Source organism: Drosophila miranda, chromosome XL, assembly GCF_003369915.1.
Source record: "Drosophila miranda strain MSH22 chromosome XL, D.miranda_PacBio2.1, whole genome shotgun sequence".
Lineage (NCBI taxonomy): Eukaryota > Metazoa > Arthropoda > Insecta > Diptera > Drosophilidae > Drosophila > Drosophila miranda.
The window spans coordinates 4,945,697-5,017,785 of NC_046673.1; the positions used below are offsets into that span (position 1 = coordinate 4,945,697).

Consider the following 72,089-nt stretch of genomic DNA (forward strand, 5'->3'; position numbering starts at 1 on the left):
AAATACCCCCCGCCGAAGATCTGACTTAGTGGTATCACACAAGTCGGATCCCAAACTGCGCGGATCAGCTAATTCATAGTAAGCATTCCCTATTTTCTTGCGTATTCTGGCCTTCACATATGCTGGGCCCAGTTTGGCACTATAGCCAGCCTGGAAGTTACTCTGCTTGAAGTTCTTTCTGAACACCTCTTGGCCCACTTGATACGAAATCTCCCTTGATCTCAAATTGTAAATCCGTTCGTTTTTCGCCCTTTGCTTCTCCATTATCGTTAAAGCCTTGCTACGTACCAACTCTAACGAATCCTCCTTGGAAAACACTAGGGCTTTATCCTCCAACAATCGAAGAGCTCTCAGAATTTTGTATGTTTCCCCGGAGCTAACGAACTGTTGCCCAAATACCATATAATACGGCGAAGTTCCGAGGCTGGAATGGACCGCGGTTCGCAATGCGCAACAGATACTGCTCAGCTCCTCGTCCCAATTTTTCTGATCTGCCCTCACGTATGAGCGAATGGCGGCAATTACCGACCGGCTTACTCGCTCTGACGCATTCGACTGCGGAGAGTATACTGCTGTGGCCGTATGTGATATCTTGTGCGCCTTGAGAAACTTCTGGAAAACTTCCGACTTAAATTGAGAGCCATTGTCCGATACAATGATCTCCGGAAAGCCAAAAGTATGAAACAGATCTTGCTGCAGATACTTGATCACAAGATCAGCCGTTAGTTTTTTAACAGCTTTCAGAAAGACGAACTTTGAATAGTGATCTAACACTATAAATATACCAATGTTCCCGCTTTTTGAGCGTGGATACGGGCCTAGAAAGTCGACGTATAGCTTTTGGAAAAACCTCTGCGACTCAGGTGCCACTCCCATCGGGGGTCGATGGACAGAGTTCGGTGCTTTAGTAGATTTGCACGTGTCGCACGCGAGTACATATGCTTTTACATCTTTGACTAAACTTGGCCAATAGAGAAACTGTCGCACTCGCTCTAAAGTCTTATGAACTCCCCCATGCGATGCTAAGGGATGGTCGTGAGCATTGGCTAATACCTCTGGAATAAGACTCTGTGGGATCCATAACTTCCAGATAAAATTATCATGAAGAGTACTCCCTGTGGCGAAATCACACTTCCTGTACACAAGACCTTCGACCACCCTCAGATCCGGCAGGTTAACGTCATTGGCTTTTATTCTGCTTGCCAGTTCTACATACTCGGCGGACTTAAAAGCTGGGGACTCGAGATCAACTGCTTGACCATAACCAACATCCACGGCCGCCAAATCTTCTTCATTGACTCTGGACAAGGCATCGGGTACAACATTTAAACGACCACTCCGGTGTTCAATTTTGAAGTTAAAGCCCTGTAACTTTAATGCCCATCGGGCTAGCCGCGAATGTAGATCCGTCTGAGTCATGAGCCATTTCAGAGATGCATGATCGGTGATAACCGTAAAATCATGCCCTTCAATGTAGGCTCTGAAACGGTTGATGCAAACGATTGCCGCCAGACACTCTTGCTCGGTCACAGAATAATTTCTTTGCGCCTTATTAAGTTTTTTCGACACAAAAGCTATCGGAAATTCGTCTCCCTCTGGAGTCTTTTGAACCAAGACGCCTCCAACTCCTGATTTGCTGGCATCGCATTGCACAAAGAACGGCTGGTTGAAATCCGGACTGCGAAGAACTGGCGCAGAGCACAACAATTTTTTAAGTTCCTCGAACGCTGTACGTCCTTCTGGTGTCATGACAAATCTGCACTTAGGTTTCAGCAAGTCAGTGAGAGGGGAAGCTATCGACGCAAAATTTGCTATAAATTTAATATACCATCCAACCATTCCAAGGAATCTCCGTAAGGCTTTCAGAGAGTTCGGTACAGGAAAGTCCATCATGGCCGAAATTTTCCCGGGATCCGTTCGAATGACACCCTCCCCGACGATATGACCAAGATACTTCACCGAACGCATACAGAATTTGCTCTTTTCCACGTTAAGCGTTAATCCGGCCAATCGAACATGCTGCGCTACAACTCTCAATACCTTTATATGCGACTCAAAGCTATCGGAAACGATTAACAAGTCATCCAAGTAGACGAAGACTTCATTGCGAAGTTCCGCCGGGATCACCTTGTCCATCAATCTGGTCATGGTTTGCGACGCGTTGGTGAGACCGAACGGCATGACCTTGAACTGATATAGAGGTTTACCCGGAATTGTGAAAGCAGTTTTGTCCCGAGACTCCGGATCCAAGGGTATCTGCCAATAAGCATCCTTGAGATCCAGACTTGAGATGAACATTGCTCTGGGGAGGCGACTTAGTATACCGTCTATTTGCGGCAACGGATAGGCATCCTTTCGTGTAACGGCATTGACCTTCCGGCTGTCTAGGCAAAGTCTAACCTTTCCCGGTTTCTGGACTAGCACAACTGGAGAGGACCAGGCGCTATCAGATTCCTCAATAACTCCTAATTTGAGCATCCTGTCCACTTCAGAATACAGCAATTTCTCCACTGCTGGTGACACGGGAAAATGCCGTTGTTTTACGGGCTTGGCATCTCCTGCATCGATCGAGTGCGACAAGACCGATGTTCTACCCAAACCAGAGACTGCAAAGGATGGAAATCCCGACACAACCTTCTGCAAATCCTCTTTCTGGCTTAGAGTTAGTTCATGCGATTCCTGACAAATTTCTGCTACCTGCATCTCCGGAGGTAATAAATTGAACGTGGACCAAAAATCGATTCCTAGATATAAGTCCTGGCTAAGCGACGGAATGATATGTAGTTCCAAGTCCTTCACAACCTTATCATAGGTGACTGGAGTTCTCAATCGCCCCAGAACCTCCTGCCGCTTGCCATCTGCAGTATGAGCAACTGAGATTCCCCGTTTAAATGGAATCCTACTGGTGATTATTTGTTTAGCCAAATTCCCACCAACTACACTCATCGCTGCCCCCGTATCTAACAACCCAAGCACTGGCCGCTCAAAAATGTTTACCTCTGCGTACGGACGTTTATCTAGCTCTTTGTACCTAATCGCATTTATTGATTTAGCTGCCTTCCAAAATGATCTCATCCGTTTGGAGTGTCTTGAATTGGATTTACGACGGAACAGTGTTTCTGCAGCCTCTGCATCTGAATGAGAATTAATGAAATTGTGCCATAAATTTGTTGCTACACTACTGACGGACTGGACTGGAATGGTTGTATCTATAACTGCCTGGTGTTGCTTTCCTACTGGCTGGCGTCTGGGTTCGCGGATTTTTGGCGAAGCACACTTTGAAGCTGACGAGGCTGTGTGCTCGCCCTGCCGTTTTTTTTCTGACATTTTTCACAAGCTGGTTTGTAAATGTTTGGAATGCCACACCCATAGCAAAAGATCTTGCGTTTGGATTCGCAATCCTGGTACCGATGTCCTTCCTTATGGCAGTTCCAACATACCAAGGCCAACGCTCCTATTTCGCCTTCGCCCTCCCCTTCGGAAAACTCCGTTGCGTCATCAGACATGTGCTCCTCCACCAACTCAGCCACTTGCCTACGGAAAGGGACACTCTTTTGATAACCATAATTCCGTCTCACGTCATCCAGGAAACTCTCTCTTCGTCTGCATATTTCCCTGAGCTCCCCAACCGAAGTTACGTTTATATTAAGCAACTCGTGCCTTACTTCGGGCCTCAAATTCCTTCGCAGTATGTCTACCACAGACTTTTCTGACAAGGGAGACTCTAAACTATCCATTAGCTGAACTATGGCGTCATAAAAAGCATCGAACCCTTCCTTTTCTTTTTGCTTCCGGTCCCTGATCGCTTCTCGAATGTCCACATCCGTGCGAGTGTCTCGGAACTGTTTCCTTAATGCCTGACAAAGCAAGTCCCATCGTACAACTACCACTGACTTATGAAACCTCCAAAAGAATTCACGAGCCTTTCCGTCAAAGAGGATGCTAGCGTTGCTACATAGCACCGCGAAGTTGCTTTCCAGCGTTGAATGGGTAAGAGCTTCTACTCTATAGATAAAATTATCAACGCTAATTCCTTCCGCATTCCCGCTAAATCGTAGCTTCCAACCATTCATAATGTGTACGACCTTGTCCGGCCTTTGGGACAGGTCGGAAGCTAAACTTCTAGGAGTGTCTCTGCCCTCTCTGTAAAATCCTGTCGATTCTCGGCCTCCGCCTGCTTCCTGACCCTGCGAACTATGGTCCTGAGCTAAGTTTCGAGTATGATGATCTCGGCCAGTCAGTTGAAGATGAGCAGCGACATTGGTTTGTATTATTTGCGCCATCTGCTCCGACAACTGGGATAAAAGGTCGTTTTGCATGGCCCGCACTGCTTGGGTAATCATGATCCCTATATTCCCGCTATCCACTGGAGCCGACCCTGGGTTATTAACGGGTGCTCCCGCCGCTGGGGTGCCTGAAGCTTTTTCTTTGCCTCCTGCCTGCTGTTTGGCGGTTTGCATGCCCGAGCCCGATGCGCCGCCTTGCAAGTCAAAAGTGACTCTTCCACACCTAGGACATTTGGCATTTTCCCTCGAATATGGCACTATGCAAGCTTTATGAAATTCGTGGCCACACCTGGTCTTGTATAACTGCTGAGATCCAAACTCTTCTCCACACAGAATGCAGACGGACGGATCTACAGGTTCTCCCTCCATATTAATACGTTCCCTTTATCTCCAACTGCTAACTTCCGCTTACTCTGTCACTCACTATCAACGAGATTTAACGATTTGAGATTCAAAACAGCTGACCCGCTCAATTCCCTTCGGTACTTCAACTAGCCTTTCCTTCTTCAGCGCTCACAACTCTCTGCCGGTCAATGACCTATCTCAACTGAACCAGCTGTTCCGCGTTTTATCACCCTTGTTCTCTCCTAACACCTTCGTTTGTGACACTTTTTTTTTTTTGTTTGCCGCTTGAGGAATTGAGACGCGTTTATTGTTGAAAACAAAACATAAAACAAATTAAAAATAAAAAATAATATTTTGTAAAAACCGCAATATATAAAGAAATACAAAAACATTTATTTGCCTTCAAGCATAGCTTAGTTCCCCTGAAAAAAAAATCTTATTGGAACTGGTGTGAGAAGAAAGAACAAACATAATTTACCGCTACTTGTGCCGTGCTAATCAGCCCTCGCAACAACTAAACGTCTTGTTGCTTTGGCGCGCCGATCCGCAAGACAAAAACAACGACTGCAAGCTAAAGTGCGAGTAAATCGAAGCTAATCAGTTTCGTCTTCTTTACTCTCCTTCGCACTCTTGCTTCTGCGGACAGGTATGCTGGTTTTCCATCACCCGTGGCCAGGCAAACTCTTTATAAAGAGATTGTTCTGTCTTTCCAAGCGTTTGATGGCTAGCTCTGCCGCATACTATTGCTGAAAGTGGATGGGTCTTTGCCAAAACTTGTTATCCGTGGTCAGGGTAGACTTATCTAAAGACTTCTTCCCTGCTTTTCCAAACGTCTAACTAGTTGGGCTACGGACTCCATTACTGTAGGGTATTTAATCGCCTACTAAGCTCTACGTCTTCAGCCGTGGCTTGTCGATCGCTGCTAGCAACTTCTCAACAATAACTCCTATGCGACTGATTTGCAAAATTTAGCTGACTGTGAAGCTCGTTATTCTGGCCCAGATGCTGCAGCAACCGTAGTTTGAGAATAAAAGCGGACCAACGTATATGCTTCTCTTCTCAAGCTCACTACATAGTATCTAGTTTGCCAGAAAAATCGAAAGTGTTTTTGATGTGTGTTCCTGCGATATTGTTGACCACATCGAGATGCGGTTCTACCAATTATTTTGGGTCCCATTGTTGGGCGCCACTAACTTTATAATAATGAAATTAATAATTACTTATAACTGTAACGAACTTGGCAGGTGTCGGGGAGTGAGAGAAGGGGGCACGCAGATATTCCCGGCTGGGAGGCTCGTCGGCTAGGTGGGGTGGTGATCTTGCCCTCCTCTCACTTAATGCCTATTCTCATTATTACAAGGTTATAATCTGTGCGTGCTACGACGAGAGTTAATTTGGACCTAAAATTCGACTGAACACACAATTGGCTCTTTCTTCTACCTGTTCCCGAACGCTTTTCCTCGCCTCCGATCTCGTTGAAGCGGATTGACCCTCCCTTCCTTGGCCATCCCTAGGTCGCAATTTTCACGGAATGACCCCTCTGCGTTCTCATGGGGCTCTCAGGGGCATCTGGCTAGCCGAAGGCAAACAAAAACTATATTCTAGAACATTATAAAATTTATTGAACCCTACATAAACAAATTTCTAAACTAAAACTAACCCAAAAATAGGTACGCATAAAACAGATAAAATAGATGGAATTTCAAAATGACTTAATAATAGTGATAAACAAAATGAATAATTATTTCACATATAAAAAGATTAACAACGGCCAAACCGAAAGGGGGGAAGAAATAGAAACAGTAAGGGGGAAGCATATAAAGTATTTGTCCCTCTCCTCTTTACTTTTTCAGTGGGACTCGAGTCAAATCGTTCGAGTTGAGTCTTTTACATTTCTCTTTCACACTCACCCGCAGATCCGCATGTCCACCGACGAAAGCGCTTTCCGGAGGAGAATCGGACCTGGAACGAGAACTCCGATAGGGAGTGGCATAAAGCACAACAAAAACTCACTCACAAATTCCCCACTTTCCTCTCTCCACACTTACTTTGAGCGACTCATTACATAAAAAAAAACTTTCTCGCCCCTTTTCTTTTTCTCGTTCGCGCCGCCCCTTGCCGACTGCCGATGTCTTTCTCAAAAAAAAAACTAACAAAAAAAAATTATTTAAATTAACATAAAACACTCGACAATACACATATTAATTCTTTTCAAATTTCTGCCTTCCCGATCTCTTCCCGACCTTCCGCAATCGGGCTGTTTTCGACGACCACTCGCGCCGCCACTCGAAATCTCAGACTGTTCTTGATTGCGCTCAGTCTACGCTATGTAGCCCTTCCTTGGCTCGCTCTCCAACCAGAAAATGGAGTTTTTTTTCTCTTCCAAAAACCACTCAACTCCCGCTAGCGTCGTTGGTGCCCGGGTACTTGGGCCTGTAAATTTTCCACCGCAGCTTCGGCTGCTCCTCTGGACCTCTTTTGCGTCCCTCGGTCTCTCGATCTACTCGACGCCTCGGCGTCTTTGGATCCGTGAAGCTGAACAGGGTCGGTATTGTAATGAAAATGCGGCGACACGGCGTTCCTCTTCTGCCGTATAAACTGCGCCAATAGCTGGTCCTATGTGGATGAAATCATCTAACTAGTTTGACCAATTACTTTCTCCCCTTCTCCATCTTACCTAGCTTGGAAAAACTAACGCCGGATTAACTCGAGACTTTCTCGTTTCTGAAGCACTTAGATAAAAAATATATTTTTTTTTTCTGATAAAAGAAAACGAATGCTCGGGTCGAGCGCCAAAACGGGAAGAGACCGAGGCCAAGCCCCTCAACATGCTAGAACCTTCGGGCCCTCTCATAGAACAAGGGAAATGCCAGAGAAAGTTGACAATCTGGGCTGTTAAATCTATCACCCTTTCCTATGCCCCTTTTCGTGACCTCCCAAACCTAGCCCATAGAGGGTGTATGCTCTGCCACGGCCATTACGGTGCCGACCACTAGATGGCGCTGCGAACTAGCTCTCTCGGCTGATCCAAGCGTTACAGATGACGGACCCGTCTTGTCCGCGTTGATACTGAGTCCTACCTCTTCCCCCCACTCACGTATCTCCCTGAGTGTACGTTCCATTAAGGAGCTGAGGGTCGATGGACATACACCCGTAATAAGTATGCTTATGTCGTCTGCATAAGCAGTTATCTTTGGGGCCTTCCTTTCAAATCTCTTAATGAGGTCGTCGACCACCAAACACCAAACACCAGTAGTGGCGACAGGACTCCTCCCTGAGGTGTGCCTCTGTGTGCCCCCTTTACCATGGAAGCAGTGCCCCACTCCGATTGCACCCGTCTACAACTTAGGAGGTTTTTGATCCAGACGTTGATTGCAGGGTGTATGTTATTCGCTTCTAGGTGACTTGTTATTGCGGTTGTGGCCACGTTGTTGAATGCTCCAGAGATGTCCACAAATGCTCCCAATGCATACTTTTTGTTGTGAAGGGCGCTCTCGATGGTGGCTACTAGCGGGTGTAGTGCCGTCTCCACTGATTTTCCTTTGGTGTAGGCGTGTTGGTTTGTTGACCTCAGTCCCCCTACCTCATTCCTGATGTGCAAATCCAACAGCTTTTCTAGTGTTTTTAGTATAAAGGAGGTAAGGCTTATCGGTCTGTAATCCTTGGGACTCACGTGGCTGCACTTTCCTGCCTTAGGGAGGAAGACCACTCTCGAGGTTCTCCATTGGATGGGGATATAGCCTGTACTTAGGCATGCTGAGTATATTGCGAAGAGCCATGGGGTAATAACCTCTTTGGTCAACTGCATCATGGCTGGGAATATCCCGTCCAGTCCTGGTGCTTTTATGCCCGCGAAGGAGTCTATGGCCCAGTGGATTCTCTTAGTGGTTAACAGACCTATTGGGTGGTGCTGTTCCGATGCTCCTTGGCGTCAGTGACCTCGGTGCACCCAGGGAAGTGCGCCTCCATTAGTGCTGTTAGGGCTTCTTTACTGCCCTCTGTCCACTGTCCGTTGTCTAGTTTTAGTTGGCTCTGTACTGTGGGCTGCTTTGAAAGCAGCTTCCGGAGCCTAGCGGTTTCGGGCACTTTCTCGATGTTGGAGCAGAAGTTCTCGAGGGTTTGCACGATGCATGGTAGGCGTTCAGTAACTCGTTGGATATGGTCTTTAGGGACTTCTCTATATCCTCCGCGGATTTCACTGAGCCCGGATTCGCGAGCTTCGAAGTAACTGTCTTTTTAAACTTTTCCCAGTTTGTGTTCCGGGGGTTTCTATAGACTGTTATCTTCGAAGAGTGTTTGAATTCGCACTTGAACTGAATGTACTTATGGTCTGAGAAGGATGGTCTTCGAGGTTAGGTCTAGCACGTTTGACAAGGTGGGACCCACGAAGGTGTGTTCCTCCCCCACGTTTGTTACGTGTAAGTTAGTGGATAAGATAAAGTCTAGGAGTGACTCACCTCTATCGTTGATGTCGGGGCTTCCCCACACATTGTGATGGGCGTTGGCGTCTGCGCCGATGAAGAGTTGGAGATTTTTGGAGCCGGCTTCTGTCACCAGACTCCTAATTTCTTCCGGTGGGGCGGGCCTGTCGTGTGCCATGTAGCAGGAAGCTGCCATTATGCGCTTTTCCTCGCTCTCCAGCATCACCCCCGTCAGGTCATCCGTGCTGTAATGAGACATAAGATGAGCATGGATTCCCTTCCGTACGAGTACGGCGGCTCTGTTCCTGCTTACCGATGTTGAGTAGAGAAAGTTGTAATTTGAGGACTTTAGTCCGGCCACAGAGTTGCCTGACGCAATCCACGGCTCCTGGATTAAAGCTATGTCGGCGGGCCCTTGCTCCATGGCAATGAGGAGCTCCGCCGACGCTACCTTGCTTTTATGAAGATTGAGTTGCAGCACCCTTAGTGTCATGGGTGGCTAACTCAACCTCGCACGACGGGTTGACTATGATTGTCAAGTCACCGTCCTCCTCCTCCTCCGAGTCGTCCAGCGCAAGACCCTGGGCGGCCTCCACTATGGTCTCCAGACCTAGGTCCTTTTCGACCTCGCCTGCCTGGAGGGTGTACGCATCTTTGTCCTCGGGGTGGCGTTTTTTCAGCCGTAGGTATACGCTACCTACGCCCCACGCCATCTTCCCGAACTGGGGATACAAGATGTCCTCCGCCTCCTTGCTGATCTGAAGGATCACGTGCTGGCCCCCCTCGTTGGGTAGTGGGCTACCGGCGTGCAGAACCTTCTAGTCAGCCGTTGGCAAGTCCGGATTTTGCCTCTGCAGCAGCTTCAGTGCTCGCTCCCCCTGGACAGCAATGGGGAAGAGCACCTTCGCCTTTGGTATGGACGGGATCAGCTCCCTGTCTACCACCTCCAGCTTGGCCCCCTCCCACGGAGCTTCCAGTAGGGGCACCTTCTGCACCAGCCACTGCCGCGTTGGGTCATCATTACATTTGAGGATTTTGACCCCGTTCAGCCATCCCGCTCCATCGAACGTGGGCATGGGAGCGCTGGGGTCCTCCTCCATTCGCGAGAATAGTGCCTCGACGAGCTGCGAGTGGACTAACTTCCACTGCGCCGCCGTCATCTTCCCGTTCTCATCGCTGCGATCGATCAAGGCCACAATGAGATGTCTCTTGGACACCTCGCTCATGGCCTTCTGTCTCGGCTTCCTCGTCTTCGGCTGTGGGGTGGTCACCTTGGGCCCGCGTTGCCTCTTGCTCGCCGGAGTGTTATTGGCAGCACTCTCGATCGAGCGTTGCCTCTTGGTGGCCAACATCTCCTCCACCTTGTTGGCGAATCCACCGTTTGTTGCCTTCATCTGGGGCAACTGCGCGTAGTGTTCGCGGCCCTCCTGTACCCGTTGCTCAGCGCAGGCTAGCTTGGACTTCTCCTCTTGGGAGATATCCGCCTTGCCCTGGAGCCGGCTCAGTAACTTGAGGGCCGCCTTATACTGAGCTTTTGCCTTCATCCCCTCCCTGGAACGCTTCGGCCCTTCCCTACGCAGGGAGCTGGTACCTGGTTCCGGTGAGCGGAGAAGGCTTTCCTCTTCGGTCTTGCTAATGGATAGCACGCTCTCCGGGTCCGAGTCTGCGTCGACAACGGCACCCGCGCGGCTCACCCTGCAACGCGTCGTTTTTGTGGCAGTAGTATTACAACTGACATGGCCTGCTCCCGCCATGCCCGAGGTGTGACCGCTGGCGACACGCAGAGAGGATTTTGTTTTTTTTTTTCCCCCAGTAGAACAAGTGTATTTTAGCAAATTTTCATTATCGAACCGATTATTGAAATGACTCCGTTTTAAGGTTTTTATTTACTCACTTTTTTTTTGTGTTGTGGTCCCTCGGCGAAAGCGCATTAAGAGATGCTAGCTGAGAAATTTTTGTGAGGGATCAAGACATTTTCTTTTTATACCCGATACTCAAAATGAGTATTGGGTGGACGGTTTTCTAAGGGTTAAACTACAAAGAGAGTGAGAGCGCTCTAACTGCGATTGCCCACTCGGAGAACTGCGTCGTTTCATGCTAGGGCGGCGTAACCTCGTTTCCGATCACCATGAAGAGTCTTCGTTTGCGTTTCGACGAAATCACAACGACAATTAGCAGTTGCAGCCGGCCGCGCTTAAACCCGTATTACCCATTACATTGTACTCTATACGCGATTAAGATTAAAGTTTAAGTTGATTGAAGTCCAAATGAATAAATCTCGAATTGTCTATATCGTGTAGTACATTATTAAACGCAAAGATTCCCCAGAGCATTTCTGCTCAACATTGAAATCTCGTATCGAGGATTTCACAACATTTTTGGTGGCCCATGAGGGGAACCGCGTTTAATTCGTACTATACGCATATGATTCTACCTCGTTCCGCGTTCAGTTAAATGTACAAATAAAATCATATTTTACCGGCTGCAACTGTAAACGGCAAACACAACGCAAACCAACGGTTTATCCAACAGCCGCTATCTCTCGCACGAAGCAGGGACAAAGAAGACCAGACGATAGCTCTGCGCCTGGACAGTAGCACACAACAACAACACAAGCCGACGGTTAGACAGCAGCCTCTCTCTCGTGCAAAGCAGAGACCAAGAGACCAACGAGCGTTCTGTTGCTGCACATCATCTCTAGACACAAGGCCTCAGCTCAACGCTCACAGTAGCACAGTTTCTGCTCTCCGCTCGGACAACACCAACAACAACGACTCGCAAGTTCTCTTAAGCTACGCTTTAAGCAAAGAGAAGCACTCCCGAGTACCAGAGTAAGTGTTTCGTTGTGGGTATTTTGTACAAGGTCAAAGAGAGTGCAACTAAGGGTGAGAAAGGTACATACACATATAACAGCAACATGTCAACAGCCGAGTCCCACGACCTCGAAGCCGATCCTCAGGTGGAGATCGACAATCTCAGTGTTATTCAGACAAATCTCATTGCGAGGGTTAATCAAATGGTGCGTAATTTCAGAAAGGATGGCGCAGATCGGAAAACAAAAGCTTATTTTCAAACGCGCTTACAAACTTTGCAACGGTTCTTAGGTGAATTTGAGCAAAATCATCAACGTTTGCTAATACTTCGATGTCCAAGTACGCATAGTTATGTGTCCAGCGAAGTGGCCTTTCGCTTTGATGAAGACTATACAACGGCATTCAGCATCATATCAGAGGCCTACGAAAATGTATGTCCAAGAGCAGCACCGGTACAGCAGAATCCGGAGCCAGCAAATCCATCCGTATCATCAGTGCAATTGCCCAAGCTACCTGTACCGACATTTACAGGCAAGTTTGTGGATTGGCCGGCATTTCACGATGCATTTGTTCAACTCATCCATAACAACCAGAAACTGTCCGACGTCCAAAGGTTTCATTTCCTGAAGCAAGCTCTTCCCTCGGATCGCGACGAGGATATTCAGCAGATGGCGCTTGCGGGAAATAACTATGCAACAGCTTGGAGTCTCGTCCTCAAGCGATACGACAACAAACGGCTGCAGTTTATGTACCATATGAACGGTTTGTATGACTTGCCACAGTTGACAAAGGAGCAGTCTGCTGATATAAAACATATGCTTAATGTTGCGACGGTTTGTCTCAATGCTTTCAAGAATCTAGATGTTCAGCATTGGATGGCTCATCATCTCACTTCCAGACTGCCAAGCACGACACTGCAAGCTTGGGAGCTCCATCTCGGTAGCTCTGCCGAACTTGCCACCTTTTCTCAGCTACAATCATTTCTCAACGACCGTCTCGTCAGCATCGATGTGTTCGAAAACCGAGGCCACTCCACGACGCGGACACCTGTGCCGCAGCCTGTCAATCAAAGGCACCCGAAGAAGTCAGTTGGCAACGTAACATACAAGGGCAACAGTTTCCACGCCAAGACTGCGGTTGCCGAACACACTCGCTGCCCTCACTGTAGCGACAGTCACAATCTTCGGCATTGCCCGGACCTTTTGTCCAAGGACTGCTTTGCAAGGAAAGCCATCGTCGATCATGCAAAGGCATGCCTCAACTGTCTGAGCCGTTCCCATGCACTTTCAAAATGTACCAGTAAAAGGAACTGCACGCAGTGTGGTCAAAGACACCATACACTGCTGCACTTCCCAACTCCTGCTCAGGTGGCAACACAGCCTCACGCAGCCTCCCATAGCGCTCGTTCCGGTAACTCTTGGCAGTATACAACGAGCGACTCATCTGGCAGGGCTACACCTACGCAACTCTACGCTAGGACCCCACTTCCTACTCAGAGCACTGCACAGCCTCTCCCAGTTGTTCCCAACACTAGTTCCGGTGGTCATCCACAGTCTGCAGCGACCGACTCGTCTGTGAGAACACACTCTGCGCAACTAGTCTCCGCTACGGCAACGCATCACGAACCCAGCACTGTCCTTCTGGCCACTGCCCTGGTCACAATCCACAACCCCCACACTGGTCAATCAGCGGTGGTACGTGCGTTAGTGGATTCAGGCTCGGAAGGAACCCTCATTACAGAGCACACAGTGCAGGCTCTCAACCTCAAGCGGCATCCAATTTCGGCAGAAATTGCTGGAGTTGGGACCACCTCCAAGAACAGGTGTACCTACACTACAGAATTGGCATTAAGTTCTTGTACTTCGCAGTTTTGTACTACCATTGATACTGCGTTTATACTTAAAACGCTTACATCGCAATTACCTTCAAAATCCATCAAATTGCAGCAATGTCCTCATTTGAACGGAATAGAACTCGCCGATCCCAGGTTTTACAAATCACAACGGATTGATCTTCTGCTGGGAGCGGACGTAATCCCACAGATCCTGCTTTCAGATATCCGCAGAGGAACGGAGAACCAACCAATTGCACAGCACACCCAGCTGGGCTGGATAGTCTTTGGTCGAGCCACTTCCACACGCTCACACGCTGTCACCATTAGATGTCACCACAACAGGCTAGAGAATCTCGTCCAGAAATTCTTCGAAATGGAGCATCTCGGTTCTGCAAAACAGCTCACACCAGAAGAGCGATGGTGCGAGGAGCATTTTAAACGAACTCACATCCGTCAACGAAACGGCAAGTATTTGGTACGGTTACCACTTAAGCGTTTGTTTGACCCTTCGCAGGTGCTAGGCAAATCACGTCAAATCGCGATTAATCGATTCCAAATGCTTCAACGAAGATTCCAAAGGCAGCCGGAGCTGCAAGCCAAATATTCGGAAGTCATGAAGGAGTACTTTCAACTAGGCCAGGTGACCAAAGTAACAACCAAGGAGCAGCAGCATTGCATCATTAGCAAGGAGAATGGAATCGAGTCCACATGTTGCACCTTGCCTCATCACGCAGTATTTAAAGAGGAAAGTGTCACTACTAAGGTTAGAGTAGTATATGACGCCTCCTGTAAAACGTCAAACGGAAAATCGCTCAATGACGTCCTATGCACCGGACCAGCGCTCCAAAACGATCTAGCCGGCGTGGTCCTGAATTGGCGTTTCCATCGTTTTGTTTTTGCTGCCGACATTCAGAAGATGTATAGATGCATTGACATGAATGCAGAGGATTCGCAATATCAACGCATCTTTTGGCATGACGAACACAACCAAGTAGCTGAGTATTATCTCAACACAGTTACGTTTGGAACCGCTTCAGCTCCTTACACAGCCATTCGCGTCATACATCAACTGGCGCAGGATGAACGAGACCGATACCCACTCGCGGAAAGGGTCCTTCGACACGAAATATACGTGGACGACGTACAAAGCGGAGCTTCCACTCGCGAAGGAGCATTAGAAATTCAAAATCAATTGATCGGAGCCTTACGATCAGCAGGAATGGAGCTTCGAAAGTGGTCTGCGAATGACGCTTCTCTGCTACAAGACATACCTCCAGACCATTTATCTCATAAGACATTATTAGAGTTTGAGTACCAAGATCCCGTTAAAACCTTAGGCCTCTATTGGCATCCACATCAAGACTATTTTGGGTTCAAGATAAATTTTGAAATCAGTCACGCACATACTAAACGTTCTTTACTTTCCACAGTCGCCCGACTGTACGACCCATTAGGTTTCATCACGCCCTGTGTCATGACCGCGAAGGCGATACTCAAGGACTCATGGATGGCCCGCATCAAACGCAACGATGGCAGCCTAGCACAACTGGACTGGGATGAACCGCTGCCAACCGAACTGCTTGATAGATGGCAGGGATTCATACAGAACTTGCCATATGTCGAGCAAATTCAAGTACCACGATGGCTGCGCTTCAACATCCACGAGCTTGCGTCATTACAGCTACATGTTTTCTGCGATGGATCATCACTGGCGTATGCAGCATGTGCATATATTCGTGCAGAGCTACCAAACGGAATGATTCAAACTCATTTGCTAGCTGCACGCAGTCGAGTCACACCCACGAAACCGATTACAATTCCACGAGTCGAACTTTCGGGTGCGCTACTGGCAGTTAAACTGGCAAAATGGATCCGGGACCAACTTCGCACTGCAGGACCACCTATGGCAACCTTCTATTGGTCAGATGCTACTATCGTTTTGTTTTGGATAAATGGAGATCCCCACCGATGGCAAACCTTTGTGTCAAATCGCGTTGGACAGATTTTGGAGCATAGTACATCAACTCAGTGGAGACATGTACCTACTGCGGTAAACCCAGCGGACTGCGCAACTCGTGGCTTAACACCACAAGAGTTAGCAGTACATCCATTATGGTGGTCTGGACCATCATGGCTACAGCAGCCGGAAAGCCAATGGCCAGCAAACGGAGTTCCCAGTCAGGACATCGACAGGACTATAATCGAGGAGAAACCGTCAGTTTTGTTCCAAAATGCTGTGCAAGTCTCGGAGGCTCCAGAAGCCTTCATCCAAAACTCGTCCTCATACGACAGGTTAATATCAGTCATGGCATATGTTCTACGGTTTATACATAACATTCAAGCCAAAGGGGACAAACTGTCTGGACCACTGAGTGTGCAGGAGCTCGACAACGCTTTAATTCATCTCGTTCGCAGCATTCAACAGGAGGTCTACGCGACAGAGATATTGAGGTTGAAGGTGTAGCAAGGTAATAATTAGTGAGGCATTCAACTAGTATTTAAAATAGCATACAGCGCGCATTGGTATTTACCGCACCATCGATACACTCGGTGGGAAATACCAATAGTGAGATATCGGATAAGAAACATCGAGAAGAGAGTGAGGGCACTTTGTAAATGGCGATTGTGAGAGACGGACGCGCAGCTAATAAAAAAGAGTTACATTAAATCACCGGGTTTGTGTGTTTATACCTATACAGTTCACTCACGCACCGATATTGGTCACTACAATTCCCGGGTTAGACGGCCTACAATTTCAGAAGTGGGATACGATCAATCGCCGCCAGTGAAAAATAGCGAAAATTTTTATTATCTCGTCCGTCGAAGACGCCATCGCTGAAAAAAAACATGTCGGACTTGGTCGGCACGGAGGAGTTCTCGGCCGCCCAGCTGCGCGAATGGCTGGAGTCCCTCAATCTACCAAAAGGTGGAAGCAAAGCTGCCATGGCAGCGAGACTTAACGAAATACCAGTAGAGCTGCGGGGACAGGGACCACCGGCAGCCGAAACATGCGAGAACGAGAGGGAAGATGAGGCGGCCGCAGATCAAGACTCGACGAAGAGCGAACGCAAAGAGAAGAACGAAAAAGCACCGCAAGCGCCTGGGCACAACAACAACCATGGCGAATATCGAGCAGAGGTTGAAATGTTAAAACTGCAAATCGAGCTGCTGAAGCTGCAGAGCGAGAGGGAGAAGGAAGGGAGAGGAGAGAACACAACACCAGCCGCCAGCAATGACGCTGGCGTCATGTTGCTAAATGCCGCCAAAGACATGTTGCCAACATATCATGGCAACATTTCTGGAAACAACGATGACGTCACAACTTGGATCGCGCAGTTTAAGGCCGTCGCAAAAGTGAACAAACTGAAGGATGAGAAGCTACTAATGCTGCTAATGTCGAAGCTTAAGGACAAAGCATTGGTGTGGCTGCATTCGAGTCCGGAGCACATGTCGCTGCCAATCGATCAATTGTTGAACGTCATGGAAGACACTTTCCATCCCAAGGAAAGCAAACTGTTGCTCCGTCGCAAGTTCGAGTCCCGTTCATGGGCACGTGGCGAGGAGTTCTCGATGTACTTCAACGCCAAAGTGTCGCTGGCATCCCGCATAGTCATTGACGACGAGGAGTTTATTGACGGAGTCATCGAAGGTATCCCAGATGTAGGCCTGCGTAGGCAAGCCCACATGCAGTGCTTTGGCGCTCCATATCAACTACTCAAGGCGTTCGAGAAGATCATGCTGCCAAAGAAGTACGGTTCAACTGAAGGGGCAAACACTGGAGCCTCGCCAACACCCATTCGCTGCTACAACTGCAACTCTTTGGGCCACGTGGCAGGGGAGTGCCGCAAGCCCAAGCGCGAAAGAGGAGCGTGCTACGGATGCGGCAGCATGAGTCACCAGGTGTCACACTGTGACGAAAAGAAGTACAAGGTACATAACGATTATATATACAAATTTAATATATACATTAGCAATTACAATAACAAATGCTTGTCCTTAGATTGCCTCATCGACTCAGGGAGCCCAATAAGTTTTATGAAGTTATCGTGTCTAGAGCACCAGTCGGAAAATAACCTAAATAAAGTGGAAGAGCGCTCACGATTAAGTTCGAACGAAATCAAAGAAGATGATTTAAGTTTATATAAGTTTAACAAAGACAAGAAAAACAGAGAAATTGAATTTATTTTGAATAAAAATGCGGATTACGCTTATGTTGGACTAAGTAATAGCAAACTTAACATCTTTGGTAAAATACCCAGTTTTGTAATTATTAACAAAAATCGAATCAACTTTGAATTACTAGTAGTGGCAGACGAGTCGATGGGCTATGAGGCTGTGTTAGGTAGGGATTTTATGAATTTATGCAAATTTAAAATTGTAAGTGACATTTGCAAGGAGAAGGAGAGTGAGACAAAAAACGAGTGTGAAATAAAAAATGAGTGTTTAGAAAAAAATGAGTGTTTAGAAGAAAATGAGTGTTTAGGAGAAAATGAGTGTTTAGAAGAAAATGAGTGTTTAGGAGAAAATGAGTGTTTAGAAGAAAATGAGTGTTTAGGAGAAAATGAGTGTTTAGAAAAAAATGAGTGGAAAATAGAGAATGAGTGTTTAGGAGAATATGAATGTGAAGTTAAAGATGAGGGTGATAAAGAGAATAAGCATGAAGTAGAAAGTGGAGGCAAGGTAGAAAATGAGTGTTCTGCAATGGTTGAGTGTCTGGAAGACAGCGATACCTGCGAGAGCGTAAAAACCAATTTCAACGAACTACCAAGCCAGTATCGAGACAAAGAAAACGACTGGGAGTTGAAAGTAGGGACAGATTGTAGCCAAGAACTCGCAGGACGACTTAAATACATGTTTAGGACAGCGTATGTAAACGCAGAAAGACCAAACTTACCACAAACCAAGTGGGAAATGAAGTTGAATTTCGAACACGAAAAACCGTTTCATTGCCCACCTAGAAGACTGTCGTATAGCGAAAAAGCCCAAGTACAGAAAATGATAGACGAATACACAGAAAAAGGTTACATCAGAACCAGTGAGTCAGAATACGTTTCGCCTATAGTACTGGTAAAAAAGAATTCGGGAGAGTTGAGACTGTGCGTCGATTATCGCACACTTAATAAAGGTATGATAAAGGACAATTACCCAACACCTCTGATAGACGACCTACTAGATAAACTGTCAGGGAAAAGACTTTTCACCAAGTTAGACCTGAAGAATGGATACTTCCACGTATTTATGCATAAAGATTCAGTTAAATACACATCGTTCACGACCCCCATGGGACAATACGAATGGTTGAGGATGCCGTTCGGGTTACGAAATGCATCGGCGGTGTTTCAAAGATTCACAAACAACATTTTTGCAGATATGGTAAAGGAAGACAAAGTTATAATATACATGGACGATATTATGGTAGCAACAAAAGATAGTGATAGTCACATGGAAATTTTACAAGAAGTGATGAGACGATTGGTAGAGAATAAACTTGAATTAAGGATTGATAAATGCGAATTCTTACAGTCAGAAGTTAAGTACCTGGGCTATTCCATATCGGGTAACGGAATTAAACCAGATACGAAGGGATTACAGGCAGTAAAAGGGTTCCCAGTCCCCACGAAAACGAACGAAGTGCAGAGTTTCTTAGGGTTATGTTCTTACTTTAGACGGTTCGTAAAAGATTTTTCTACGAAAGCTAAGCCCCTTTATGATTTGGTCAAAAAAGACAGGAAGTTTGAATTCGGTATCGTAGAACTAGAATGTTTCGAACAACTCAAAAGTAATTTGTTGGAAGCACCGATCTTGGCACTTTACAATCCCAGAGATCCGACAGAATTACATTGCGATGCAAGTTCGTTAGGTTTCGGGTCAATTCTAATGCAGAAGAAGGGTGATGGCAGAATGCACCCGGTGTTTTATTTCTCCAAGCGGACAACAATTACCGAAGCAAAATACCACAGCTTTGAACTGGAGACACTAGCGATAATTTATGCACTACAACGGTTTAGAGTATACGTGCAAGGCATACCCTTCAAAATAGTGACAGACTGCAACGCGCTAACTATGACTCTAAACAAAAAAGAACTCAATCCACGCATTGCCCGCTGGGCGTTAGAGTTACAAAATTATGACTACAAGTTAGAACACAGGTCAGGAAGTAGAATGCAACACGTAGATGCGCTAAGCAGAGCCGTTCAGATACTCACGGTAGACACAAACACCTTTGAAGAAAATTTAATTATATGCCAAAACAGAGATAACAAACTGATGGAGCTGAGAGAAACGTTACAGAAATCAGAACACAAACATTATGAGATGAGAAACGGAATAATATACAGGAAAAAAGATAACAATACTATCCTATTCTGCGTACCCGAGGAAATGGAAGGCCACGTACTCTATAAGTACCACGATGAACTAGGGCACGTCGGTATAGACAAGATGACCGACGCTATATCGAAAAGCTACTGGATCTCAAACGTAAGGTATAAAGCCAAGCGACACATTGAAAACTGTCTAAAATGCATAGCGTACTCAGCAAAACACGGAAAAGAGGAAGGGTTTTTACACAACATACCAAAAGGGTCAGGACCATTCGAGGTAGTACATATCGACCATTTCGGGCCAGTCGACAAAGGCAGGGCCAACAAACATGTTTTAGTAGTAATAGACGCGTTCACCAAATTCGTAAGACTTTATACGACCAAAACCACTAGCACAAAGGAAGCAGTAATTGCAATGAAAGATTATTTCCGAGCTTACAGTAGACCCAGATGCATTGTGTCAGACAGAGGAAGCTGTTTCACGTCAAAAGAGTTTGAAGAATTCTTAGAACAGAGCAATGTTAAACACGTAAAGATAGCAACAGGGTCGCCACAGGCCAACGGGCAGGTAGAAAGGGTGAACAGAAGTTTGGGACCCATGATTGCAAAGCTTGTTGACCCGGAAAAAGGATTACATTGGGATATGGTAGTGGAAACAGTAGAACACGCGATGAACAACACAATTCAAAGAACAATTAGTGAACACCCGAGCAGAATGTTGTTTGGGGTCGTACAAAAAGGAAAGGTTTCAGATTTACTAAAAGATCATCTAGACGAACTAACCGAACAGCGGGCAACAAGGGATATAGAAAAGATTAGAGCAGTAGCAGGCACTCATCAGGAAAAAATACAGTCTTATAACAAACAAGCAACAAATTCAAAGCGAAGGGAGCCACACGTGTACGTAGATAATGATCTAGTTATGGTGAGAAATTTCGACACTCATACAGGGGTGTCTAAAAAGCTTATCCCGAAGTTCAAAGGACCTTATAAGATATCAAAGGTGTTAAAAAATGATAGGTATTTGCTAGAAGATGTAGAGGGGTTTCAACAATCAAGGATCCCGTATAAAGGAGTTTGGGCGGTGGCAAATATGAAGCCGTGGATTGAAAATGGTAATAATGCAAATGTCACAGGGAATCAAAATGAAGAAAATGATTGTAACACGTAAACTTAGAATATTAAGAGTAAACCACACCCAACTGTAATAAATCAACCTATCTAGAAACTAAATTAAATGTAAGGAGTTCAGGAGCACTCCGGTCAGGATGGCCGAATTGTAGCAAGGTAATAATTAGTGAGGCATTCAACTAGTATTTAAAATAGCATACAGCGCGCATTGGTATTTACCGCACCATCGATACACTCGGTGGGAAATATCGGATAAGAAACATCGAGAAGAGAGTGAGGGCACTTTGTAAATGGCGATTGTGAGAGACGGACGCGCAGCTAATAAAAAAGAGTTACATTAAATCACCGGGTTTGTGTGTTTATACCTATACAGTTCACTCACGCACCGATATTGGTCACTACAATTCCCGGGTTAGACGGCCTACAAAGGGAAACAAGGCACTATCGGGCACACACAAGTTGTGTCAATTATCCCCATTTCTAGATGACCAACAAATTCTACGAGTCAGAGGTCGACTGCGAAATGCAATGCACCTTCCGATAAGCCAGCGACAACCAATGATCATTCCCAATCATCATCATTTTACCGATCTCGTCGTGCGTAATGCCCACCGTCTCGCACTCCACGGCGGCACCGAATTAACGCTGGCCACTATTCGACACAAATTCTGGATAGTCAACGGAAAACAAACTGTCAAACGCATTCTTCGACAATGCGTCCGATGTTTTCGTCACCGACCGAAACCAGCAGCACAATTGATGGCCGATCTTCCCCTACATAGAGTCAATCCGCCAACTCGTGCATTCATCGCCACCGGAGTGGACTATACAGGCGCGTTCGAAATTCAAGCATCCAGATTCCGTGGACACACAAACTACAAGGCGTATATCGCAGTTTTCATCTGTTTGGCTACAAAGGCAATTCATCTTGAAGCGGTCACGGGCTTAACCACCGAACACTTTCTCATGGCCCTACAACGTTTCATCGCGCGTCGGGGCTACTGTCAACACATGTATAGCGACTGCGGCACGAACTTCATTGGTGCCGACCGGGCTCTTCAAACCTGGCAAATACATTACACAACTGTAATACCTGCTTTAGCGGCCCGAAACGTCCAATGGCATTTTAATCCCCCGCATAGTCCTAATTTCGGAGGCCTTTGGGAGGCAAATGTAAAGTCTGTCAAAACACATCTCTATCGAGCCTTTTCAGGATATAAAATGACCTACGAACAACTTGCTACCGTGCTAACACAAATTGAAGCCTGTTTAAATTCCAGGCCATTATGTCCACTAAGCGCGGAGCCGGAGGACCTAGCTGTCCTCACCCCGGCACATTTTCTTATTGGAGATTCATTATTAGCACCGCCGGATGTAACGACAAGGGATGTTCCACTCACAGTCCAATTTCTGGAAGGACAGAAAAGGATCCGGCAATTTTGGAAACGTTGGAGTTCGGATTGGCTATCACATCTTCAAGCCCGTCCAAAGTGGCGACATGAAACCGACAATCTACAAGTCAGCGATCTAGTAATTGTCAAGGATGACCGACTGCCACCCAACGAGTGGAAACTGGGAAGGATAATAGAAGTTCACCCTGGAGCTGACAGTTTAGTCAGAGTCGCAACTGTTAAAACAGCATCAGGCGTATACAAACGATCGGTCTCTAAACTATGTCGGCTACCGTTGCCACAGACCTCAGAATAATCCTACCACCGTTGCTAGCTCTATTCGACCATACATGTACCATAACGAACACTTTATTTATTCACAGAGCATTCACATGTGACATCCTTTGGTTTCTAATACTGGTCCCAGTATTGGGGGCGGCATGGACGGTTTTCTAAGGGTTAAACTACAAAGAGAGTGAGAGCGCTCTAACTGCGATTGCCCACTCGGAGAACTGCGTCGTTTCATGCTAGGGCGGCGTAACCTCGTTTCCGATCACCATGAAGAGTCTTCGTTTGCGTTTCGACGAAATCACAACGACAATTAGCAGTTGCAGCCGGCCGCGCTTAAACCCGTAGTACCCATTACATTGTACTCTATACGCGATTAAGATTAAAGTTTAAGTTGATTGAAGTCCAAATGAATAAATCTCGAATTGTCTATATCGTGTAGTACATTATTAAACGCAAAGATTCCCCAGAGCATTTCTGCTCAACATTGAAATCTCGTATCGAGGATTTCACAACATTGGGGTATATTAGATTTGTGGTAAAAGTGGATGTGTGTAACGTCCAGAAGGAATCGTTTCCGACCCCATAAAGTATATATATTCTTGATCAGCATCAATAGCCGAGTCGATTGAGCCATGTCTGTCTGTCCGTCTGTCCGTCCGTCCGTCTGTCCGTCTGTCCGTCCCCTTCAGCGCGTAGTGCTCAAAGACTATAAGAGCGAGAGCAACGATGTTTTGTATCCGGACTTCTGTGATATGTCACTGCTACAAGAATATTTCAAAACTTTGCCCCGCCCACTTCCGCCCCCACAAAGGGCGAAAATCTGTGGCATCCACAATTTCGACGATACGAGAAAACTAAAAATCAGAATCATAGAAGATGACTATATCTTCTAGAGTGCAAAATCTGAACCAGATCGTATAATTATTATAGCCAGAATCAAGAAAACAATTTCATTCTTTCTCGCTCTGTCTCTCTCTAAAACACAGGTTTCATGGTCGGTTTTGCCAATTGCAAAATATGAGTTCAAGGATCTCAGAACCTATAAGAGCCAGAGCAACCAAATTTGGTATCCACACTCCTGTGATATGGGACCTTGACCATTTTGTGTCAAAATTTCGCCACACCCCCTTCCGCCCCCGCAAAGGACGATAATCTGAGGCATCCACAAATCTCAGAGACTATTAAGGCTAGAGTAACCAAGTTTGGTACACACACTCCTTTAAGATGTCACTATAAAACGTATATCTCAAAATTTCGCCCCATCCCCTTCCGCCCCTACAAAGAACGAAAATCTGTTGCATCCACAATATTGCAGATTCGAGAAAACTAAAAACGCAGAATCATAGATAATGACCATATCTATCAGATTGCTGAATCTGGATCAGATCAGATAATTTTTATAGCCAAGAGGAACAAATCAATTTGCACTGGCTACGAGGCGCCCGACGTCACGCTCAGACTGATTTTCTGTCTCTCTCGCACGCACTCTTTGTCGTGTCGTTTAATATTAGCGGCGTCTGCCGGAAGAGAGCCATACTGACTTAGTATCGGGTGTAACTGTAGAGTTGCGGTCTCCGCAGCAACTCACAACGTTCCCCCTCGTTATAATTATACCCGATACTCAAAATGAGTATTGGGGTATATTAGATTTGTGGTAAAAGTGGATGTGTGTAACGCCAAAAGGAATCGTTTCCGACCCCATAAAGTATATATATTCTTGATCAGCATCAATAGCCGAGTCGATTGACCCATGTCTGTCTGTCCGTCTGTCCGTCCCCTTCAGCGCCTAGTGCTCAAAGACTTCTGTGATATGTCACTGCTACAAAAATATTTCAAAACTTCGCCCCGCCCACTTCCGCCCCCACAAAGGACGAAAATCTGTGGCATCCACATTTTTAAAGATACGATAAAACCAAAAACGCAGAATCGTAGAGGATAACTATATGTTTTAGAATGTAAGATCTCAACCAGATCGTATAATTATTATAGCCAGAATCAAGAAAACAATTTCATTCTTTCTCGCTCTGTCTCTCTCTAACAAACAGGTTTCATGGTCGGTTTTGCCAATTGAAAAATATGAGTTCAAGGATCTCAGAACCTATAAGAGCCAGAGCAACCAAATTTGGTATCAACACTCCTGTGATATCGGACCTTGACCGTATCGTGTCCAAATTTCGCCACACCCCCTTCCGCCCCCGCAAAGGACGAAAAACTAGGGCATCCACAAATCTCAGAGACTATTAAGGCTAGAGTAACCAAATTTGGTACACACACTCCTTTAAGATGTCACTAATAAACGTATATCTCAAAATTTCGCCCCACCCCCTTTCGCCCACACAAAGAACGAAAGTCTGTTGCATCCACAATATTGCAGATTCGAGAAAACTAAAAACGCAGAATCATAGATAATGACCATATCTATCAGATTGCTGAATCTGGATCAGATCAGATAATTTTTATAGCCAAAAGGAACAAATCAATTTGCACTGGCTACGCAGCGCCCGACGTCACGCTCAGACTGATTTTCTGTCTCTCTCGCACGCACTCTTTGTCGTGTGGTTCAATATTAGCGGCGTCTGCCGCAGGAGAGCCATACTGACTTAGTATCGGGTGTAACTGTAGAGTTGCGGTCTCCGCAGCAACTCACAACGTTCCCCCTCGTTGTACCTACATATGTACATAAGTAAACTGACACTTGCACTCACACTTTCCCTAAGAAAGCAAAACGAAATCCCCTTTACCCCTTACAGTTGAATTAATAGGTAGGTTTTTTTCTTTAGCTTATTCTAATTTCATTATTTTACTCTACTTCGATTTCCTATTTTTTTTCTCTTTTCCCATCCACTCGCACACTCTCCCCTTCCTCGTGCGACCGAGAATTCGAGCTGATCCCGCTACTTTTCCGCTATCGCGCTCTGGCGTTTCTGGCCGGTCTCATGGATAGTCGGATAGAGTGGGGATGGGGTAGGAAGAGATCGGTTCACGAGATGAAGCATTAGAAACAAAGGCAAAACGAGGGGGAACGTTGTGAGTTGCTGCGCACACTGCAACTCTACAGTTATACCCGATACTAAGTCAGTATGGCTCTCCTCCGGCAGACGCCGCTAATATTAAACGACACGACAAAGAGTGCGTGCGAGAGAGACAGAAAATCAGTCTGAGCGTGACGTCGGGCGCTGCGTAGCCAGTGCAAATTGATTTGTTCCTCTTGGCTATAAAAATTATCTGATCTGATCCAGATTCAGCAATCTGATAGATATGGTCGTTATCTATGATTCTGCGTTTTTAGTTTTCTCGAATCTGCAATATTGTGGATGCAACAGACTTTCGTTCTTTGTGTGGGCGGAAGGGGGTGGGGCGAAATTTTGAGATATACGTTTTATAGTGAGATCTAACAGGAGTTAAAAGTCTCTGAGATTTGTGGATGTCCCAGATTTTCGTCCTTTGCGGGGGCGGAAGGGGGTGTTGCGAAATTTTGACACAAAATGGCCAAGGTCCGATATCACAGGAGTGTGGATACCAAATTTGGTTGCTCTAGCTCTTATGGGTTCTGAGATCCTTGAACTCATATTTTGCAATTGGCAAAACCGACCATAAAACCTGTGTGTTAGAGAGAGACTGGGCGAGAAAGAATGAAATTGTTTTCTTGATTCTGGCTATAATAATTATACGATCTGGTTCAGATCTTGCACTCTTAAAGATATAGTCATCTTCTAGTATTCTGCGTTTTTAGTTTTCTCGTATCGTCGAGATTGTGGATGCCACAGATTTTCGCCCTTTGTGGGGGCGGAAGTGGGCGCGGCAAAGTTTTGAAATATTCTTGTAGCAGTGACATATCACAGAAGTCTGGATCCAAAACATCGTTGCTCTAGCTCTTATAGTCTTTGAGCACTACGCGCTGAAGGGGACGGACAGACGGACAGACGGACGGACGGACAGACGGACAGACAGACATGGCTCAATCGACTCGGCTATTGATGCTGATCAAGAATATATATACTTTATGGGGTCGGAAACGATTCCTTCTGGACGTTACACACATCCACTTTTACCACAAATCTAATATACCCCAATACTCATTTTGAGTATCGGGTATAAAAATGCATGGGCATAGACACGGTCCATGATCGCAAACAAAATTGAATTTTTTGGCAGCGCAAGCGTTGATTTCCACTGCTGACTTCAACAGTAATCGCTCTCTCCTTATGCGTTACTGTCCGAACGCTGGCTGCTGGTGAGCGCGGTGAGAAGGAATAAATGAACGTCTCTTCCAGAAAGCTCTCTTCATCTCGTGTCGAGGCGGCGTAAGAGAAGTATAAATGTAGAGTGTTCTCTTAAGAGATTGCTTATAGGAATTTATAGTGCTCGAGAATCGAGGTGTTTTTCGCATAGGCCAGTAGTTTCTTGGAGGCATCTTCCAGTGATGCCATTAATGGTGCGCCCAGGTATTTTCTCCTTGCCCATAGGAGAGCCGGACAGTTTTGGATGAGATGTTTCAGGGTTTCGATTACCCCAGGTTCGTCACATTTCCTACGACTGTCTCTGTTGGCGATGCCTAGCTTTGTTGCATGTGCCGCACGCAGCCACGCAGTGACCTGTTAGTATACCCATTAACAATCTGCAGTCCTTTCGTGGTAGGTGCAGTAGGTAGTGGCTGAGTTTCTCATTGCGTTCTTTGCACATGATTTCGAGGTTCTGGCCTGCATCTCTTATTCGCTTTGTAGCGTTCTAAGGGATACAGGCACATTCTCGGTACTCTCATTCGGCAGCCCGACGCCTTCCTTAGCCAGGACGTCCGCCGGCTCGTTTCCTTCGATGCCTTGGTGGCTGGGAACCCAGTAGATCCGCACTGACTTTGTCGTGCTTAGGGTGTCTAGTGCCACCCTGCTCGCCAAGACACTTCTGGAACTGACCGCGGACGATTGCATGGATCTTATTGCCGCTTGGCTGACGACGAATAGGTGGGCCGCATCGTGCGCTCTTTAAGCTGAGCGACCTCTGCTGCTGCTTTCCTGATGGCGAAAACTTCCGCCTGAAATATTCTGCATCGGTTCGGTAGCTTATACGACAGCCCTATCTCAGGGTCTGTGCAGTTTAAGCCCGCTCCTACTCCTCCGTCCGTCTTGGATCCGTCTGTGTATATGTTGAGGTGCTCAGCTTGGTCCCTTCCCTTTTTCCAGTCTTCAGGTCCCAAAGATGTGGTTGTTTTGACGTCAAGCCAAGTTTGGGGGGTCATGTAATCAGTTGATCTGGTCATTTCCCTGCCGATTGAACTATGCCCGTATCCTTGTGGCGACATATTTCCTGATGCGATTAGGCACTGTGATGCCTTTCCCGCAATCAGGCGAGTCAATGGTAGCAAGTACCGAGTGTAGTGCCGTCTCCACCGGTTTCCCTTTGGTATAGACATGTTGGTTGGATGACATCAGTCATAAGCTACTTCATTTCTGATGTGTAAGTCCAACAACTTTTCCAGTGTTTTCAGTAAGGCTTATCGGTCTGTAAACCTTGGGACTCACATCCCTCCATTGAATAGGGACATAGCCCATAACTAGAAATGCTGAGTATACTGCGGAAAGCCATGGGGTAATAGCCCCTTTAGTAACCTTCATCGTGGCTGGGATAACCCGTCCAGTCCGGTTTCATGCCCGCAAAGGAGTCTATCGCCAAGTGGATTTTCTTAATGGTTAACAGATCTGTTAGGGGGTTTTGTTCCTCGGTTGCTAGGTCCTGATGCTTGTAAAGTGAAACCACAGTGTAGGCTAGATGGTCCTCTCGGCTTGGACCGGCACGCTGTGAATTTTCCGGCTACTGGCTTGTCGGCCACGAGTGTGGTGTTCTTTTATTCTTGCTCCTAAGCTGAGGCATACCCTATTATTATCTTAAATTTATGCGTGTCAATAAGCCATTTAAAACCGGACGGAAAGCACAACACCTAAAACGAAAGCTGCACTTGGGAACGGACAACAAAAAGAATTCCTCAGCTGTTCATTAGGAGTAATGCTCGCTCACATGCTTTGATTCAAGACCCCTTCTATTTAAACATTATAAACATTTATTAATTGCCTATGACTAATAATTTAGGTCTCCTATAATTCAGAGTATTCATAAGTTTTGCCCTTCCCCGAGTGTTAGCTACGAATTAATTTTAAATAAGTAGAGTAAAGTAAAGTAAATAAGTAAAGAGGCTGAGGCTTTTTTTTCCCCCATTTAATTGCTCGTATTTACAACTTATTTTATACTTAAAGCAAACTATATTAGAAGTTAGGCTATGCAAGCCCAACATGTGTGGTACGGCCGAGAAGCAATGCTTCACACATGTGCAGGCTTCGTTTAGTCTAACTGGACTCTTGTCTGGTGCTCAACAGCGCGCAGTTCCCTCATAATGGTCGCCGCGAAGTAGCTCGTCGCCTCCCAGTTTTCCGGGAACAGGAGCATGCACGGCACCAAGTTCTGCTTGACTACGGCCCCACCCATCGCTTCTTCTAGCCGCTGGCGCTGCGCTGCGAACCTGCCACACGAAAATATTGCATGTTCGGCATCCTCCTCCACGTAGTGCCCGCACCAAGAGCATTCTGCGGAGTCCGCATGCCCGAAGCGACGAAGGTAGCTTCGGAAGCAGCCGTGACCACTGAGGAGCTGAGTCAGGTAAAAGTTGACCTGCCCATGCTTCCTGTTTACCCACGCGTCGATGGACGGGATAAGCTGGTGGGTCCAACGCCCCTTAGTGGTCGCGTCCCAGCGCTGTTGCCACCTTCTGAGGCTCTCCTGTTTGCATGCCATGCGTACCTGCCTTTTCGCAGGCACGTCCATTCCTCTGCGATGTGTTTCCAGGTAGTAGGTGGACCGTTTCTCCGCCAGGAATTCCAGGGGTGCTATGCCCGCGATCACGTGTGCTGCCTCGTCCGAGACCGTTCGGAAGGCACTGGTGATCCGAATCGAAGAGAGGCGGTGCGTGGCTGCCAGACCCCGTGCGTAGCTCGCTGTTTGAAGGGCCTTTGCCCAGATTGGCGCCGCATAAAGCATCACCGATCTCGTGACACTCGCTAGCAGTTGTCGCCGCCATTGCTTTGTTCCTCGGGTGTTCAGCATTAGCCTCGAGAGCGCACCGTTGGTGGTCGCCGCCTTCGTGCCCATGTAGGCCAAGTGCTCCCGAAAGCAGAGACGTGTGTCCACCAGGACACCAAGGTATTTGATAGCGCGCTTAGACGAAACCAGGGTACCTGCCACTGAGATGTTGGCCGTCTCGACTTTCTTCCGGCTGGATACCAGCACTGCCTCTGTTTTGTGGGGTGCGAGTTCGAGCCCGACCAGGTCCAGCCACTGTTGGATGCGCGCTATCGTCTGGTTGCAGGTCGTTTCCACGACGGAGAGGTCTTTTGCCACCACTAGGACTGCCACATCGTCTGCAAAACCCACCATGTGTACTCCGTGAAGGAGGCTGAGTCGCAAGATGCCGTCGTACATTGCGTTCCACAGTGTGGGGCCCAGCACTGAACCCTGCGGGACGCCTGCCGATACCTCGTATTTCTCCGTGCCAGCCTGCGTGTCGTACAAAAGCAGCCTTCTCTCAAAGTAGCTTTGTACCATCCGCTGCAGGTACCTGGGTGTGGCGAAACTCTCCAGCGCCGTTAGGATGCAGCTCCACCTCGCCGTATTGAACGCGTTCTTAATGTCTAGAGTGACTACTAGGCAATACTCTTTCCCGCCGCCTTTCCACCAAGTGCCGTCAATTGCACCGGAGGCAATGTCCACCACCTTACGAACGGCGTCTATCGTGGATCGGGCCTTGCGAAAGCCGTATTGGTGCGGTGAGAGGTCGCCAGCCTCCGCGATGGAGCGTTCCAGCCGCGCGCAAACCACCTTCTCAAGCAGTTTACCCGCGGTGTCGATCAGGCAGATAGGCCTATACGACGACGCTGTCCCCGGCGGCTTGCCTGGCTTGGGAATAAGCACTAGCTTCTGGATTTTCCACCTCATAGGGAACACTTCTTCACGAAGGCACTGATTGAGCAGCTTCGCAAAGATGTCCGGACGCGTGGAGAGGGCGAGCATGAGGGCTCTGTTCGGGATAGAGTCCGGCCCAGGAGCCTTGTTCGGGCTGATGCTCCTGGCTGCGCGTTCGACTTCCTCGAGTGACACCTCCTCGATGTGTGTCTGTCTGTGCGGATGCAGTGTGAGGCAACGGACATCCCCGATGTGGTCAGCCCTGTACGGAAAAAGTTCCTCCACGATGGATCTTGTCGTGTCGGGGTCCGATGGGGGTGCCTGCCTCTTGGCGCAAAGTTTGTTCGTCACCAACTTGTACGCCCTTCCCCATGGGTCCTGCTCCGCAGAGTCGCATAACTTGAGGAAGCACTGGCGTTTGCTATCCCTAATGGCCGCCTTGAAAGCCCTTCTGCAGTCCCTAAACGTGGATTGCCATTGCGGAAAAACAGTGCTTCCGCGCGAGCGCTGGTAGCGGCGTCGAGCTTGGTTGCATTCCCGGCGTAACGCGGCAATGTCCTCGCTCCACCAGAACACAGGTTGGTGGTGGCGACCGTAGTGCTTCCTCTGCACCATGGTGGCAGTGCATGCTGCCTCCAGATGCTCCATGACATGGTTGGCCATGCATTCAGCATTTCCATTCGCCGTGAGGTTGGACATAAGCTCCGTGAACAGGGCCGTATTGAGCGTTTCGGCGCGATAGCATCTCCATCTGGGCGCAGCTGTCTCTACGCTAGACGTCTGTTGGCCTATGTTCCAGATAATTGCCCTGTGGTCGCTCCCTGTGCAGATGCTGCTGATGCTTCAGCCCGATGAATTAAAAAGTGAGCTGCTGACAAATGTAAGGTCGATGACAGATCCTATTCCTGCTCTGGAGAAGGTATGCTGGTTTCCCTCGTTGAGGAGCGCGATGTCCAGGGGCGCAATGATCTCCAGCAGAGCTCCACCTCTCGCATTCGTCGCCACGCTTCCCCCCTCCTCAGCCCACGCGTTGAAGTCCCCTCCAATGGCTACTGGGTGACGTCCTCTAGCATCAGCCGTTAGGTTGTCTAGAGTACCTGCGAACTCGGAGAACGTCAGGCTTGGGGCGAGGTAGACGCTGTATATCCACACACCTCCGACCTTAGCGCGCACAAATCCAGCCGCAGCGCTTGAGAGGGAAAGCTGCAATGGCGTGGCCCCGCATAGCCATATCGCGGCCTTTTTGGTGGCATCCAAGATGAACCCAGGGGACTCCCTAGTTTGATATGGCTCGCTGAGGATGGCGAGGTCAATTGCCAATTCTCTTATGGATTGGCTCAGCAGGTCTTGAGCCGCAGCGCAGTGGTTGAGGTTGAGCTGCATAACCTTCATTATTGGGCCGGCAAGCTGGGCACGCTCCTGGCTGCTGGACATCTCCTGCTACCCGCATAATGGTTCGTCTCATTGCTGTTGTTAGCGGTGCAGATGAAACACCGCGGATCGCTCTGACAGGTTGCCGCCTTGTGCCCGTTCACGCGATCCACCGCGCTCTTGCACCTGATTGCTAAATGCCCTAAATGCTATCCTCCTTGAGCTTAGCTGTGTTGCTTTTGCTCGCGCCGTTGAGCTCGAGCAGCAGCTCGAACTTTGCCGCTGAGGCTGAGGCTTAGATACATATGTATGTATAAGAACAGATAAGTTGAATGAATTGAAATCAAAAAACATACAAGAAAGTTTAGCATGAGAATCAGCTGGGCATAGCGATCCACCAAAAGAGAAGGTGTGATGCACGAGACACGTAGGAAAAAGAAGAAGAAATCAAGAAGAGAGCAGTCATTTATGATCTTTTGATACCCTCTCTTCTCATCTGACTAATTGGGTGTGCCCCCGTTACAAACCTTTAGAGCATTCGCCACAAAAAAAGGTGGCAGATAATTTATTTATTTAATTAAAAATGACTTACAAGAACCTCCATCGACGAAGCGCTTCCGATTTGGGCTTCTGAAAAGTGCACAAAAAATTAACTCACACAATTCGCCTTAAGCACACACAAAAAACGAGAGGGAATGTTGTGAGTTGCTGCGGAGACCGTAACTCTACATTTATACCCGATACTAAGTCAGTATGGCTCTCCTCCGGCAGACGCCGCTAATATTAAACGACAAAGAGTGCGTGCGAGAGAGACAGAAAATCAGTCTGAGCGTGACGTCGGGCGCTGCGTAGCCACTGCAAATGGATTTGTTCCTTTTGGCTATAAAAATGATTCGATCTGATCCAGATTCAGCAATGGTCAGATATGGTCATTATCTATGATTCTACGTTTTTAGTTTTCTCTTATCTTCAATATTGTGGATGCCACAGATTGGCTACATTTTGAGATATACGTTTTAAAGTGAGATCTAACAGAAGTGCGGATACCAAATTTGGTTACTCTAGCGCTCATAGTCTCTGAGATTTGTGGATACCCCCAGATTTTCGTCCTTTGTGGGGGCGGGGCGAAGTTTTGAAATATTCTTGTAGCAGTGACATATCACAGAATTCTGGATCCAAAACATCGTTGCTCTAGCTCTTATAGTCTTTGAGCACTAGGCGCTAATAGGGACAAACAGACGGACAGACGGACGAACGGACAGACGGACAGACAGACAGGGCTCAATCGACTCGGCTATTGATGCTGATAAAGAATATATATACTTTATGGGGTCGGAAACGATTCCTTCTGGACGTTACACACATCCACTTTTACCACAAATCTAATATACCCCAATACTCATTTTGAGTATCGGGTATAAAAATAAAACGACAACCGAGCGGCTCAGGCATGTGGAGCTATGTTTAGCTGTAGTTTTATATTTATTTTCTCCCCGTCCCTCATGCCCCGTCACATTCCTCTGCGCTCAGTTTCGCATTCCTCTTCCCGGATCACCGGTACTTATCGAGCACCGGTGTGTAGGGGCTCGCCCTCAGAAGCCTAACTGAAGGTAGCTTCTTCTTATTTTTTTCTTCCATTAAAATATGCTGGTTTTCTGGGTGTTTATCTTCTTCTCTGCCGATGGTCAATCACTACGCTAACTGCAGAACACACTTTCTTCTGCCTCCTCCCCTCCGCACAGGGTACACACGCACACGCGGAGCGATCTTTCGAGCCGAGGCGGCTGCCGTCAGCCGGGCACTAGTTGGCCTCTCCTCCAAAAAGCTCCGGCGAATTCCGTTGTAACTCTAGCTGGTTGTCGCGGAAGACGAGCCTCCTCCAACTCCAACTCCTGCTAACAACTTCTTGCCTAAAGCAAATTCCACACATACACTAGTCGGCATAATTATTTTGACGAAGTAAGAATTGTGTATTTTTAAGCATAACTTTTTTGTGACTTAATAAAGAATTTTTGAAAATTTAATAAAATTCCTCCTTTAGCTTCAATAACTTTTTGGAGTCGCCGTGTTACAGAATCCACTAAATTTTGAAGGATCTCCGGAGATACCGCTTGCCAAAAGGAATTGAGCTGAGAAATTGTCTTTTCTCTCGATTTGTTGAACGAAACTGTTCTTTTGCATTTTAAAAGAAACCAGACGTTTTCAATAATATTCAAATCTGGACTTTGAGGAGGCCAGTTCAAGGTGGTAACACAAACATCCCTCAAAAATGTGGTAATCATACGGGCTTTGTGGCGTGGGGCGTTATCCTGTTGAAGGATTAATGACTCTCCAATCAGCCTATTACCGGAGGGGAATGCGTGTTCATGTAGGGTGTATAAATAATTGCCCTGGTTCATTGAGCTGGTGATAGGAATAAAGTCTCCTAGCCCACTGTATGCAAAGCATCTCCAAACCATGACAGAGCCTCCGCCATGGCTCACTTTTTTACAAACCGTTTATTTTTTCTTTGATTTGTGGGCATTCTTATGAAATATTTAGTTTTTTATGATTAATACTCAAATGAGCTTTCATCAGTCCACAAAACGCTTCTCCAGAACTCCTTTGGCTTGTGCACATACTCCTTTGCAAAGGCCAGTCTTTTTAGTTTGTTTGCCTTTGTTATAAACGTCCCGTCCTTGGACTTATAAGTATTAAAATGTCATTCCTTTAAACATCGTCGGACTGCGTTAACTGATTGGGTTCTCTGCGGTCAAGTTGAAGAAGTCTGCAGCGATTTGGGGCTTCAGAACACACATTTTTTTAAATGCGCGTAGAAGGACTCGGATTCAGCTCGAGTTGTTTTACGCTTGGCACCTGATATAGTTAAATTTCTGAAACAATTGTTTTTTAAACTTCTTAATTTGACGGTGAACAGTTTCGTTCAACAAAACGAGAGAAAAGACCATTTCTGAGCTCAATCCCCTTTGGCAAGCGGTATCTCCGGAGATACTTAAAAATGGAGTGGATTCTGTAACACGGCGACTCCAAAAAGTTATGGAAACTAAAGAAGGAATATATCTTATTAAATTTTGCTTAACTCATTCACTTTTGTAAAGTTTAAACTTTGTTATTTAAATTAAACAATCTTGTAAAATACTTATGCCATACTGTGAAATTACTTATTAATTGAAATCTTTTTAAGTTTGAATGAAAATATATTTTTATCCTTATTTTTAAGTTTCCATTAGTTATATATTTAAAAGAAAATAATTTATCAAAAATTTTTAATTAACTCAAAAAAGTTATGCTAAAATATACACGATTTGTACTTCGTAAAAATAATTATGCCGACTAGTGTATGTATACCTTAACATACCCAAACGGGTGCCCCGTCGAAAGTGTGTAGATTTTTAATTAATACTTCACAGCCAGGGATATATTTCACTTTTTATACCCGATACTCAAAATGAGTATTGGGGTATATTAGATTTGTGGTGAAAATGGATGTGTGTAACGTCCAGAAGGAATCGTTTCCGACCCCATAAAGTATATATATTCTTGATCAGCATCAATAGCCGAGTCGATTGAGCCCTGTCTGTCTGTCCGTCCGTCCGTCCGTCCGTCTGTCCTTCCCTATCAGCGCCTAGTGCTCAAAGACTATAAGAGCTAGAGCAACGACGTTTTATATCCGGACTTCTGTGATATGTCACTGCTACAAGTATATTTCAAAACTTTACCCCGCCCCCTTCCGCCCCCACGAAGGGCGAAAATCTGTGGCACCCACAAATTCAAAGATACGAGAAAACAGAAAACAGAAAGCAGAATCGTAGAGGATGACCATATCTTCTAGAGTGCAAAATCTGAACCAGATCGTATAATTATTATAGCCAGAATCAAGAAAACAATTTCATTCTTTCTCGCTCTGTCTCTCTCTAACACACAGGTTTCATGGTCGGTTTTGCCAATTGCAAAATATGAGTTCAAGGATCTCAGAACCTATAAGAGCCAGAGCAACCAAATTTGGTATCCACATTCCTGTGATATCGGACCTTGACCATTTTGTGTCAAAATTTCGCCACACCCCCTTCCGCCCCCGCAAAGGACGAAAATCTGGGGCATCCACAAATCTCAGAGACTATTAAGGCTAGAGTAACCAAATTTGGTATCCGCACTTCTGTTAGATCTCACTATAAAACGTATATAGCAAAATTTCGACCTACCCCCTTCCGACCCCACAAAGGACGAAAAGCTGTTTTATCCACAATATTGAGGATACGAGAAAACTAAAAACGCAGAATCATAGAGAATGACCATATCTATCCATATTGCGGAATCTGGATCAGATCGGATAATTCGTATAGCCAAAAGCAACAAATCAATTTGCAGTGGCTACGCAGCGCCCGACGTCACGCTCAGACTGATTTTCTGTCTCTCTCGCACGCACTCTTTGTCGTGTCGTTCAATATTAGCGGCGTCTGCCGGAGGAGAGCCATACTGACTTAGTATCGGGTATAACTGTAGAGTTGCGGTGTCCGCAGCAACTCACAACGTTCCCCCTCGTTTATTTTTCGTTTTTATTTTCCTTTAATTATATTTTGGCTAAGGGACATGGATAAAATTAAAATTTATACTACTTTTATTCGAAGGGGAACGGCATTTGGTTTCCTTTTTCTAAATAAATGCATAAATACAGGCACCCCATATCACATCCAATCCCTGCCAGCAGATCCTAGTCTAGTCGGTCGAACTAAAAACACATCCTATTGTTAGTTTTGGTCAGTCGAAGGCAGAACACAAAGCAAAACCAACGTTCAGCTCCCAGGCTTTCGCCAACGACCATACTACGCTGAATACATCGGTTCTCGTCCGATCACCGAAATTAAGCAGCGTCGGGCGCGGTTAGTACTTAGATGGAGGACCGCTTGGGAACACCGCGTGTTGTTGGCTTCGTCACCAACTTTTTGCCTTTTGCCGTATTTTCGTATCGTTTTTCATTTTTTATTTTTCTTTTTTCGTTTTTATTTTCCTTTAATTATATTTTGGCTAAGGGACGTTGGATGTGCTAAATAGCCTGCCGTTAGGCACGAATTCTGAGGGTTTAATTATACACTGGAATCAGACAGACCGACAGATCAAACTTGTGCACTTAATCGACTTTCCATTATAAGTGAGTTTATTCTAAAGCGGCGCCCTCTTCATGAGCGGCTGCTGCTTGCATAGGCTCCGTTCGCAACATGGTATAAGAGCGCACGACATTACAATTCAAGAGCGTGATTTCATACATGTCTCTTAGGTATAATTATAGATATACATATATATATAGGCAGGCAACTGATTTGCCTTAACATCGGCCGCGTTGACAGCCGATTGGCTTCAATCCACTGGAATAGGCGCCAAGCGATGGATCGATCGCTTGTATACCCCGTCCTTAGTCCTAATCACGGCCACGCGAACCTTCCCGTCCGCTCCTGGGATTGCCTCCTCCACTATTCCGGTGAGCCACATTTGAGGGGGCACGTTGTCCTCGTGAATTGCCACCACTCTGCCTGGCTCCAAGTTGGCGACCTCCTCGGACCACTTCCCTCGCTGTTGAAGGCTGAGAAGATAGTCTCTGGACCAATATCTCCAAAATCTTTACTTGATGGCAGACACGAGCTGCCATCGTTGCAGATATGAGAGACTGCTGTCTGGTCTGGGCAGCTCTGATTCGGGCGGCAGCGAAACCAGCGTTCTGCCGACTAGTAGATGCGCTGCAGTCAACACCTCCCCTTCGTTGGGGCTGCCGCTGTCGACCACCAGTGGTCTGGAATTGAGCACGGCCTCGAAGTCCACGAGAACCGTATGCAGCTCGTCCTCCTTGAGCACTGCGCTGCCCATAGCCCTGAGCAGCAGATTCTTGGCGGACTTCACCGCCGACTCCCACAGGCCTCCAATGTGCGGGGCTCGCGGGGGAATGAATTCCACCGAAAAACTGTGAGCCGCAGCATACGCCTTGAGGGCTTCGTCCTTGGCATTGACTGCATCCATGCGCTCCATGAGCATGCGAGCTGCACCAACAAAATTCGTGGCGTTGTCGCAATAGAGTTTGACAAGAGGCCCACGACGTCCAACAAACCTGGATAAGCACAAAATAAATGTATAAGAGGTCAAGTCTTTTACAATATCTAGGTGTACGGCCTTAGATGCAAAGCAGACAAACACTGCTATGTACATCTTAAGAGGCTGCTTGCCACGAATCCCAAGCGATACACGAACCGGTCCAAACAAATCAACTCCGCTAATCTCGAAGGGTCGATTCCCACGCAATCGATCAGCGGGAAGGTTTCCCATGATTTGTGAGAGAAGCTTCGGCTTGTAGTGGATACAGTGTACGCATTTCCGGACAATGGCACTGCACTCTCTTCGTGCATTTATCAGCCACATGGACTGTTCTAGGAATCCCACTAGTGCACGGGGTCCAGCGTGACAATTGGCTCGATGCAAATAGCTAAGATAGAGGGTAACAAATCTACAATTTTTTGGCATTAACAGTGGAAATTTTGCATTATGGGCTAGAGGAGCGTTTAATAGGCGACCACCTACTCGAACCAACGAAAACGAGCATGAGCCCACTTGTTCTTCCGAAATGAAGGGAGTTAGTTTTTGAAGTGATGCCTGCCACTTTGATGACTTTTTTATTTTGTCAATCTCCTGCGAGAATGCGTCTCTTTGAACAGCTTCAACTGCTGCTAGAAACGCTGCGCCGAGCTCTTCTGATGACGGACAAGTACTACTCCAAGTTACTCCTTTCCTTTTATTTATGAACCGGCGGATATATGCAATTGTGCCTACCACTTTCATATATGATGATGAGTTTTCTATTAGGGTGAGGATGGGATTGTGTTCGCCATCGGCCGCGACAAGCGAAGTGGCTACCTTCTTCTTCTCTAATGACGCGTCCGCTTCTGTCAAACGTAAATGAAGATCCATGGCATTTTGTTGCAGGAATGACGGGCCGTTTAACCAAAATAGTGAATCTGAGTCTGCTACTGATGATCCCCGAGATACTGGATCTGCAGGATTTTCTTTGGTGGGTACATGTCTCCATGAGGCAGTCGAAGTGATTTCCTGTATCTCTGCAACTCGATTTGAAACAAATGTTGTTAACTGGGAGGGATGAGTTTGCAGCCAATGCAGAACCACTTCCGAATCTGACCACAATATAACCTTCTCTACAGGGCAATCAATAATAGTTCGAACTTCCTCCCACAACTTTGCCAACAGATGAGCGGCACATAGCTCTAATCTTGGGATTGTTTTTGTCTTTAAGGGTGCCACCCTTGACTTTGCCGTTAATAAGTTAACGGACACTCCATTTGAATGGGACACACGAACGTAGATGCAGCAGCCGTATGCTGGCGTGGACGCATCTGCAAACCCATGTATTTGACATCGAGTGCTTGTGCTAGCTCCTACAAAACGTGGAATGGTGACTTCATGCAACCTTTGCATGTCCAAAACCATCGACTCCCATCTTTGTTGCAATTTTAAGGGAATGGGATCGTCCCAACCAAGGCTCAAAAGCCAAATTTCCTGCAAGAAGATTTTTGCATTAGTAATCACCGGACATAGCAGACCCAAGGGATCGAAAAGACTGGCTATGACGGATAACATTACTCTCTTGGTTGTGGTTTCGGAGGAGACTATTGGTTTCAGACAGTACTTGAAGATGTCTGCCTGTGGGTTCCAAATCAGTCCAAGAGTTTTGCAATCTTGCTGATCTCCACTCGAAATAACCAGATTCTCTTTCTGACTGTCACCTAGCTGACAATTAGCAGTCCACTTCGTCAGCACAAATCCGGCTGGCTCTAGGATTTCAACTAGCTGTTAACGCAATATCCGTAGTTCGGATTTCGTGTCTGCGCCTGTAAGAAGATCGTCAACATAGAAATCTGAAGCAAGGGACTTTGAGCCAAGTGGATGCGAATTTAAATGAGTTTCGCTTAGATACGTCAAACACCTGACAGGAAGAAATGGTGCGCTGGCCGTGCCATAAGTTACCGTATTGATATGAAACACTTGCAAGGGATCTTAACTTGCACGTCTCCAAATAATTAATTGGAATTTGCGATGCGCCTCATCAAGTTCGACTTGACGGTACATTTTTGTAATGTCTGCTGTAACCGACGAACCGAGAGATGTCGGACTAGACTTAAATGGTAAAGAAACTTGCAATCGACCGGAGGGTAGACGTGTAATAGTGTCGATAAAGGATTTTTCACACATAGTTTCTTCGGGGGTATACAGTCCTTCTATATGGATGCATTTGGAACATTTTCCAACTCCCAGAAACGTTTGACCAAGCTGTCGAGCGGGCAGGCTTCTTGAACTGTGCTCACCATAGGGCAAGTTAATGTGGCTTGAGGGCCTTTGGACTTGCAACGTCCAGACACCACCCACCCAAAAACAGTGTTTTGTAAGGTTAGTGCCTCTCTGCCCTGTTTTACTTGACCATTACTTAAGATATCGAAAAAGTCGTCTGAACCTAATAGCAGATCAACTTTTTGTGGCTTGTAAAAGACTGGATCAGCCAGTGGATAGCTCTCAGTAGCATCCATTAAGGAATCAGGATGAACCGCCTTTTCTGGATGGTACGAGGAAATCGATTTTAAAATCACGAAATCTGCCACCATTTCGAATGTGTGTATGCGAGAGCAGATTGTGGTTTGCACAACTTGGTGTGCCGATAAGCTGGATTTTCCAATACCTAACAAACTTATATGCTTTCTAGTTCTCTTTAACTGCAGACTTTTTGCCAATTCATCGGTGATAAAGTTCACTTGAGAACCAGAGTCCAACAATACTCTGGCTGGCTGATGTTGGCTTGAGCTGCCTTTAATGTCAACAACTGATGTGGCTAAAATTACTTGGTCATTGTCGCGTGCCGTTGCATGATTCGAAACTAGTGGACGTTCGTTTAGAATTCTTGCAGGCGGATTGTCCAACGCAGCTTGACTTGTGGATGAGTCAGTTGTGTAACGATGTAACAAAGTATGATGCGATTTGGAACAGACTCTGCAATGTGACGATTTGCACTTTGACACAATGTGTCCTTTGCGTAGGCAATTAATGCATAGCGGAACTCCCTTTGCAAATTGGAAGCGGGTTGCGGCTGAAGCCGCAGCGAAAGACGAGCAAGAAGTAATGAAATGGTCAGTTGCCTTGCAACATGAACATTTCTGATCTTGAGAAGGTTTGGCTTGAGCCACAGTCAACGAAGTCTTTCCAGATTGCTTGCTCTGTGAATCCTGACTTGTCTTTTTTCCTCTAGATTGCCCTGAATTCGTCTCTTCTGCAGATAAATGTTGGTAGCGTTTTTTAAGCGAAGATACACAGTCTGTCCAATATGGAATGGATTGATGGTCCAGATTCCCTTCCCATCGAAAGCGGGTTTTTTGATCTACCTTGGATATGACAATGTGTATCAGTAAAGCCTCCGAAATTTGTTTATAATCTCCTACAGACAATAGCGACTCGTAAGTAGCGGAAGCTGGGATCCGGAAGAAGGGATCTCTGCCCAGATGCAGACGGACCTTGCATGCTTTGCAACTCGAACAGACGGGCTATACTATTTAAGAATATTAAACAATCATTATCGTATACCTTCATTAAGGCACTAAGGGCCTTCGGATAGTTTTGTTCGGTCACTGGATAAGCCTTTACTACTCCTAGCGCTTCTTTCTCTAAGCAAGTCAATAAATGATTAAATTTCTCCACATTGCTTAATGTGGGATCGCTATCCACTATGCTACTAAATAGGACGATAAAATTTGTATACTCGGTATAATCGCCACTGAATTTGGGCAATTTCACTGGCGGCAAATGTCTACTTGTAGCAATTGTCGTATTTAATACCGACTCATTTGCTGTCCGTTGCTCAAGTTTAGCAGACATGGACTTGAGCGTGGATTTAGCCTCAATACATAAATCCTCAAGCTCGGCTCGAGATGCTAAATCTGGGTTGACATCCTAAATTTCTACTTGTAATTGGAAAGGCCGTTCAATATATTACTCTAATATTTCTATGCGGCACTCCAATTGTGCCTTTGAAAAGGAAGACTGTTTATCTTTAAGAACGCTCCATGTACGATTGATATCTTTCTTAACTGCACTCAGCTTGCGAAGAATGTCTAACGACTCCACATCGTCAACCTCTGCAGATTGTCTAGACATTCCTCGCCGTTTTCCAGGCATTTTAGTTCTATAAAATTTTTGTTTCTCAAAAATGGAACTTGTCCCACTGTCACACTCAGCAATTAAACTCACAAATTTTTTCTGCCTGCTAACAGCCAAATGCTGTTACCGTGCTAGTAACAGGGTAACAAGGCTTTCGAGTTCGAGTCGAGCTTGTAGTTCACCGAAACGCAGCTTAAATGCGCGTATATGCGTATGCTGCTTTAGCGACCGGCCGAGATGCACCTAAACCACAAGTAATGGTATGTGTAATGTATGTGAGTGTTAGCGAGTATCGCTGGAGACAAGGAGAGAACACGAAACGATAAAGAGCAAGCGAGCGCTGAGTGAGAGAGCACAAAAGTGCAGCTGCGCTGTAAAACGAAGAGCGTCCAGCAAGAACCGTTCGCGCAAAGCAGAAACGAAAATTTATGACGAAGACGGGCGAGGGGGGAATGATGCGCAGCGGTTAGAGCTTGCGCGCGAAACTATTGCCGTTTCTCCTTTGCTTGTCGGCTCTTTTTGGGAATGTCGTTGACCACAAGTACAGTGATCACTCATTGTATAATCAAAAACCTTTGAATGTGTGTACGTACAGATACCTGGCCGAATCACTTTTATTTAATAATTTATTCACAGGCCTTTTTTATACGTTAACTACATAAAATATACGTATAATATTATATATTTTTGATGAAATAATTGGGCACTTTGATTTACCTGTGGCACTGGTTGAGGGTTGTTTGAACACCGATGCATTCCCTCCCACAAGTTCATACCAACCAGGAATACCCACGAGCAGCTCTCAAGAGTAGCGAAGTTTGAAGTCCAGCGGGCCACCAATGACAACTGCAGGAACAGCAACAGCAACGAGCGAGGGATGATATCCAATGGGGATTTCTAACGAAGCGCCAAGATTAATCCAATCAAACTTCTGTCCAATCCAGAAAATCAGTGTCCACCCGGGGGCGCCTAAATGCTAAACAGCCTGCCGTTAGGCACGATTTCTGAGGGTTTAATTAGACACTGGAATCAGACAGACCGACAGATCAAACTTGTGTACTCAATCGACTTTCCATTATAAGTGAGTTTATTCTAAAGCGGCGCCCTCTTCATGAGCGGCTGCTGCTTGCATAGGCTCCGTTCGCAACATGGTATAAGAGCGCACGACATTACAATTCAAGAGCGTGATTTCATACATGTCTCTTAGGTATAATTATAGATATACATATATATATAGGCAGGCAACTGATTTGCCTTAACAGTCATATTACTATCGGGATTACTATGGGCGCTGCTGCCGTCACATCCCCATTTATAAATTGCAGTTTCATAATTTTCTCTGTCAACAGTTTTTACGAGATTTTCGTGAAGCCTCCATCAATATAAAAAGCTTAAGCTTCGTCTGGGGTATAATTAATCGGAAGTTGAGGATCTGATGTATCGTATGTATTAGATTTTGTTGACAAATCTGTATCAGTGTCCAGCATGGACACAACTTGCGAAGCATTTTGCTTTCCAGCCTTATACAAACTGAAGCGTGCCGCCGCCATAAGGTGTTCGCATGTACTAATTTTGGCTAGCTCTGTAACTTTTATAGTTTTACAGTTGGATCTTTTACAAGTATGAGCATTCCATCCAACCATTCTGTTCTTTCCTGTCTCAAAGCATTCACGGACCCTAGATGTTCCAGTCCCACCTGAACGATAGGTGGCCAGGGCCGAGGGCGACGCGCCATCTAGCGGAAGTCCAGGGAGGCTCGATGGTGAATGGTGACATCGGGGGGAGGTGGAGCCGTTCCTGGGGATGTAAGAAATAAAATAGGATTAGTTAGATGTATTAGTAAGGATAAAAAGGGATAAATAGGAGTGAAAAGAATTAGAAAACGTGGAGTGGATTATGGAATTCGTAGAGCGTGGACGGCAGAGAAACGTCGACTCAGCACCGTTGAAATTTTGTGTGTAAAATATAAAGTTTGAAGTGAGTACAGGAAAAAAGGCGGGTGAGCTAATAGATGTTCGGCCAACAACTTTTACGAACCGAAATCTGCAATCAGCTGTTCAGTTGCAGAAGATTAACCCTCAGTGGGTGACGCGGGGGTCCCGTCAGTCCACCGTGTTTGGTCGGGTGATATGTGGAAATCTAATCATTGTCTATTGTTTATGTCCCGGGGACCCTTAACAAGAGCTCTTGGTAGGTCAGTCTCCGTAGAGGCCTGAGTTAAATTAACTCAAGAAAAGGTGGATCCACTCATCTATACATGATCCATTACGTATGGGTGAGGGAACCCCTAGCGGTTGAGCAAAATTTCAGCAGATATTTCTCTATGTACCTTGGTGTCGAACGTTTTGGTGTTTTTTTTTGTTAGTGATAATTTTGCGTATATATGAAAAAGATGAAGCTGTCAATCTATTATTATTAAGCTAAAAACATGATGTAGTAAATTAAAAGGAGGACGCGTGGGGTAAGCCATGTATTAGGCCAGACGCAGCCGTTCCAGCAGAGGGTGGCCAAAATGAACGTTGTGCTTGGTCACAGGTAGGGCGGGCGCGCGAATTGATAACACCTAAACTTCACCCACTTGACAGCCGTCTGTTTATTGTTTTCTTTGTCTTTGGTTTGTTGTTAGGTTCGATGTCCTCAGAAGTAGTAAGTCCCATTTTTCCATTAAATACTGAATGGATCACGCATTTTGTTGCTTTTTTGTAAATCTTAACTTTTTTCCGCCAGGTGGCTGTTTTGCCAACTAGGCGCTGGAGGGCGCGCACAGTCGCCAGGGTGCGTGCGCAGCCGACAGGTGGCGCGCACAGTCGCCAGAGGGCGCGGACAGCGCAGAGAAGAAACCGCTTGCTTAATATCTATCATCCTCCGGCATAGGATGTCGATGTCTATTGTCGCTTTCGATCAGCGCTGTTAAGTTCATTTAGCAAATCTTTGCTTCCGTTCGTTCCGCAACTGAAGACAGACAATAACAACATTAATAGATTTATTATCTTCATATTTCAGCTTAATCTCAGTTGTCCTCAGCTAGAATGGAGGAAAACGCCCACCCTTCCTTGGTCATAATCTGCCATCTTCTTCTCCTCTTTATGACCCCTTTTTTTCAGGGCACGATCAAAGTTTTAGAAGACATTATATATTTATACATTAATAGCTAAAATTTAAAAACGTTACCAACACCTTAACTCTACTCTCTCCAAATGTTATCAATTTCCCTTACCTTAAATTACTTATATTCTAATACCCCTGCGCTTAAACTTCGTTTTATTTTTCTCCTTCGAAATTCGAAGCTTGGCTTTGCTGCGTCAACAGCTTATCCCCTCTCTACAACTTGAGCGCTCGATTGACGGTCATTGACTTACAAACTAAACGGAATTTTGTTTTATGTTTTTCCCCAGTAGAGAAAGTGTATTTTAGCAAATTTTCATTATCGGCTGAACCGATTATTGAAATGACTCTGTTTTAAGGTTTTTATTTACTCACTGTTTTTTTGTTGTGTTGTGGTCCATCGGCGAAAGCGCTTTCTCGATGCTAGCTGAGAAATTTTTGTGAGGGATCAAGAAATTTTTTTTTGTACCTTCATACATATGTACCTAAGGTTTATTTATTTATTATTCGCCAACGGAATCAAAAATCCTTAACTGGCTAGGCTAACTAACTTATTTCTATCTTAACAAACAACAAAAAATAACATTAAAAAATTAATTATGTAACAGGAAGAAATCCACAAGCAACCGTCTGACGGCTCCCTTCCCCTGGCAAAAGTCAAAACGCATCCCAGCTGGCAGCGCATTGTGCTGCCGAAGCGCCCTACAGATGGGCTCATTAAAGCCATCAACTGCAAAGGGTGCATGGGTCCTGAGGCTCCTGGCGGGCGTAGTGAAACTAATCCTACTAAGTAGGTCAGGGCAATCGATATTACCCACTAAAAGGTCATAAATAAAGATTTGAGCCGCAATGGTCCTACGATCCTCGAGAGAGGAGAGATGCACGAGGCGACATATGCACTCATAGGACGGCATCGGATTGGAAAATGGCAGAGGCTGGAGTGCAAATTTCAGAAACTTTCTTTGGAGTCGTTCGATGCGCGAAATTTGGACAACCCCGGTGGGATTCCAGACCATGGAAGCGTACTCAAGGAGCGAGCGCACAAGGAATGCGTACAGACTTAGCCTCGTATATGGGTCCCTGAATTGGGATGAATTGCGCCTAACAAAGCCGAACATTGCATAGGCTCTTGGCAATATTAAATTCAGATGCCCTGCAAAAAGAAATCTAGAATCAAATAAGACCCCGAGGTCAAGTATTTCCGTCTGCTTTAAGAGAGGATGGCCATCTATTGAGTATGAGGCCAGCACATTGAAGACACACTTGCTAAAAGAAACAAAGTAAAATTTACTAATGTTGAGTGGGAGCGAATGAAGTCTGCACCAACGAGCAACTCTATCCAGGTCGCGCTGAAGAAGGATACTGTCGCCTAAGGTTTTGACAGATCGGAAGATTTTAAGATCATCAGCATAAAGCAGATGCTCAGAAGCTTGAATGCTGAGACATATGTCGTTAATAAAAATTAAGAACAGAAGTGGACCAAGTGTACTTCCCTGTGGAAGGCCAGAAGTAGCCAAGAATGGGTCCGAAGGTTTTCCATTTATCAATACGACATACTCTCGCCGCTCAAGATATGACGCAAACCAACTGAGCAGGCAGGAATGAATCCCTAACCGATGCAGCTTGGCTATTAAAGCACAGTGGGAGACTTTGTCAAAGGCTTTAGCAAAGTCAGTATACACAACATCTACTTGAGAGTGCATTTCAAAGACACGAGAGCAGAAATTACTGAAAGCGATGAGATTAGTGGTTGTTGATCTACCCGGCATAAAACCATGCTGATTTGGGCTAATGTACGACTTCATGAGGAAGGTGATCTTTCTGGCAATGATTCGCTCTAGAAGTTTTGAAACATTGCTGAGTTTGGCAATTGGTCTAAAATTGGAAATGAGATTTTTGGTACCTCTCTTAAAGAATGGCGTAATCGTGTCAGCTTTCCACTTACCAATAAACTGACCCGATAACAGCGAACTTGCGAATTGAATTTTGAGAGGTTCACAGAACGCTACAACACAGTTGCGAAGCAGGAAGGCAGAAATGCCATCACAGTCGGGTTTATTAAAATTATCGAACTCATCAATTGCCTCCAAAATGTCCTTTTCCGATACATCGAGTGTGCCAATATTGACCACCGAGGGAATAGAGTTTGAGACATCGAAACTGTGCCAAGCTGCGTATGGCTCAAAATTTGAGCTGAAGAAAGAAGCAAAAAGGTTTGCTATACCATTATCCGTATTAGCGCCCAAGCTACCCAGGTTCATAACAAAAGGAAGAGAGCTCGTTGACCTTTTGGAATTTATAAAATGCCAAAACGACCTGGGATTGACTTTAAGTTCCCTCTCAACGTCGGCAATATATTGGTTATACAAAAATTTGCTTAAAAAAGCAAACTCTCTCTTATGTTGCACATACCTCGCCCAATCCACAGGGTCCCGGGTCTTACCAAATCGCTTAAAGTACTTATTACGAAGATTCTTATATTTCATAAGACCTTTCGTATACCACGGTAGTCTATAGGAGCCATGCACCCATTGGAAGCATTGTTACCAATAATACGACGGACCGTATGCAGGAAAACATTATAGGACGTGTCTACACTAGGATGCGAGAGAACAGAAGCCCAATTAACATTTAACATACTATCCCTAATAGCATTCAGGCTTACACTAGAAAAGAAGCATTCATAAAATGGTTCCGCCCAGGGCGAATAAAAATGGAAATTGACTAAGAATTCCAACGGCATATGATGCATGTCACATTCCGCGATGGGGAGTTCGCAACATGTAACATGGCAATCTATATCCGAACTATCAAAAATTAACTCTAGAATCTTATTTAGCCTATTAAAAACATTATTTACTTGGGATAAGTCCATACTGAAACAGTCATCTAGGAAAAGAATCTCGTTCGGCAAATGTACATTACTAGTTATCATACCCGACGACTTCGGATCGCCGGACCATACCAACGAACCCAAATTGAAGCCGCCAACAACGCAGAGGTGCTGACGGTCTCGCAGATTACTATAAATGTTAGCAATGTTTTGTGTGTGCGCCTTGTATATATCATAGCTGCTATTTGGTGGAATGTAGGATGCGCTAATAAATAGCGTCTCCAACTGGCCAGCCACCGCCACACCAATCTGATCCAGAACAGAGTATCCATCCAGGAGACAAATCTGATCGCAGCGTAGGGTGCGTCTGACGGCCACAATGACCCCACCTCCTCTGCAGCACTTCGTTTTGGCACAATCTCTGTCCTTACGAAACACCTGGAAAAGGCTGGGATCGAAGTATTCGTTGTCGAAAAAGTTAGAATTGAGCCAGGTTTCAGCCAAAATGACCATGTCGAAGTCACACGTAGAGGTAGCCAAGATGACAGCCTGAGCCTTGGTGCGCATGCCCGCTATATTTTGGAAAAAAATTCGTATAGACTTGGCACCATCCATCGGCACGGTCTCAGGAAGTGGCGGTGCCGTCTGTTAGCGGCCACGGAAGATGGGTCCAGACGAGGGTCAGCCATATCCAACTGAGTCAGAGGAGCGAGGCCCATGCCTAGAGCCTGCCTAAGCGTTGAGGTCCGAATCAGTAGCACACCATCCTTGTCCAGAAAAGAGGGCAGGGAAGCAGCCGGGAGAGCCAATCTCTGTGACGATGCTGAAGAGAGTGTTGAAGAGAGTGTTCCACATAAGAGCGCACGACGGGCTGCTGACTCTTCCCAAATGTCGGGAGCAGCGACGGCGCAAGCATAGCATACGAAGCAATGCATTTGCGTTTGTTGTTGTAATGATGACGTTAGAAGCGCACGTAGTCGGGAGAGAGCGCCAGCAAGAGCATCGTCATCTGATCCAGCAGCAGCCGCGCGAATATCGCACAAAGCGCAGATCGAAAAGTCAATGTTTTGTTGTTGTGTCGAAGAGGATTGCCAAAAATGAAACAACGGGCTGTTGCTCATAGCAAAAAGGCGAAAAAGTGCAAGTAGAATATGTTGCGGAGAAGCGGCGATCATAAAACCAGAGGCGCCGCTCACTGGTGGTTTTTTGAAGTGGATGGAACTGGAGCTTTCTGAGTCGGCGTGGACGTCCGCAATGGCACAGCTGCACATAGATTAACTGCCGTCAAATCAGCTTCCGGCCTCTGTCTATGCACAGAGCGGGAAACCCTTACCGATACTGGCCAGAATCTATCATCAAAGACCACGGGGAATAGAGGTTCAGGGACCCCAAGTTTGAAATTTACGAACTTCAACGCAGATAAATCAGCATCTCGCTTGACCAATTTCACGCAAGAAATTTTCGCCTCCGGCACCTTGAGCTTATCAGCAACAAATTTCACCACCGCCTCTGCACCCGTTGCGGTAGAAAATTAACCAATATGCAGGTATTTGCTCCTCTGCATCACACTCAGCTGTTCGCAGCTTTGAGCAACACCGACAAGTCGATTGGCATGCTTCTTCCGATTCTTCCTCTCCCTCCTTCTGACTGTGACGAAGCCCTCCAAATCGGGTAGGGCAGCAGCTAATCCCAAGTCAATGACCTCAGTCGAGGTGGCGGCCACTAACCGTGGAGACATTAAGTCGGTCGTCGGCTTTGGCCTATTGGAATCCTTTCTTGAAGCAATCGGCTTCACACGCCCATGAGAATTGATCGAAAGAGTCTGAAAATCAGACTTCAGACCCCGATAAAGGTTTTCAAGCTTCGGAACCTTGTCGTTAAGCTCATCTATTTTCGAATGCGAGTCATTCGCAACCACACAATTATCACACTGCCATAACAAATTAGGCAGATTTGTTAAAAGTTTAACTGCGTCTGCAAGCAAATCGATGCACGTCAAATGAAACGCTCGGCGGCACAAAGAAGAACAGCGGACAGCCTCAAAGCAACGAAGCTGAACGGCAGTTACGTCCGAATTACATTTCGAGCAGTAATAAAGCGACATAGCAAAAACACGACCGAACGCAGTGAGAGCTGACTAATCACTGACTGTATACTGACACTTGCACTCACACTTGCCCCATGAAAGCAAAACGAAATCCCCTTTACCCCTTACAGTTGAATTAATAGGTAGGTTTTTTTCTTTAGCTTATTCTAATTTCATTCTTTTACTCTACTTGGTTTTTCTATTTTTTTTCTCTTTTCCCATCCACTCGCACACTCTCCCCTTCTTCGTGCGACCGAGAATTCGAGCTGATCCCGCTACTTTTCCGCTATCTTGCTCTGGCTTTTCGGTTCGCCACCTTGATCGAGATCCATGCACGCGTTGCTGCCGGTCTCATGGATAGTCGGATAGAGTGGGGATGGGGTAGGAAGAGATCGCTTCACGAGATGAAGCATTAGAAACAAAGACAAACAAATAAGATTCGCGGGCGGTTCAAGATTCAGACGGAAGAATTCACAGACAAATAACAGTGTAGGGAGATGAGACAGCGGGACGAAGTCGAGCGAGAGTTGTTTGCGGTGTTATTGCAGCTCGATATGCCCATTCTTCCTTGATCGCACCGGGCCAAATAGGCTGAGAAATCGGTAACAAGCCCTAAAAAATACTCTACTTTTGCTAGGTCATGTCATCTCGGCGCCGCATGATCCTTAAATACGGCAACAATTAACGGGAATTCAATATAATCGGTTTATTCATTAATAGTTCCTTAAAGCTCTCATGGCTGCTTAATGGTTATATGTATATGTACATACATATATACAGCTGAGCAGAAAAATTCTCGCACCTTTCCTTGGGGATATTCTTCCAAGAATACTGCACAGTGGCCCAACGATCTTTGTTACTCTTCGGTTTCGCATTGGAAACATATTTTTTTACATCAGTCCAAAGATTTTCTGTAGGGTTTAGATCTGAGGTCTGCGCAGGCCAATCGATTAGAACAACAGAATTGTCCGCGAATCACTTCCGAGCATTCATGCTGGTATTTTTGGGTCGTTGTCCTGCTGGAAGACCCAAAACAGCGGCATTTCGAACTCTGCATAAGGCAGCATCACTGTTTCGAGTATTTCCACATCCATTATGGACTTGATCCAATATATTGGACCCACTCTATAGTAGGAAAAGCATGCCCATACCATGATGCTTGTCCCTCCATGTTTAACGGTTTTACACGTGAACCTTGCTGGTATTCTGTATTTGGTGGTCTTCGTACATACGACCGAGACCCTTTTCCCCCAAAGTATGTTCCTCCATTTTTCCTTGGGCCTTTTTTAGGTGCTGTTTTGCATAGATAATTCTTTTTGCCACATGCTTCCACGAGCACTCATTTTATTATCTATTAAGTACGCTCTTACGGTACTAATACTTTCCGATATTTTTAGGTATTTTTTAAGCTCTGTGGCCGGTTTTAAAGGGTCTTTCCTGCTTTCACGAACCAGTGGCTCTTATCATGAACGGGAATATTGCGGCCTTTTCTTCTACGTGTTTCTGGCTTTACACGATATTTCATGGTATTGCTCATCATTTTCTTTGAACAACCAATCAGTTGTCTCACCTAAGAATAGCTAATGCTTTCTGAAATTAGCTTTTTGATCACTTGCCTCTGCTCTTCAGTACAGTGCTTTCCGCGACCCATTATTAATTTTTATACCCGATACTCAAAATGAGTATTGGGGTATTTTAGATTTGTGGTAAAAGTGGATGTGTGTAACGTCCAGAAGGAATCGTTTCCGACCCCATAAAGTATATATATTCTTGATCAGCATCAATAGTCGAGTCGATTGAGCCCTGTCTGTCTGTCCGTCCGTCCGTCTGTCCGTCTGTCCGTCCCCTTCAGCGCCTAGTGCTCAAAGACTATAAGAGCTAGAGCAACCAAATTTGGTATCCACACTCCTAATATATCGGACCGAGACGAGTTTGTTTCAAAATTTCGCCACACCCCTTTCCGCCCCCGCAAAGGACGAAAATCTGGGGATATTCAAAAATCTCAGAGACTATTAAGGCTAGAGTAACCAAATTTGGTATCCGCACTCCTGTTTGATCTTACTATAAAACGTGTATCTCAAAATTTCGCTCCACCCCCTTCCGCCCCCACAAAGGACGAAAATCTGTTGCATCCACAATATTGCACATTCGAGAAAACTAAAAACGCAGAATCATATCTATCAGATTGCTGAATCTGGATCAGATCAGATCATTTTTATAGCCAATAGGAACAAATCAATTTGCAGTGGCTACGCAGCGCCCGACGTCACGCTCAGACTGATTTTCTGTCTCTCTCGCACGCACTCTTTGTCGTGTCGTTTAATATTAGCGGCGTCTGCCGGAGGAGAGCCATACTGACTTAGTATCGGGTATAACCGTAGAGTTGCGGTGTCCGCAGCAACTCACAACGTTCCGCCTCGTTTTTTTTAACTTTCTTGTAACCACGAACACTTAACACTGACCTTCATTGCAATCAAGAACATAAAATATCAAAAAGCTCAGAAAAGTAGAAGCTTTAACGTAAAACAGTTACTAGAGTTTTTTTGTTGGTGCTCATTTTCGATCTTCTTTCGCAACATTGCCTAAAGTAATAAGAACCGTTAGAATTGAGAGAGTAAGCACACTTCTATCAGAGAGGAGACATGATATTACAGTAAAGTGCCTAGGGTCCTAGGGCCTATACACAAGGGGGTTCTTCAGACGTGTTTCGACCAACAAAAATGCATGGGCATAGCCACGGTCCATGATCGCAAACAAAATTGAATTTTTTGGCAGCGCAAGCGTTGATTTCCACTGCTGACTTCAACAGTAATCGCTCTCTCCTTATGCGTTACTGTCCGAACGCTGGCTGCTGGTGAGCGCGGTGAGAAGGAATAAATGAACGTCTCTTCCAGAAAGCTCTCTTCATCTCGTGTCGAGGCGGCGTAAGAGAAGTATAAATGTAGAGTGTTCTCTTAAGAGATTGCTTATAGGAATTTATAGTGCTCGAGAATCGAGGTGTTTTTCGCATAGGCCAGTAGTTTCTTGGAGGCATCTTCCAGTGATGCCATTAATGGTGCGCCCAGGTATTTTCTCCTTGCCCATAGGAGAGCCGCACAGTTTTAGATGAGATGTTTCAGGGTTTCGATTACCCCAGGTTCGTCACATTTCCTACGACTGTCTCTGTTGGCGATGCCTAGCTTTGTTGCATGTGCCGCACGCAGCCACGCAGTGACCTGTTAGTATACCCATTAACAATCTGCAGTCCTTTCGTGGTAGGTGCAGTAGGTAGTGGCTGAGTTTCTCATTGCGTTCTTTGCACATGATTTCGAGGTTTTGGCCTGCATCTCTTATTCGCTTTGTAGCGTTCTAAGGGATACAGGCACATTCTCGGTACTCTCATTCGGCAGCCCGACGCCTTCCTTAGCCAGGACGTCCGCCGGCTCGTTTCCTTCGATGCCTTGGTGGCTGGGAACCCAGTAGATCCGCACTGACTTTGTCGTGCTTAGGGTGTCTAGTGCCACCCTGCTCGCCAAGACACTTCTGGAACTGACCGCGGACGATTGCATGGATCTTATTGCCGCTTGGCTGACGACGAATAGGTGGGCCGCATCGTGTGCTCGCTCTTTAAGCTGAGCGACCTCTGCTGCTGCTTTCCTGATGGCGAAAACTTCCGCCTGAAATATTCTGCATCGGTCCGGTAGCTTATACGACAGCCCTATCTCAGGGTCTGTGCAGTTTAAGCCCGCTCCTACTCCTCCGTCCGTCTTGGATCCGTCTGTGTATATGTTGAGGTGCTCAGCTTGGTCCCTTCCCTTTTTCCAGTCTTCAGGTCCCAAAGATGTGGTTGTTTTGACGTCAAGCCAAGTTTGGAGGGTGATGTAATCAGTTGATCTGGTCATTTCCCTGCCGATTGAACTATGCCCGTATCCTTGTGGCGACATATTTCCTGATGCGATTAGGCACTGTGCTGCCTTTCCCGCAATCAGGCGAGCGTGAATGTCCAGGGGGTCGATTCCGAGTACAGTTTCGAGTGCTTTTGTCTGTCGCTGAGTCTTTTCTATGAGCTTATGGTATGTCTTCTTTTCAGTAGCTTGCCACCACACTTAGGCTCCATACAGCATAGTTGGTCGCACCACCGAGATGTAGATCCAGTGCACTAGAGCAGGTGACAGGCCCCATGTGCTGCTGAGCATCTTCTTGGATGCGTAAAGCGCAATGGTGGCCTTCTTTACCCTTTCCATTTTATTGGGTTTCCATGCCAGTTTACTGTCCAGTAATGTGCCCAGGCATTTGAATTGTGTTTTTTAGGGGTTAGCCTAGTTTGATAGATCTTCGGGGGGGTCCATATCGGTATCTTGTACCTCTTGGTAAAGAGGATGAGGTCCGTCTTGTCCACGTTGATACTGAGTCCTACTTCATCCGCCCACTCACGTATCTCCCTGAGTGTACGTTCCAATAAGGAGCTGAAGGTCGATGGACATACACCCGTAATAAGTATGCCTTTGTCATCTGCATAAGCTGTTATTTTTGGGGCCTTCTTTTCAAATCTCTTGATGAGGTCGTCGACCACCAGATTCCACAGGAGGAGCGACAGAACTCCACCCTGAGGTGTGCCTCTCTTATACTAGAAGCGGGCCCCCACTCTGATGGCACCCGTCTGCAACCTAGGAGGTTCCTTATCCACAGGTTGATCGCTGGGTGTATGTTAGTCACTTCCAGGCGATTTGTTATTGCGTTCGTAGCCACGGAGATGTCAACAAACACAGCCAGTGCATACTTTTTACTGTGAAGGGCGACCTCAATGGTAGCAAGTACCGAGTGTAGTGCCGTCTCCACCGGTTGCCCTTTGGTATAGACATGTTGGTTGGCTGACATCAGTCCCCCTACTTCATTTCTGATGTGTAAGTCCAACAACTTTTCCAGTGTTTTCAGTAAGGCTTATCGGTCTGTAAACCTTGGGACTCACATCCCTCCATTGAATAGGGATATAGCCCTTAACTAGAAATGCTGAGTATATTGCGGAAAGCCATGGGGTAATAGCCCCTTTAGTAACCTTCATCGTGGCTGGGATAACCCGTCCAGTCCGGTTTTATGCCCGCAAAGGAGTCTATCGCCAAGTGGATTCTCTTAATGGTTAACAGATCTGTTTGGGGGTTTTGTTCCTCGGTTCCTAGGTCCTGATGCTTGTAAAGTGCAACCACAGTGTAGGCTAGATGGTCCTCTCAGCTTGGACCGGCACGCTGTGAATTTTCCGGCTACTGGCTTGTCGGCCACGAGTGTGGTGTTATTTTATTCTTGCTCCTAAGCTGAGGCCTACCCTATTATTATCTTAAATTTATGCGTGTCAATAAGCCATTTAAAACCGGACGGAAAGCACAACACCTAAAACGAAAGACAATAACTGCACTTCGGAACGGACAACAAAAAGGATTCCTCAGCTGTTCATTAGGAGTAATGCTCGCTCACATGCTTTGATTCAAGACCCCTTCTATTCAAACATTATAAACATTTATTAATTGCCTATGACTAATAATTTAGGTCCCCTATAATTCAGAGTATTCATAAGTTTTTCCCTTCCCCGAGTGTTAGCTACGACTTAATTTTAAAAAAAAAGAGTAAAGTAAAGTAAATAAGTAAGAGGCTGAGGATACATAGATACATATGTATAAGAACAGATAAGTTAAATAAATTGAAAGCAAAAAAAATACAAGAAAGTTTAGCATGAGATTCAGCTGGGAAAAGCGATCCACCAAAAGAGAAGGTGTGATGCACAAGACACGTAGGAAAAAGAATCAAGAGGAGAGCAATCATTTATGACCTTTTGATACCCTCTCTTCTCATCTGACTAATTGGGTGTGTCCCCGGTACAAACCTTTAGAGCATTCGCCACAAAAAAAGGTGGCAGATAATTTATTTATTTAATTATTACAAGAACCTCCATCGACGAAGCGCTTCCGATTTGGGCTTCTGAAAAGTGCACAAAAAATGAACACACGCAATTCGCTTTAAGCACACACAAAAAAAATGAAACGACAACCGAGCGGCTCAGGCATGTCGAGCTAAGTTTAGCTGTAGTTTTACATTTCTTTTCTCCGCTCAGTTTCGCATTCCTCTTCTCGGATCACCGGTACTTATCGAGCACCGGGGTGTAGGTGCTCGCCTCAGAAGCCTAACTGAAGGGAGTCGATAGAAAGACCAGGGTGAAAATGCTTAGATCAAATTCATTTATATGTATGTTTTTATGTTTTGTCGCTTCTTCTTATTTTTTTCTTCCATTAAAATATGCTGGTTTTCTGGGTGTTTATCTTCTTCTCTGCCGATGGTCAATCACTACGCTAACTGCAGAACACACTTTCTTCTGCCTCCTCCCCTCCGCACAGGGTACACACGCACACGCGGAGCGATCTTTCGAGCCGAGGCGGCTGCCGTCAGCCGGGCACTAGTTGGCCTCTCCTCCAAAAAGCTCCGTCGAATTCCGTTGTAACTCTAGCTGGTTGTCGCGGAAGACGAGCCTCCTCCAACTCCAACTCCTGCTAACAACTTCTTGCCTAAAGCAAATTCCACACATACACTAGTCGGCATAATTATTTTGACGAAGTAAAAATTGTGTATTTTTAAGCATAACTTTTTTGTGACTTAATAAAGAATTTTTGAAAATTTAATAAAATTCCTCCTTTAGCTTCAATAACTTTTTGGAGTCGCCGTGTTACAGAATCCACTAAATTTTGAAGGATCTCCGGAGATACCGCTTGCCAAAAGGAATTGAGCTCAGAAATTGTCTTTTCTCTCGTTTTGTTGAACGAAACTGTTCTTTTGCATTTTAAAAGAAACCAGACGTTTTCAATAATATTCAAATCTGGACTTTGAGGAGGCCAGTTCAAGGTGGTAACACCAACATCCCTCAAAAATATGGTAATCATACGGGCTTTGTGGCGTGGGGCGTTATCCTGTTGCAGGATTAATGACTCTTCAATCAGCCTATTACCGGAGGGGAATGCGTGTTCATGTAGGGTGTATAAATAATTGCCCTGGTTCATTGAGCCGGTGATAGGAATAAAGTCTCCTAGCCCACTGTATGCAAAGCATCTCCAAACCATGACAGAGCCTCCGCCATGGCTCACTTTTTTACAAACCGTTTATTTTTTCTTTGATTTGTGGGCATTCTTATGAAATATTTAGTTTTTTATGAGTAATACTCAAAGCTTTCATCAGTCCACAAAACGCTTCTCCAGAACTCCTTTGGCTTATGCACATACTCCTTTGCAAAGGCCAGTTTTTTAGTTTGTTTGCCTTGTATTCGTTGAATCACTCTAAGATATTCCGGCGACTTAAAATGACTTGACTGTTAATCAATCATGGGACTACTGGAAACGAATTCTTCTATAGCAGGTTGGTTACGTCGAGACAGGGCGTCAGCAACAACGTTTTCTGACCCTCGCCTATGTGTAATAAAAAATTGAATGATTGTAATTTCATCGACCACCTCGCTAGTCTTCCAGAAAGATCTTTCTGCTTCATCAACCATTTTAAAGACGCATGATCCGTTACTACCACAAAATCTTGACCTTCTATATATGCACGAAATTTTTGTATACCCTTGATAACGGCTAAGCATTCCAGTTCGCTAACGGTGTAGTTCCGTTGGGCTTTCGATCATTTTTCCGACATATACGCGATTGGGAGTTCCACACCCTCACGCTCTTGCGCCAGGACACAACCTATCCCGTAGGTACTTGCATCACACAGTAAGATAAATTGGCTTGTGAAGTCTGGGGTAATCAAAATCGGAGCTGATGTTAAACGCGATTTTAGAAGATTGAAAGCTTTTTCGGCATCATCATTCCAAATTATAGACTTTTTGTTCTTTAACAATTCCGTCAGTGGAAAGCTTATGGTGGCATAATTTTCGACAAATCGCCGATACCAACCAGACAATCCTAGGAACCGACGCAACTGTTTTATAGATGTAGGAACAGGAAACTCATTGACGGCCTTTATTTTCCCTGGATCAGTCAGAATTTGTCCTTCTCGAATGATGAATCCCAAATACTTTATTTCGCGCATACAAAACTTGGACTTCTCAATATTAATAGTCAGATTAGCCTTTTTTAGGCAAACCAAAATTTCCTGAAGCGTGACCAAATGCGACTCGAAATCCTCTGACAGCACAAGTAAGTCATCTAAATATACAAAGACGCATTTTCTTAGATGGGCCGGTATAACCTGGTCCATTAGTCGACAGAGAGTTTGCGCAGCATTGCAGAGCCCGAACGGCATTGTTTTATATTGATATAGTGGCCTGTTTGGCACTGTGAAGGCCGTACATTGCCGTGACTTTTCGTCGAGTGGTATCTGCCAAAAGGTGTGCTTCATATCTAGGCTTGTTATGAACCTAGCTGGCGGCAATCGACTCAAAATACCGTCTATATGAGGTAACGGATAAGCATCCTTTATAGTGACCTTATTTACCTCACGCGAATCTAAGCAAAGCCTGTTCTTTTCCCCTTTCCGCACCAACACGCAATTACTGCTCCATGGACTTGAAGACTCTTCAATTACGTCTAGGGCTAACATATGATCGAATTCGGCAAACATCAGTTTCTCTATTGCTGGTGACACTGGCCAATGTCTTTGCTTGATGGGTGTTGCGGATCCGACTTCTATTTTATGCGTTATCAAATTTGTTCTGCCTAAACCTTGTTTGGCAAATGATGGAAAAACTGCTACAACGGCCTTTAGGCGACTTTGTTGTTCATTTGACAAAAGATGCCACTTGGGGGGTTCTTGGTCATGAGTCTCTCCACCCACATCTAGCTCGGAAACCTGCGCGTTGCTGATGCTATCTGTTAATCCAAACTGATGCCAAAAGTCTATCCCGAGATAAATATCTTGTTTGAGACCTGGGATAATAAAAAGATCTAACCATGCTGTTTTCTTTCGATAAGTAATTTGAGTTTGTAATTTGCCAACAACCTTACTTGGCGTTCCATTAGCAGCTCGTATGTTGCCGGAGCACTTTTTGGTTTTTCCTAACGCTAGGAACTTCAGTGCTGCCTTGCCTCCGACACAACTCAGGGTTGCCCCAGAGTCTAGGAGCGCAGTGTACTTATTCCCTTCAATGCATACTTCTGTGTACAGTCTGTTATCAGTTTTACTAAAAATCGCGGCTACCAGTTTTGTTCTGTCAGAGCGAATCGATTTCCAATACTGTCTTAATCGTTTCGTCGACCTTCTTTGGGTCTGATGGATTTTGGAATTTATAGTCTCGCCAAACAATTTATCGCGAAGCTTATTGTAATTAGCTATCCTTACATGTAATGGAATAGTAGAGAAATGGGGTTTGGCTTCTTCTAACTTATTTTCTAAACTAGTTTTTGCCTTTGTTTCATTTGACAATTTTACGGGTATACTAGGAGTCTTCACAGTTTCGGGTGCGTCCAGGTTTTGTCGATCGACACACCCGATCGAAACGGTCGGTTTCCCGCTGGATTACATCTGGGACATTTCGGCTTGAACGTTTCCTTAGCGCCACAACCATAACAAAATATAGAGCGCTGCTCTAGACAATCATCAAATCGATGACCAGGTTTTTCACAGTTCCAACAGGTTAGGTTTGATGGCTTCCGTTGAATCGCGAGGACTTCTGGATCTGGCGCATTCGATCCTACCTGAGTTTGTTTCTCGTACGCGTCAGTTAGCTCGTTAATATAGGAACGCAAAGTTCGTGGCTTACAAGCTTTTATGTCATTGTAGAATTGTTCATTTTTTCGCACTTCGACACGTAATTGTGACCTATTTGATATTCTTAAATGAAGTAGCTCATGGTGCAAACTTGGTTTACCATTCCTAATCAGCAACTCGAAAAAATTGACTTTCGGACATGCCTTGTTGAAGTCTATCTGCTAAATCCTCTATTGCGCACTGATAATCATCAAAAACTTCATTTTCGCCTTGTCTGCGTTTCCTTATCTTTTCCCATATGTCAAGGTCAGTTTCAGCGTCCTCAAATCGTTTGCGAAATTCAAAACAAAAGGTTTCCCAAGAAAAATTGGTATGGTTACGGTGGAATTTCCAAAACCAATCACTGGCCTTATTAGCGAACAAGAGATACAGGTGATCACAAAGTACCTGATAATCATTACTTAAGTTCTGTTCAGTTAAAGAGCGTATTCGATATATAAAATTTTCCATCCTCATACCATTCTTCGATCCGTCAAACTTTATCCGCCAATTTTGAATTATGTTAGCTGCCTTTGCAGGTGCTAACTGTGCATTTGACCTACTTCTACTACTACTGTGACTTGAGATGTTTCCTGCTAACGAAGCACGTACGCCGGACTGCCTATTCCCAGTCTCCACATTTCCCACTGCTTGTGTGGCGATGTTTAGATTAAGTGTAGCCAGTTGTCTCTGAATTGTCTCTTCGATGTTTTTATTCAAAATATCAACCATGTCATCTATCATATTTTCTTGTTGAACGCTTAAGGCGTTCTGTATGTACCTTACTATGTCGTCTGGCGATTTTCCCGATAAATTTTCTTCCTTCTCTGACCGACTAGGATCTGTATGTCGCGATTTTGATCTAGTGGTCACGCCTCCTTTCGAACTGATGGGTCTACCTCTGCCTCGGTTCTTATAAAGGCCTCCCATTCTTCTCAGAGTATGGGCTCTTGGGCCTGTAGCTGAAATATCTTTGATTCCTGTCTCTGCCTCTTCGGCTGCGTCACCAAGTTCCGCTGCAAGGGTATTGTTACCATAACGTAGTTGCGAAATAAGGCAGCATGCCGCACATATCGGAAAAGCCGGTGTGGTCGTGATTGCTTCTATTATACAACATTTATGAAATCTATGATTACACGGAGTACTTGCAACTAACTCAGAGACCACGATTACTTCATTACAAATAAAGCAAAACGGATCGCTTTGTTCGCGAATGCCATCGAGATTTTCATTACTATGAGTAACAGGCATTTTAGCCATTTATTTTTAATTCACTAACACAAAAAAACTTTCTCGAAACAAATTGCTTATCCCCTAATGTCCGTCTTTCCTTAGCTCATCAATATCTCAAAATACAAGAAAACAGACAAAAAAAAACGAAAACTCTCCTCCAGCGCATTCCTCTATTTTAACTAAGTAACTATTATTGTTATTCATCTACAACCATCTCAAATTGCTGGACAATGTCCGAAATTCTCCAGAGCATCGTAAATCCAAAACACTTTGAGATTGTTTCCTGTCAAGATTGTTTATTTTGCTCAGCATAGATCTATCAGGGTCGATCAATCCGGGATCCGAATTGCAATCGCTAAGTCCACCGATCGATTCCAGCCGAATACAAAACAACTTGTTGTGCAGCAAATGTGAAATATAGTAACTGGATGGATTTGTAGAGCTTAAATGGGACTTAAAGAAAACTTTTCGGGCCCCACGTTGGGCGCCATGTTTGTGTAGTGTTCAGTCTTCGCCAGTGAGTTAGGGCCAGAGCCTATTTAGGCTCTAACTCCGACATTGGCCAATAGATGGTTTTTTTCTGACCTCATGTTAATAGGAAGCTAGCTTCGAAGGCGCGCATTCTCGCTGTGCTCGGGTCCAGCTCGTCGGATTGGTCGGGGTTCTTTCTCCCCTAGCTACACAGTTTTCCTGACACAAATCAATATAATGCGCTTCAAAAAAATTAAACAGGATCTCGACGTTAATATCAATAACCAATAAAGAAAACTCATTTCTACTCTGCGCCGATACGCATTTAGAAACCGCTTAGAATAAGGTGTAGTTCGTCTTCTGTCTGATGGAGGGAACAGCGGTGATGTATGTCCCTAGTCTTTACCCACCCAACCATGACAAACGCGTTTACATTCGGGCGTTGTCCCATTTCAAAGATTCAACATCTTCTAGTGCATTTTGAGAGAGACAAGCATAAGTACTTGACGGACGGAGACAATATTTAGTTTAGGCAGACATATTCAGGATTACCAATTCATTTTATTTTTATGTTAAATGTCCCTAACCATAAGAGATTGTATTGATATTTTTTACATAAATTACAGATATAATCCGATTCCTTACATTGAGAACTCCGCCCTGCGGGGTGCCTCAACTGACAAATCTGGTGGACGTTGACGTCCCCAGTGATGCTTCAACCGTCCTGCATTGTAGCATCTGATCGATCAGGCTCACCGTCCGGGAGTCAACCCCCAGGTCCGTCAGTGCACCCGTGATGGCGGTCGGGAGGATGTTATTAAAGGCGCCTTATATGTCGAGGAAGACTACCAGGGTGTACTCCTTACAGTTGAGGGACGCTTCTATGATCGATGTGATCGTGTGTAGGGCCGTTTCGGTGGATCTTCCTTTCCGATAGGCATGCTGGGAGTCTGAGATTAGACTAGGCGGAATATTCACCGTGAGATGCATCCCCAAAAGCCGTTCCATCGTCTTCAAAAGGAAAGACGATAGACTTATGGGTCTGAAATCTTTGGGGGCAGTGTGCGAGGGCTTGCCTGCCTTGGGGATGAAGACGACTTTGGTATGAAGCCAGGTTTCCGGGATATATCCATGGGAGAAGATTCCCTCGTATATCCTTTTGAGCCAATTAGTGGCTTTTTGTCCAGCGTGAATCAGTTGGGCAGGGATGATGCCATCTGGTCCCGCAGACTTGTATGGTTTGAAGCTTTTTATTGCCCAGGAAATGTTCTCCTGGCTTAGAAGGTTCATGATAACACTTGAGGCAACGGAGGGAGCCGCGATGTAGTGTGGTCTGTTTTCATCGCAGCCGGGAAAGTGGGTGTTAAGGAGAAGATTTAGCGACTCATTGCTGGACGTTGTCCATGATTGGTCGGCATTCTTCAGCTAGCCCAGAGTGGGTGTAGTCTTCGAGAGAACTTTGCGCAAGCGCGAGGCTTCCGAGTTATTCTCAATGTCGCTACAGAACTTACGCCATGAGGCGCGTTTGGCTTTCCTCAGTTCTTTATTGGAAACTGACAGACTGGCCTTGTAATCGGCCCAGTTCTGCTCAGCGTTTTCAGCCTTAGCTTTATTGAAGAGTCTCCGGGAGGCTTTCCGGAGTTCCCTCAGTTTCGGATTCCACTATTCAGGTTTCTTCCGGCCTCTGCTCTTGCTAGAGGGTCAGGATTTATCGAGCGCCTCATTGCAGGCGTCGGTAAATAGTTTAACAAGATGAGTCGTGGCTTCCCTGGAAATCTCCTCCTCAGGTGGAGTCTCAGGGAGAACACGACAGAGGTGGTCTGAGTACCGAGCCCAGCTTGTCCGCCTAAGGTTCCGAAATTGAGCTGGTCTCGGTAGTGAAAAAGAGAATACGGTTTCCACGTACCTGTGGTCCGAGAAGGAGTGCTCTTCCAGGACCCTCCAGGATACGATGTTCCCATGTAACTCATGAGAGGCAAGTGTGAGGTCCAGGACCTTCTTGCGGTTTTTAATAATGAAGGTGGGATCACTCCCCCTATTTAAAAGGACCATCTGAGTGGTCAGTAGATAGTTGAAAAGGTACTCACCCCTTTCGTTGGTGTCAGTGCTTCCCCACTGGCAGTGGTGTGCATTGGCGTCGCACCCTACGATTAGGCCGTTGTCCTTGGCCTCGCAGTCTGTGATTAGCGCCCTGAGCGCCTGTGGAGGGGGTCTGGTTGGTCGTGACCCATGTACGTGGAGCAGATTCTCAGTGAGCACCCCTGGCCTTCGAGGCTCACTGCTGTTTGGTCTTCATTGCTGAAATTTGGGAGCAAAAATAAGTGCAAATCTCTTTTAGCAAGGATGCAGGTGCGAGTTTTACCTGCGGAGACAGCTACGTACAGCTTATAGTCAGGAGTCCTCAGACCAGAGACCCTGTTTCCGAGGATCCAGGGCTCCTGAATGAGGACTATGTCGGCTCCAACCTTGGCTAGGTGGAGCAAGAGAGCAGCGCATGCTGCCTTACAATGGTGGAGGTTTATCTGCAGGAGTATCAGTGACATTCCTGAGGTTCACCTCCACCATTGTCCTGTCGTGGTCGCTCTCCGAAGAGTCCAACTCCTCCCCGACCCCGATGTGCTTGAGATCCCTAGTGAGATCGCTCACGTCTGACACGTAACCGTCTAGGATGTCATCCGACACCACTGATGCCACGTCTGACACCGCAGGCTTGATCTCCATGCTAGGGATCTCCGGAGCTCCAGGTCTGGCTCGACCGTCGGTTGCATGCACTTAGAGTCGGACTTGTACGGTACTACGACTACCTTCTTGTAGCCGTAGTCCACAGCGCCCTCCGTGTCGTGGAGAAGTCTGACCGACTCCTCCTTCAGGACGAGGATGATTTGTCGCCTCTGCCCGTTGCTCTCCTCTACCTTGGCCACCTTCCAATCGGCTGTGGGAAGGTGGGGGTTGCAGACCTGCAGAATCCGGAGAATCTTATCCGGCTCTGCAGGCTTCGCCGAGACCCACGCTCTGGCCCTCGGCTTGCTGGGGATGTCCTCCCACTTCACGGCCTTCGCGTAGAGGGCCGCCGAGCGAGCATCTTGGCAGGCGATGGCTTTCACCCTGCCTTGGTGCCACCCGGCGTCCTCACACTTGGGCGGTGGTCCTCCATTCTCCTCCAACTCCTGGAGGAAACGGTCTTGGAGCTCGTTTTCCACGAGGTGCCACTTGTCCCTAGGGATCTTCCCGTCTTTAGAGCCCTTATCTAGGACTCCAATCAGGGTTTTTCCTCTCGCCACCTCGTCAAACGAGCGGTTGCTCAGTGTCTTCGTCCTCTTGGCCTGTTGGACTTGTGTGGCGGTGTCCTCCGCCGAGCGTTGCCGCTTGCTTGGGGCCTTTGCTGCGGCCTTGCCAGCTTTGGCTGGCTGGTAGTCGGGCAGGACCGTCTTGGCCCATCGCCGCGATTCGATTCCCTGGGTCGACGCCAGGAACACCGGGTCGTCGTTGCCCAGGATGAAGGCCGCACGTCTTTTGTCTTGGAACTTGGGCCTATCTTTCGAGGCAGAGGCGCCGCCTGCCGGGTTTGTCAAGGGGTCCCCGGTCCCAAGGGGTCTGCCAGCCGCGATATCGCTCTGCATGGTCGCCCCCCCGGTAACCGGGTCGCCCTTGGGGCCCCCCGACGTGGATTGGCCCGATTGGCTTTTCGGTCCTCTCCTCACGGCGCCTGCTGCCTCGAGACGGTGGACCGACTTAGTCTCCTTCCCCGTCTTTTTGGGCACTGGTTTCCAAGATGCGTTTGTAGAGGGATGGTCTTTTCCCTCCTGCACTTTAGGAGGAGTGCCGTGCTCCTTTGCGGTGTTTTTTGTTTGAATAGTTAAATTTGGCATATTTGATCCCACGAGTAGGCGGGAAGGGGTTAGTCGCCCGGGGCATAGCCCGCGTGCCCCGGGAAGCCTTATTAAAACTGGAGGTCGGCAGGTATCCAGAGTCCGCATATAAGCGACCGAGCACCCCCTCGGCCATGCATCCCTCGGCATATGACAGTGTCACCTTGGATTGGGGTTATTTCACTGAGAGTTTTGTTCTCTCCGCCCGACTACAATTAGCCAGCATCCTGGCAGAGACATGACCGTACCAGGACCTGTTTCCAGCCGCCCTCACGGGGAGAGTATAGTCGCACTTCCGCCGGTGTGTACAGTTATGGCGGGTGCCGGTTCGCTCGTGCCCACCTGTATCCTATGACGCGGAGCACAGTCGCCTTGGATCCAGGGCAAGCCATGAACCCGAGGCGCCTGTGCCCCGTTCCGAGTCTACAGTTGTGACGAGCCGACCCGACATCCGTTTATCCCCCTGTAGCACCCGACGGCTGACGGCCATATTGAAGCTAAAGGAGGAATGTATTTTATTAAATTTTGCTTAACTCATTCACTTTTGTAAAGTTTAAACTTTGTTATTTAAATTAAACAATCTTGTAAAAATACTTATGCCATACTGTGAAATTACTTATTAACTGAAATCTTTTTAAGTTTGAATGAAAATATATTTGTTTCCTTATTTTTAGGTTACAATTAGTTATATATTTAAAAGAAAAATAAATCAAAATACTTGTTAAACAACGATTAATGATGTCGACCAAGCTTGGAACGATACAATGGCGTCCGATGACGCATTCCACATTAATGGTCTCTTCGTTCGCTTGTTGGGCGATCTTAAAGTATTCCTTGAGGTTGTTCTTTTAGAGACAAAGATCCCGGCTCCACCAGAGTGGCTTGGACCTCTTCTTTGCTCTCGAGGATTTGAACGATGCGTAGGGGCGTCCAGTAACTCTTTGGATAGGGTCTCTAGGGGACCTAGTGTAGCACACAACGTACAGGTTATAGGAGCTGATGATAACTAAACGGGAGTAGGAAGTACGCGCTGGCTTCGGCTTTTGTCTCTGGTCGGCGGGGTGTGGGCATGGAGGACATTTTACTACCCATTTAGAGCTCTGGCAAATGGTCGAGATAAGAATTTATAAAAAAAATCGCGTACGAGTAGGGAAAGGATACTCGGAAACGGGATACAGGGGGTCAAAGGGACAGATCAGCATGGATACGTAAACGAAGAAGATCACCGGTCAGATCGCCCACCCTACCATGATCCTTCAGGGCCACCTATTAACAGTCAGGATCCCTCCAACAAAGACTGCGGTGGGTCACATCTCCGTCAGACGCGGTTGCATGGTTCCGATATAATATATTTAGCCTTGGTTCATTTCCAAACTAACTTTATTTACGCAATCCATAATTCTTCATTTAAATTCCTATAAAACCTAACGCTAATAGAATCTAGTCCCTAATATAAGCTTGCTATTCGATATTTTCTTACATGTACAGGGTACTACTATACAGCATATACGGGGGAAAGAGTATCATAGGGGCGAGGTAGGGTATAATAATCTTAAATCTATAAAAATGGTTAGGAGTGTGTTTATATACATAGGTGCAAGAGCTAGGTAGCGTGTTCATCATAGGAAGAAGAAATCTTTAAACTGCATTACGTTAACTTGGTCAGCGCCAAAACCAGACAAAAGCCGGGTATATGGAAAATCGATCAAAGGCATGTGTTAAGCTATTAAGCGTTTTGCAACTGTTGCAATTTGAAGTTAATGAAAGTCGAGAGTCTGTTTATAATTCACAATTTATTTGCATATGTAAACCAACTTATCGCGTATGTACATATGGGGATGATTGGGGCGAACGATTGATGCGAGGATGTTAATCTAATAGCTGCGACGATTAGCTCAAGACTGCCCATGCAAGGGCTGACGGGCCAAATTGCCGGGCCCTATGCAGCAAGCTTAGACGCGAGCGAGAGCGTATGATAGCCCGAGAGCGTTAGAGCTGCTCGGGGACGCTGTTAAGCCGAGTCAGAGAGATTGCGACATAAGGAGACGAAAGAATTCCACTGCATGCGCATATGCGGTAGCAAATGATCTTTGCAGTGGGGGCATTGGAAACGACAACACCAAAATGCATTTCCTTTGGGCCGCACCACTGGCAATAATTTAAAATATTTAAGCTGCTTGACCCGACATACTCCCCCCGTTGGAAGCCTGACTTTCAACAGCATCTTTAAGGGGCAGCAGGCACAGCTTGTTGACGGCGCGCTTGGTGATTCCAGATGACGTCTTCAGCACAGCAACTCGGGCAACGCCATCTCGTCCAGGCAAAAGCTCGACCACTCTCGCCAGTGGCCTCTTCATGGGAGGAAGATTCTCATCCTTGACAAGAACCAAATCTGCGACTGCTAAACTAGGCTTCGCAGTGCGCCACTTTGAGCGCTGCTGCAGTGACGTTATGTACTCCTCCTTCCACCGGGACCAAAAGAGCTGCTGCAGGTACGAAACGCGCTGCCAGCCGTCCAGGCGATCGAAGTTTAGCTGCGTGACGTCAGGCTCAGCGAACGAAGCAGGAGGGCCGCCATTCAAGAAATGCGCTGGAGTTAGAACATCTAGATCGGCAGGGCTCTCTGAAATTGAAACTAAAGGTCTTGAATTAATCACTGCCGTGATGTGGCACAACAGCGTCCGCAGCTCGTCAAATCCAAGAACCGAGTTGCCTATCGCACGGTAGAAGTGGTACTTGGCCGTCTTCACTGCAGCCACCCATAGACCACCAAAATGAGGGGAGCGCGGAGGAATGAAATGCCAGTCTATAGCCTCGACCAAGCAAAAATCCAGCAGCGCCTTCTGATGGTCATCGCTGAGGACCAGGCGCTTTAATTCCATCAGCTCATTCTTAGCGCCGACAAAATTGGTTGCGTTGTCTGACCAAATTTGACGCGGCTTCCGTCTGGTACATATGAAGCGCCTTAGTCCATGTAGAAAAGCAACTGTGGATAAGTCCTTTATAAGCTCCAGATGAACAGCCTTAGTAGCGAAACAAATGAAGACGCAGACGTAGCACTTGATTGGAGCCTTGTTGCGTGCCTCCGGTTTGTAGAAAAACGGCCCACAGAAGTCCACGCCTGTGATCTCAAAGGCATGAGAACCATCGAGCCGCTCCTTTGGAAGATCCGCCATAATATGCTCCTGGGCTTCAGTCGAAAGCATCTTACGCACTTGTTTACTGCCTTGTTTACCGTCTTCCTCCCCCCAATAGGCCAATATTGGGATCGAATTAGTCCAAGCAAAGCTCGAGGACCAGCGTGCAGATTCCGCTCATGAAAATGGGAGATTATTGCAAGAGTCAGTGGATGGCTGCTGGGCAAGATGATGGGATGACGGCCATCAAAATCCAACGAAGAGTTTTTCAGTCGACCATCTACCCTGAGAAGTCCAAGCTGATCCATGAATGGCGATAACGATGCGATTGAGCTCGATGGGGAGACTGCTCCCCTTGCCCGCAGTGATTTCATGTCCTCCCATAGCTGAGTACGCAGGACTAGTCGTAGCAATACCTGGGTTCCATGTTCAATGTCTGAGACAGTGAGTCCGGGGCGCCGAATTCGGTTGCAAAACTTGTGAATGTATCCGAAAACGCGTTGCAAAGAAGCAAATGAATTCGCATACTTGGAATCAGCAATAATGTCCATGTAGGGCGATTTGACCAGAAGAGCCTTCCGACGAAGTTCAAGGGCTGGCTTATCAGGGAGCACAGTGGGTGGCCAGTCATCTGAGGAGCCGCAAAGAAATGGAGGACCATGAGCCCAAAGAGGTGACTCATTCAGCTCAGTCGGATGAGCCCCTCGAGACAGAATGTCGGCTGGGTTTAAAGCTGTGGGAACATAGCGCCATTCCATTTTTTCGGTCATTTCCTGAATCGTTGACACTCTATTTGCAACAAAAATATTAAATCTTGACGGCTCGTCCCGAATCCAAGAGAGCGCAACGGCAGAATCACACCAACAGTAACACCTTCCCTTGAATACATTCATTCCAGCTATCTCAGATATGAGCCTAGCCAGCAACTCCGCTCCACAAAGCTCCAACTTTGGTACTGTAAGTTTCTTCAAATGAGCCACACGAGATTTGGCACAAAGTAAGTGACTGCTGAAATGCTGACCCTTGGACACGACATAAATGCATGCACCATAAGCCTCGATGCTGGCATCGCAAAATCCGTGAATTTTCAGCGTAGAGTCTGGAAGGAGCACAAGCCGAGGAAATTCAAGTCGACGAATCTGACCAAAACTGGTGCATATTTCCTGCCACTCGGTGTTCAGTGCGACTGGAAGGCTTTCATCCCAGGACAACTTCTCTTGGCACAAACGCTGGAGAAAGATTTTGGATTTAGTAATTACGGGACCAGCTAGTCCGAGAGGATCGTAGAATCGCGCTATGGATGACAAAACAGAGCGCCTGCAGGAATTCAAAGAAGATTGAAGGGCCGAGAACGAAAATAATAGTAGATCAGAAACCGGATCCCACGCAATTCCTAAAGTTTTAGTCACATGGCTGGCATCGTCGAACTTCAAAAATGTTTCCTTGTCCTTTTCCGGAACTCCATCCAGCACAGCAGGGACGTTCGAACACCATTTCCTCAATCTGAACTGACCTCTAGACAAAATTCCAGTAGTTTGCTCCCGAATCCGGATAGCCTCCTCCTGCGAGCTGGCTCCAGATATCAAGTCATCCACGTAGAAGTCACGGCGAAGGATTTCAGCTCCAACTGGAAACGCCATCTGCTCGTCTATTGCCAACTGATGCATCGCTCGCACAGATAGATAGGAGGCAGGCTTCGTCCCATAAGTAACGGTGTCCAATTGAAACACACGCAAGTCTTCTTCCCTGGAGTTTCTCCACAGAATACACTGCAAGTTGCTATCCTCGGTCGAGACTCTTACACAACGATACATCTTACAGATATCTCCCGTAATCGCAACGGCGTATGACCGAAATCGAGCAAAAATATGAAACAGTTTGGGTTGGATTACGGGACCAGCCATTAAAACGTCGTTCAGGGAATATCCAGATGAGGTTGAAGCGGATCCATAAAAACGACGCGAAGCTTGGTCGTAGAACTATCTTCCTTCATGACGCAATGGTGAGGCAAAAAATATCGGCAGTTGCTGATTGACTGGGTAGGAACCTGAGACATATGGCCTAAATCAAGGTACTCCTTTATAAATGCTGCATACTGAGATTTAACATCAGGGCGACGATCTAACTTTCTCTCAAGGGTCAGGAATCTACGAAGCGCTTGATTGTAAGATTCTCCAAGGAGATCCAAATTATATTTTGCTGGCAGCCGAACACAATAATCGCCTTTATGTAGTCGACGGAAATGCTGCACAAAGTGTGCTTCACAATCTAGCTCTTCTTTGGTAGACTTTATTATTGGTTCGATGCAATTTTCTACCTCCCAAAACCTCCGAAGAAGCACCTCAAGCCGATCCTCTGGACTATTATCCTCAGCAGCTACGACCCGAGCGCGAGAGACCATCAACGAGGAACCTTTTAAACGCGAACAACTTCCAGACACGACCCATCCCAAGCGCGTTTTCTGAATTGAAGGCAATCCTGGCAGTAGCTTGACCTGACCAACACACAGGAGCTCGAAAAACAGACTTGCGCCAATTAGCAGATCGACGCGCTGCGGCTTATAAAACTCCGGATCAGCTAGTGGTATGTTAGATGGAATGTTCCAGTTTTGAGTGTCAATTCCAAAGCTTGGCTGTCGATCGGTTATGCTAGAGGCTACAATGGCAGTGATGAGAGTTGAGTAATCCGATGAGCGAGAGTGCAGGCTAACGTTGACCGAAAATCCATCCGTGACGAAGCTAGAGTCGCCTATTCCCGAGACTGCAGTCGATGATTTCATTTTTCGAAGCTGAAGCTGATTCGCGAAACGAGAAGTTATTAGATGCAACTGGGAGCCGGAATCCAGCAACGCTCGGCAGGGAACTAAAACTCCGGAACGATTTTTGACTAAGACCGTGGCCGTGGCAAGTAAAACAACACCATTCCTGAGATCTGGAGTAGAGGGCGCAGTGGTATGCTCAGACGGCGTAGACTCAGACAGTGCAGACTGAGATGGAGTATACGGCGCTGATTTCCCTTGGACTGCGGTATCTTCAGGGCTACCAAAATTAAGGAGGGTATGGTGTCTACCCCCGCAGGAACGACAGTTGCTCGAGGTGCACTGAAGTAATCGATGCCCTGTTCTGAGACAATTTATACACAACGAAAGCCGCTTGGCTTCTTTATGGCGATTTGTGGGGGACAGCGCTTTTAACTTCTGGCAGTGCTGGACCTCGTGAGCACCATCGTTGCACAGCGCGCAGCGTGCTACGGTTTGGTTCGTTGTAACCAATGTGGACCTAGAATTATTATGCTTTCTACTTC

General features: G+C 46.2%; 2 protein-coding genes, 1 long non-coding RNA gene and 1 other non-coding gene across 4 annotated transcripts; 2 read left to right on the top strand and 2 right to left on the bottom strand.

The window, feature by feature from the left end:
* Nucleotides 1–5,002: 5,002 nt before the first annotated feature.
* Nucleotides 5,003–5,141, bottom strand: LOC117189007. Its single transcript, XR_004473063.1, has 2 exons — nt 5,110–5,141; nt 5,003–5,053 (listed from the first exon to the last, which is right to left on the bottom strand). It is a non-coding gene; the product is annotated as an uncharacterized LOC117189007 (long non-coding RNA).
* An 11,022-nt stretch (nt 5,142–16,163) lies between these two features.
* LOC117188405 lies at nt 16,164–17,937 on the top strand. The gene is made up of 2 exons (XM_033392241.1): nt 16,164–17,629; nt 17,700–17,937. Exons 1-2 carry the CDS (start codon nt 16,547–16,549, stop codon nt 17,727–17,729), a joined length of 1,113 nt encoding a protein of 370 aa, XP_033248132.1. The 5' UTR covers nt 16,164–16,546; the 3' UTR covers nt 17,730–17,937.
* A 19,026-nt stretch (nt 17,938–36,963) lies between these two features.
* On the top strand, nt 36,964–37,082 carry LOC117186054. Its single transcript, XR_004471233.1, has one exon. It is a non-coding gene; the product is annotated as a 5S ribosomal RNA (ribosomal RNA).
* A 106-nt stretch (nt 37,083–37,188) lies between these two features.
* Nucleotides 37,189–43,404, bottom strand: LOC117192640. The gene is made up of 2 exons (XM_033397366.1): nt 43,068–43,404; nt 37,189–38,250 (listed from the first exon to the last, which is right to left on the bottom strand). Exon 2 carries the CDS (start codon nt 38,175–38,177, stop codon nt 37,770–37,772), a length of 408 nt encoding a protein of 135 aa, XP_033253257.1. The 5' UTR covers nt 38,178–38,250; nt 43,068–43,404; the 3' UTR covers nt 37,189–37,769.
* Between the last annotated feature and the right edge of the window lie 28,685 nt (nt 43,405–72,089).

Bases quoted from the DNA above. Each gene is read 5' to 3' on its own strand.
- LOC117188405 (XM_033392241.1), top strand. From the start codon at position 16,547: ATGTCGGACTTGGTCGGCACGGAGGAGTTCTCGGCCGCCCAGCTGCGC. The intron at 17,630-17,699 runs GTACATAACGAT...GCTTGTCCTTAG, and splicing joins GTGACGAAAAGAAGTACAAG to ATTGCCTCATCGACTCAGGG.
- LOC117192640 (XM_033397366.1), bottom strand. From the start codon at position 38,177: ATGCTCATGGAGCGCATGGATGCAGTCAATGCCAAGGACGAAGCCCTC.